Genomic DNA, 71786 nt, shown 5'->3' on the forward strand with positions numbered 1-71786 from the left:
AATTTTTAGGTGGGTCACATGAAAACGTTAATAAACCAAACAACAATATAAATATTTTTATAAAATATAATTTTCAATATCATGCTTACCTGTCGAATATGAAAGCAAATAATAGACTTTTCCAAATATTTTTCTAAAATCATATATTTTTATACAATATAAATAGCTTTTTTGCAAGTAAAAACTTGAGAAAGCAAAAACAATATATTTTTGCAAAAAGAATATAAATTTTTTTCATGTTATATAAAACCAATTTAATACCTAGGGGCAAGGGGATGAAAAAAAAAAAATTGCAAATATTTTTTTCCTAAAAAAATATAATTTTTTTAAACTATATTTATCAATTTATACATTGTTTATTTTCAAAAAAAAATTGTGAAGATAGGGTTCTAGCATCCCCATATTAGTTTAATTTCATATTGATTTATTTTAAATTATTTATTTTTTATTCAAATAACTCTCTTTATGTTTTTTGAATTTTTTTATTTTTAAAGATTTTATTAGAGATATTTTATATTAACACCTTCATATATATTATAATTTATTTTATTAATAAGGACTAAATTATAAAAGACCTTTATATTATTGAAGTGATTTTATATAGATATTAAAGAAGTTTTTATAACTACAGTATTAATTTAAAATTCAAATTTCATTGGTTTAAATTTGTTATAAGCTTTTTTAAAAAAATTATTGCGAAATATATTTAAACGATAATTTAAAATTCAAGTTTCATTGGTTTAAATTTGTTAATAATTTTTTAAAAAAATTATCGCAAATTGAATTAAAAACATATAAAAATATGTTAGTTTTTATACAGAATTTGAAAAGATTTTCATTCAATAGATATATCCTATAAAATTTTTTAAATAATTTTAATTTATCTAAATTTAGTTTAAATTTGTTAATAATTTTTTTAAAAAAATTATTGCGAATTTAATTAAAAAATATAAAAATATGTTAGTTTTAATATAGACTTTGAACAGATTTTCATTCAATAAAAAGATATATCCAATAAAAATTTCTGAATAATTTTAATTTATCTAAATATAGTTTAAAGATTATAAAAATTTAAAAACAAAATTCTATATAAATCTCTATCTCAATTTCTATTCTTTCTCAATCTTTCTTTCTCTCTCATCATTACTAAGGTACATTATATTTCTCTTTCTCAATGTCTATACTACTGTCTATTTTTTATTTTATTGTTGCTCCATCTTAAGCACACTTCCACTTTTTAGTTCTTGATTTTTTATAATGCTTGTGTTCCAATGCACTTAGTTCATAAATTTTTATAATTGCTGATTCAGCTTCTAATTTTATGGGTTTTGTAGTGATGATGATTCCGTTGGAGAAGGGAATATTTGAATGGGAAAGAGATTGACATCGGCTACAATCATTAGATTAAAAGTTTTCTTTCCAAAGGGTTGCTAACAATATTGATTCGTGTTTTTTATTAATTTATGTATTTTTTTAATTATCATTATTTTTATAATGGAATTATTGTTATAATTTCTATAGTTGTTTGATTAGCACTTTTAAATTGTTAAAGTTTTGTCATTAATCAATTAATTTTTTTGTTATGACTATTTATTGTGCTTATTATTAATTTTTTGGATGCATATTAGTATATATGTATATGTTATATATATATTGAACTTTACTTTTGTTAATTTACTCTTCTTATAAATTAATATTTATTATTTTAAAAATATTTATTTCAGGTTTTAATGAGGCAAGCTTTACATCAACAAAACACCATAAACACGAACGCCACAAGAGTTGCATGAAGAATAGTTATCTATTTTGATATGATTTACTTAAGATTATAAGTTTTTAATGTTATTGAAATTTTACGAAATTGAAATTTGTTAATCCAAAAGGTTAACTATAAATTATGATAATTGTGTTATTTTTCTTTTTGCAATAATAATATTGATGTAATTTTATTTATGATATATTATCAAAAATTAAATTTTTGATAATTTATATAATTTATTAAAAAATATTCACTAAAATATATCACAAATTACAAATACATCATAAAAACATGATTGATTGTGACATTATAAAAATATTACAAACTATATAATATTTAATTAATTGTGACATTACAAAAAAATTAATTTATGGCATATTTTTCATTAGTGACGCATTTTCATCATCACGAAAATAGACTTTTGTTACTAAATATTATATTTTTTAACAATATTTAGTGACATTAACCACTTTTTATGACGCTATTCTATTTGAAATTGTGACAAATATTTTTATTATTTATTATTTGAAAATCAATGGAATGTCACAAATGATAAAACTTTACCTTATATTTAGTGACAATTCATAACATTTTATGACAGTTTGGTACAACATTTAGTGATAAAAATGCATGTCATTAATGATTATAAAATAGGTAAAATATGATAATTTTATCACATAAAAGGTATCATTATGTGACGAACATGTAATCGTCACATTAACCCTTTAGCGACGGAGCAAAGGCGACAAAATGTGGTGACGGCAACAAAGCATCACAAAAAATTTTTAGTGACAAAAATATATTACTTTATGACATTATCACATATGTCAATAATTGACAAATTTGTTGTAGTGACCGGAGAAGGACGAACGAAACCTATCGGTGGTAAAGAGAAACAAAGAGGGCTTACAAAGGAAGAAGATGAGAAAGAGGAGAGGTGAGTGTAAGCTTGAGTTTCTCTGTATTTTGTTTTACAGCCATTTTGGCTGTAAGTTGAAATACATCAAAATGATGGGATGAAGTAATTTGTTTTACATGTAACTAGCAACTTGCAGTAAACCAAACATCTACTTACATGTAAAATGACTTACTTTACAGACACTTACACCTACTTATTGCTAATTAAACAACACCGTTGTTAAGAGTAAATTAAGAGTGACATGAGGTGCAATAGTGTAGGGGTGAGAATGAAAAATATATTTGATTAATAAAAATTTAAAAAATATAATTTATCGAGAATAAAAAAAATAAAAAAGTAAGTATTATAAAATTACACTTACAACACTTTTACAAATAAATGATATTGTATAAATAATAATGGGTTATTTATAATTATATATTTTTTAAAATCATTGAGACAAATGAAACTAATTAATTATTAAAAATAAATATATAATAATAACATAACAACCAAACAGGATTATACCTAATTTTTTTATTTAAATATTAATATCATTAATTAGGTATTAATTAATGGTGTTAAATATAATGATTTATTTTTAATTATAATTTTTAAAACATTGAAAACAATGCAAATAATTAATTACCAAAAATAAATATTTAATTTTATAATATTATAATTTCATTCTAATTTTTGAATTTAAATATTAATATCATTAATTAGCTATTAATTAATGGTGTTAATTATAATGAGTTATTTCTATTTATATTTTTAAAAAACATTGAAAAAAATGTAACTAATTAATTATTAATTATAATTATTTAATTTTATAATGCTATAATTTCATTCTAATTTTTGGATTTAAATATTAATATTATTAATTAGCTAATAATTAATATTGTTAAATATAATTAGTTATTTGTAATTACATTTTTTTCAAGAACATTGAGAAGATGTAACTAATTAATTATCAAAAATAAATATTTAATTTTATAATACTATAATTTCATTCTAAATTTTGAATTTAAATATTAATATAAGTAATTAGCTATTAATTAATGGTGTTAATTATAATGAGTTATTTTTAAATATACTTTTTCAACACATAGAAAAAAGAGTAATTATAAATATATGTTTAATTATATTTTTTTAACCCTGTAGGTGGGGTTGCCAAAAAAATTAAAAATTAAAAATTTGCAACCCCACCTCCGGGGTTGCACAACTCGGAGATGGGGTTGTAAAAAAAATGCAACATAAGCTTCACTTACAAAGGACCAAACAAGAACATTGTATTCTCCTTGTTGCATTCAATGATCAACAATAACAACTAAGCTGCTTATGTTGCTCCAACACCAAGAAAGTCTTGCATACAATCCATAAAAACAAACTTTAAAACAAACAAATTGGTCTTGCAATGCAATCCATTAGAACTCCCTAACTCGCGACACTAAATTTTAAAACAAACAACATAACCCAATCAAATTAAAACAAAATCATGAGGTCACATATTTGGCTCTCCAAATGACATTCTTGACAACAATACACGACAAAAACGAAGCTTCTTGTTGTCTGGCAACCCGAAGAAAATTTCCATTTGGCTGTCATCTTTAGGCAAAACCTACAAAAATGAATATTACATCATCATTATAAAGAGTTTTAAGATAAATCATGGAATAAAAATTGAATTGTGGTTACAAAGAATATGTAAGATGAACATCACGATCATCAGAAAGACCATCAATCTCAAAAAGTACTTGTGGCAACATGTTTTTCATTTTGACAATTTCAGCAAGATCATCCTCACGTGTTTTCTCACGTGCTTTCTCATGGGCTTCACTGGCCTCATCTTGAGCTACTTCATGTGCAGTAGCATCGGCTAGTGTCTTAAATCTTGGACCAACAACTTCAACGAAATTGTGAAAATTTTGTGAAATTTTCTCTCTGATTGGTCCACAACACTTTTCTTTTTTCGATGTGCTCTTGAGGTACTTGTTTTGATCCTATGGGTGATGTAGTTGAAATGGGTTCTTGTGTATCCATACAAACATCATCACTTGCAAATTGAAAGAAGCCTGTGTCGTCATCCAATGTGACATTCTCATGTAAATACTACTCGGCATCATCACCAATATCGCCTCTTGCAATTCCATGTGCTCTATCGTCATTATTCAATAGCTTGATGCTTTGGCATTTAACCATAATACCAAAACAGGTGAACCCAGAAGTTAACACAATATCCCATTTAACATAGATTCTTAAATTTAAAACCTAGGTGGGGCACCATGAAAGAATGCCATATTCCCACGCAACATATGCAACAAATTCCTATTGTTAACAACAATCAGGTTTCTTTCAATTCAAGAACTTTAAACAATTCTATAGAGTTACAACAGAATAATAGAAATTCCTTTTTTTATCTTTGTTTTCTCATATCAAGTTAAGATAGAGATTTACAGAAAACAGCAGACAATGACTTATTTGTTGTTTTGTTTCTTTTTGTTTAATGATTTTTTTCGTTTTTTTCTCTTGGTTTTATTGAGTTCAATGAATAAATTTGAAGGCTCTATGGATTTTTTTTTTCAGTATTTTTAATTGTCTTCATTCCTTTAGATTGTTGTTATGATTTTACTCTATGTATGACTAAAATGTTACAAAAATTCAGTTTTTTAATAATTTTTTTTATGGTGATCGAATGCTTTAGATTATGACGTGATGTAAGAAAGTTAGAAGCTGGTACCTTTGCTTGGTTATTCATGAAAACTGAACCAATTTTGAGCTACAAACCTTTGCTTGTGCTGGTTAGGGTATGGCATAATTTGAAGTTTCGGGTTGCGTGACTCATTTAATATGCTATCATAGGTGTATTGCGTGCAGTTAGTTTTCTTCGGTGCAATCTGATCAACAAATTGAAAATAAAAAAATGGAAACATTGAATTCATTGTGCATCTAGCAACCCAAAAAACCAGTCTTTCTCTTGATTACATTAGAGGTAGAGAAGGATTAAGGATTTTAATCTAACCTAAATAATGTTATTAACTTTATGCAGTAAGCTAGAGTGACATCCTAATAAATTATGAGCTAGGAATATCCCTAGATTGATTAACATCAACACAAGGATTAAGGCATTGCACAAATCTCTTCCAAAGCTTGCTGACCATGAGATATCTACTTGGTTAATTTAGCAATGTAATATACATCATCAGAAACATCACGATCAGAAGAGAATTGATACAAGATTGTTTAAATGACAAACATGGAGTGATGGACGAGAGAAGTTTGCCACCAAGGAAACAACGACTAATCACGGCGAGATTGTCTCCGGACGTGATGGCTTGCAGGTGGGGAGCAACCACTGCTGGTGAGAACCTTCGAACCTTGCCCTAACTTGGAACCAACTCTAGCATCAAAGAAAACACATTAACAATAAAAAATTATTCTCAAGGGCATTTTAGTCATTTTCACATTCTGGATTGGGCCAGTTCGCCTAGTTGGTCGTGATTACCAATGCCTCACACAGTACTCTTCTACTCCTTCCACACTACTCCCCCACTCCCACTGATGCATACCCAAACAAAGGATTATACCCAATCCCCCCTCACTCCCAATCCACTCAAAACAACTAAACATCCCTTTATATCTATTCCTCGTGCATGAAATTCATTTTAGGTTTGGTTCAGATTAATTATAACAATTTAAGCTGATAATGATTTAAAAAAATAGTGGCATATCGATTAAAATAAAAGAAAGGAGCCCAAATATGGAATACAGACACTCTAAGAAAATGAGAGAAATTAACAATAAAAAGGACAACTCACACAAGAATATAATACAACTAAGGAGTCTTACTCATGTTATTGTTTTAGGAGCTCAAAAACTCAAGGCACTTTCTCACTAGACTAATTAACTTTACTATTTTCGCTTACAAAAGCAAAAAAAAAAGGTGAATAATTGTAATAGTGGATATGCACGGTCGATGCTAGAGTTGGAATTAAAAATACGATCATTACACTAGCCAAATCTTCTAAATTATTGGTTTACATAAAATGCCCCTGGTTTCTTTAAGAGGGGATCAAAGATTTTTTTTTTTAATTTTTTTTTGAAAAGGTGGATAAACCACTTTTATTAGAAAGGAAATACTAGTATAGGAATGACAGGAACCAGAGCTCTATAAAAATGAACAACATAAACTAGAGCTCTATAAACATATCCACCAGGAGTGGGAACAACAGAAAACAACTGATCAACCGAAAGCAAGAGAAAGACCCTAAAAGGAAAGGGAGATTCTTTAGGGGTACAAGAGAAAAAAGAGCAAGCCTTTAGCTGAGGAATGTGGTCGCATCGACAGGGTGTCAGGCACCGCGTCTCTAGTGGAGAGAAACTCCAAACTCCTCTTGATCTTCGACATCGGTTCTTCTAGCTTTGCCTTTTTCGAATTAGGAGCTGTAGTGAATCACAAAAGTAACATACGATCAATCTTCATAATAATGGACCCGGTAGTAAGACAAGTAGAAGTGAATATGCATGCATTTTTTTCAAACCAAATGTTCCAAGTGATTGCCCTCATAAGTGCATCTCAAAATGAGATTAAGGATTTAGCCACCATTCTCCTCTAATCACCCCAAAAGTTCTTAAGTGACCTAGGAGAATGCTGGGCCCCAAAAAGGTGCCCAAAGTAGTTCTAGATATGAGAAGCTACGAACAATGAATTAGGAGATGATCGGCGTTCTCAATATCCACATGGCACATCACGTAAGTAGTTGTTTACACAAGATTACATCTTTGTAAATCTAAGTTTTCTAATGATAAGATCTTGTTGTCCCAAGCTAGCTAGTTGAAGAGGTTAATTTTTTTTTGGGCAACCTCCTTAAGGATGATAGAGGTCCTGTGACATCGAATACCCACATCGTTCAAGAAATTGTAGAAAGTTTTAACTGAAAACCTTTCATTTGCCATTAGCTTCCAATGTCGTTCGTCATTTTCGAGGGAGAATTGCGCAATGTAGTTATTGATTAAATCTCTTGCTGCAAGCATGTCATCAAGGGGTCGGGGATCATAGCCATTCTGCTCGTAATCTCAGTAATAGATTCTTCCTTGTGCTGGGATAACTGATAAACATGTGCCCAGATGTCTGCCGGAGCACGTTCCTCTACCCAATTGTCCTTCCAAAAAAGGGTAGTGGCCCCGTTTTGGATAATTGAGTATAAGTCTTTTCTAAAGGCTGGTAGAATGTGCAGGATGCCATTCCAAAAAAAAAGATCATCTTCTACTCTGCTTGTGATACAAGTTCCACAAGGGGATACTTCTGAAATAATTTTCTCAAAAGATGTCTTCGCCACACCAACGGTTCCCAAAAGTGAACTTCCACCACCATTTGCCAAGTAATACAATATTAAATGTTTGCAGGTTTAGAATTCCTCAACCACCTTGCTCGCTGGACTTGCACAATCTCGTCCAGTTAACCTATCTAATTTTGCTCTGTTGGGTATTCAGACCTGACCATAAGAAGTCTCTTTTAATTTTATCAATCATCTTAGCCACCCAAGATGATAGTTTGAAGATTGACTTCCAGTAGGTGGGGCATAGCAATCAGAACATAGTTCAATAAAGTAAGTCATCCTCCCAAGGAGAGTAATTTAGATTTCCAGGATGCAAGTATAGATCTAATTTTGTTGATAAGAATGTCCCAATCCTACCTTCTTTGTCTTCCCCCCGAAATAGCAATACCAAAATAAGTGATTGAAAGGGAACTCGAATTACAATGAATCATCCTAGAGAGGGAAACATGGGGTGTAAGGTTCCTTTGGGAAGTGAACAAGCAAGTTTTTTCTGAGTTAACCCTGAGTCTCGATAAACCTTAAGAAAAATACAGAATTAGTTTGATGATACAAAGGTCTTCGTCCCCTCCTGTCATTAGGATTAGGATATTAGCAATGTATTGTAGTTGACACATCTTACCACCGGAGTCTCCAATAGCTACCCCATGGAGAATAACAGAATTAGTTGATCATGGTGCTAAGAACGTCAGTCATGAGGACAAAAAGGAGAGGAGAGAGTGGGTGCCCCTGTCTAAGTCCTCTGTGGTATCTGACATAACTACTTTGGCTTCCATTAATGTGGAATTTCGCTTTTGGAAGAAGTGAGAATAGAGCTAATCCAACCAATCCATTTATCACTGAATCCCCAAGCTTTTAAAAGCTCCAGTATGAAACCCTAGTCAACAGTATGAAAGGCTTTTGCAAAGTCTACTTTAAAGATCAAACCTGGGAGACGATGCTTATGCATGTAGTAAATGAACTCATTTGCAGTGGCAATGTTATCAGTGATGCACCTTCCTTTGATAAAAGCTGATTGAGTCGTGTCCGCCAAAGAGTTGATTCAATGTCTCAGTCTATTTGCTAAAATTTTAGAGAGAATCTTGAGGAAAGAGTTAATCAAACTTATAGGTCGATAATGAGAGGGATCTTTTGGGTTTTGACTTTTAGAGATTAGAGTAATGTTGGCCCAATTAATTCTTTTAAGATTGGCTCTCCCCCAGTAGAAATCATCACAAAGTTTAAAGATGTCATTCTTAATAATATCCCAATATTTCTGATAGAAAAGGGTTGGAAGACCATCCGATCCAGGTGCTTCGTCCCCATTCATATCAAAGACCGCCATTTTTTTTTGTCTTCGTGCGTGAATGGGTGTCTAAAGATGAGAGGTTATGCTAAGCTTTGGGACCTAGAAAATATAACCAGTTGGTCTTGATCCGAACATTTTAGGTTGAGCCACAGAGGTTATGATAGAAGGATGTGAAAGTATCACCAATACCCTTCGTGTTATCTATCTTAACATTATTATGCATAATCCAAGGAATAAAATTCCATTGGCAACTGAGTGGAAGTAACTCATATTTTTTTATCGCCTTCTTTAAGCTAGGTTACACATGCCCTCTACTTCCAATAACTCTCTTTCATATTTGAATGTTTGCTCAAGCTCAGCTCTCAAAGAGGTGTCTTTGGCAAGCTCCACCTCAGTGAGAGCATAGGATTCCTTACAACTGTCAATTTCATGAAATAAAGCCAGCTTCTTAAGTTTAATCGAGCCAAAATCAAAATTTTCCCAGTGCTTGAGATGTTTTTTGATTCTAGTGATCTTCTTTGAAAGTATGATGGCTCCACAACTTTGGAATTACATAGGGATCCACCATTCCTTGATAAGATCAGAAAAATTTTCCACCAAGCATCATGTTTATTCAAAATGGAATGGACGTGGAACAAAGGAGTGATCTTTTGATTCAAGTTTGATTGGCACATAGTCCAAGTAAAATGTTTTCCAAATGAAGGTGGTTCAACTAAGTGAAAGTCCCTAATTAACAGTTGCGCAAGTCTAATATCTTTAAGATTAGGGGAACCATTCGACCTGTCCCTCCCGCAAAACAAAATATAAGAGGTGTAACTGCTACTTTGCCTTCATAATTATACTTCAATTTGTGTACTTTAAATCTCTCTACTATTTTAATTGGAAAACCTTGGTCTAAAGACAAAGGTCCATTAATTCTACTAGATGTAGCATTGGTTTTTTTAATGTTGACATTAATGTTTTTAAAACCGGATTGAATAGCAAACCGGTCTCATATTTGGGTCATGGGTCAGTTGGTTCGAACGGATTATCTATTCTGATCGGACCGGATGACATCATATATATATATATATATAAACATACATGAACAAACTAACAAAAGCATTAATGTTATATATTAACAGAAGTTGTATATAGAAACTATCATTAATGTTACATATAACTTATAAGATGCACATATTTATACATATATAAACTAATGTTCTTGTCAATGTTGTCATAATGAATATCCATATATGTATAAACTAGAGTTCTTGCCAATGTTGTCATAATTGATATGCATATATGATTAATAAGTTGATAATGATAAACAGAAAAAGTTAAACTACCAATTAGCAATTGGCCTCATAACTATCCATTTGGCTATCAAACAAAGAGAATGTTCTCTTTCTAATTATGTGAGAAAGTGACAAGGCATGAAAAAAAAACCAAAGCAAAGCTAGTAGAGAAACTGAGAAATATTAATTAAGAATCTTTAATTTAATTCTCAGATCTCACCATTAAAATAAAAATAAAGAATAAAATATATAATTCCCACTTCTCATATCTATACCTCTTAAACAAGCTACAAAATTTTTCTTCTCACTTTCTCATACCTTCAGAGTTCCAAGCAACATCTTCAACAAATCAATTATAACCAAAGTCAATCTCCTTATGAAAAGCAAAGAAACAAGGTTGGTATGAGATGACAATGCTATCTTACCTTCTAAGCTTGCACTGTGAATATGGACCTCAGGCCTCATTAGATATTTATGCATGAATTAGGGGTAAAATAATTATTTAGCATTAGTGATATTTTTGCATGTTTGAACAACAGCTTTCGTGCGAAAATAAGCAAAATTAGCTGCAATTCGGTTATTTTGACCTTTTATTATTTATTATTTTTTATTTTTTGTAGTGGAGAGGAAAAATGGTACCAAATGTTTTGTACCTTTTTATCATTTCTTTTAAAAAAAAATAAAATATATTAAAAAAAAAAGAGAAAGCCCATCTAACCTACATCTCTTTCTCTTCTTTCTTTCTTCCTTTCTCAACCGTGAATCTTCTTCTTATTTTTTAAATTTTTTTCAACAGACAATCTCAGTGAATCGACACCCAACAACTCCCTCTCATTTGCTCTTGAGTAAGGTATAGTAAGAGGCCTTAATCTAGTTTTTCCTTTGAATACTCATTTATATTATCATTTTTCCTCGTTTGAAACTCTAGGGTTAGAATTTCATGGTTCTACTTAAATTGTGGCCAGTTTGGGCTTATAATGGAGCATTTATTCTTGTTCATGCTTTGCCTTGATTTCTTGTAAAAATCCTTTGAGAATGGTGTAGTAAATTCTATTAAAAGATTTTTGTTTGGGCCGAACTTACTGTAGCAATTTTGGTGGTTATTGTAATACTAAGGCTTTACTATCATTAATTTTGTCCTATAACTTTAATGTTAGCATGTAGAGCATATAACCTCACTGATGAGTATACATTTATTCATTATTTAATATCATTTTGGAGTACTACATGAAATTTGATGCCAAACATAGTGAATATTGTATCTTCAAGCTTCAAGTAGTGCCTAAGGATGAGAGAGAGAGAGAGAGAGAGAGAGAGAGAGAGAGAGAATCAAAAGAAGCATTCTAGAGCTAAAACAAGGAAGATGGAGCTCTCTCATCATCAACTATTGAAGAACAAGCCTAACAAACCCACTTATTGGTACCTTATGGCCGTGTTTACGGCCATAAGCCTCATCTAGAGAACCTTGTGAGCATGATTATGGCCGTAAGAAGGAGTATAAAAACAAACAAAGGGACTTACGGGCAAGGCTTATGCATGTAAGTCAAAATATAAGTTCTTTCTAGAGGAGCTTATGAGGAGAACCATACGCCTGTAAAGGTGGGCGAAAGGGATAATCCAGAGAAGTTTACGATCCAATGCTTACAACCATAAGCTGGACAGTAGCACCATACAAAAGACCTTACGAATGGGACTTACAGCCATAAGTGATCATGCAAGGCTCGCGACCCATCATCTCCAACTTCTTATGACTCCAGAGAGAGAGAGAGAGAGAGAGAGAGAGAGAGAATCAAAAGAAGCATTCTAGAGCCAAAACAAGGAAGATGGAGCTCTCTCATCATCAACCATTGAAGAACAAGCCTAACAAACCCACTTATGGGTACCTTATGGCCGTGTTTACGGCCATAAGCCTCATCTAGAGAACCTTGTGAGCATGCTTATGGCCGTAAGAAGGAGTATAAAAACAAACAAAGGGACTTACGAGCAAGGCTTATGCATGTAAGTCAAAATATAAGTTATTTCTAGAGGAGCTTATGAGGAGAACCATACGCCTGTAAGGGTGGGCGAAAGGGTAATCCAGAGAAGTTTACGATCCAATGCTTACAACCATAAGCTGGATAGTAGCACCATACAAAAGACCTTACGAACGGGACTTACAGCCGTAAGTGATCATGCAAGGCTCGCGACCCATCATCTCCAACTCCTTATGACTCCAAGAGAGAGAGAGAGAGAGAGAGAGAGAGAGAGAATCAAAAGAAGCATTCTAGAGCCAAAACAAGGAAGATGGAGCTCTCTCATCATCAACCATTGAAGAACAAGCCTAACAAACCCACTTATGGGTACCTTATGGCCGTGTTTACGGCCATAAGCCTCATCTAGAGAACCTTGTGAGCATGCTTATGGCCGTAAGAAGGAGTATAAAAACAAATAAAGGGACTTACGAGCAAGGCTTATGCATGTAAGTCAAAATATAAGTTCTTTCTAGAGGAGCTTATGAGGAGAACCATACGCCTGTAAAGGTGGGCGAAAGGGTAATCCAGAGAAGTTTACGATCCAATGCTTACAACCATAAGCTGGACAGTAGCACCATACAAAAGACCTTACAAACAGGACTTATAGCTGTAAGTGATCACGCAAGGCTTGCGACCCATCATCTCCAACTCCTTATGACTCCATTCTTACGGCTGTAAACATCCCATAAGTGGCTATGAATAAATATTCCTGAATAGGGTTTTGAAGGAACCTTTTGTTCTTTTGATGGCGAGGCTTGGGGAAAGTAAGGGGCTAATTCTCCAGAGCTTTGGAGGCAAATCAAGAGAGAGAAATAGCCCACTTACCTTGGAGGATAGAGATTGGAACCGTCAAAGAGTTTCTTGGCATCTTCTTTGGAAGGTTCTTGGGAAGATTTGATGGCAATCTCAACGGCGCAATTGAGAAGGGGGTTTCTATATTTTTATTAATTCTATTGCACCTGGTTTGTTATCTATTAATGGAGAACTAATTTTATAGATGCTTAGGCATAGATGAACTCTAGGGTTTGATCTATTATGACATTGTTGTGGATCTTTATTCTTTAATTGTTTTCTAAAGGCTATCTGTATTATTTGAATTCAATTGTGTGTTATCATTGTATTGAATGCTATAGAGGCCAAAGCTCTAATTTCAAAAGACCCACCTAGCATAGGCATGGCGTGATTGGAGGGGATTGTGAGTAAACCTAGAAATTTAGTACTTTGGAGTCGAGAGTTCTCCTTCCACAATCCTCGCGAGTGAATTAGCAAGTAACTCCATGCTCTTTGCAATCATAGGAAATAGATTTTAGGAGAAATCGTCTTTCTATTATGTATGGGATTAGGGGCAATCACTTTACTAGAAGGGTTGTCTAGTTATTGAATTTTTGTTAATTTACATTGAGATTTTTATAGAGTACAATGCAATCATGGGGTGTCTGTATTAGCACTGTACATGTTCTGAATTAGTTATTATTCACCCTTGCAAGAAAGGGGTAATATATTTTAGAATTTCTTTCGGTTCAAATAGGATTGCTAACTAACAACCTTGGTCCTGGACTTATAAAATCCTAGAGGGATTCTATACCCGAGCATCCCATTTCCCCTTGCTTATTCGGTCGATTCTATTTTCTTATTATTGATTTCTATTTTTGTTCTTTTATTCACATTCACATAGCACAACTTTTGGTAGGCGAGTTTCCAGAGTAGGATTAGTACTATTACTATCTTATTTCCTTGTAGATTGATACCCTGCTTTGAGCACACTTTACTACTTGATCGGTGTGTACACTTGCATCTTCTATCACTCACACATTCATGCATTTAGCTTTTCATTCTCATATTTATTGCTTCATGGATTCTGTGCATGTGGCTAAGCCGTGAACCATTTCGAAAAGGAAGAAAATCACCAAAGTGTGTGCTCGTCTCGAGGCGAACTGACCCATTTTGTGAGTGGTTGAATTGTGTTTGCATAGCCTTAATAAAGTAGTATAATATTTCTTTAAATGTTTTACACCCTATTTCTTATACAGAAATCGTATTTTTACCGAAGGTGGATTTATTAGAATAGTTTGAACATATTTGAGCTCTTGAAAATTATAGATGCATCCTATTAAAATCTTGAATATCTATTCATATTTATATTGAAAGAGATATATATGTTCGAATGTATATGTGTTTATACTCAAAAGAGAATGTGGTTTAATGTTTCTTTGCTCTGCTATTATATGGTGATTTAAAGTAATGATCTTGAGAGTATGCTTTTTGAGTAAAAAATGTTAAAGGATAGTTTGTTGAGATGTAAATTGTCGATTTGTTGTGCTTTTGGGTATTATTATTATTATTATTATTATTATTATTATTATTATCAAAATGATTATTTTTTATAGCAATACTATTTATAAATCATTGGGATTATTTTTTTTATGTTTTTAACTATATTTAGAGGAATTTGTTATTATTTTAGAATGCTTTAATATTTTGTTAAATATATGTTGTCACCACTCATTGTGTAATATTTGTTTACTCACCACTCTCTCTCCTCTCTCTCAGGTTGAGATGCTAGAGTTAGTTGTGTTGGCCAAGTGTGATTTGCTTTCACCTCTTATGTCAAGGTTGGTCTATAATTTGGCTCGTAGCATATATGAATCTACTAAACTTTATTATTATGTTTTGTCGTAATATTCATACTCTCTGTATTTTCAGTGGACGGAAAAACATAACTTTATATTTTAATGATGTACTTTGTATTTTATGTCTAGTGTATGGAAAATTTAAATTTATTTTTATTGTTGATCATCTTGGTGAGATTGTGAAATCATGATTATTAGACCTTGCGGCGACTCGGTCGTGGGATGAAGTATAACCCTCCCCTAATTGTCAAGGTGGTTGTCACGTACCTAACTAGCTGGGGTCGGGATATGACAACAATAATTATATAAATTAATGTGGTTTTTTTTTTTTGTATATATTTAATTCTTATCAAAATAAATAAAAAATAATCAAATAGATGTAATTCTCTAGGTAGTCCCTATATGGGCTCAACATTATTTTTTTATTCTGTCTATTCTGATTTTTTTTTTTATTGATATAGTATTTTATATACTGATATGGTAACCTCACATGCATGTAGATAATATGAAGCAACTGTGTTGAATAAGTTGACACTAAAATCTATATATGGTGATCTTTGGAATAAAAATAATAAGAAAATACATACAACACTTTACATCGACGATATTAAACATTTTGAATGTATAAAGATAAGAATAGATACTTTGCATGGTATGTTCCTTTAACTATTCTAAGACAACATTAAGAATACTACTAATTTTTGTACTATGTAATGTTGTTCATCTAACTTCTAACTATGTTTTTATGTTTTTAAAAAACTAGTTAATGCAATGTAAATATTAGTGACTTCCCCTGCTCTTGACATGTCTAGTCCAAGTGGCACAAAGTTCCATTTGGAAATATTTTTTAAACAAATTAAAATTTTTCCTTGATTTTTTTTAATTATTTTTTATGTGAGATACCTGCTAGGCACAAAATGAAAAAACAAATATACCACAATTCATTAGCAACATAAATAAAAAATTACGAGAGATAAGACCAAACTGACAGAGATAAAAAGCAAAAAAATATATATATATATAATTAGGTCCACTCAATGTGGCGAAATAAACTCAGAGAAATGGATATGTAAGAAAAGGTGAAAAAACCTGAGTCCAAATAAGAGAAAGCTGACTCGTTGGACTAGTCCTGCCCTGACATCACATCTCTTGGGTCACTCCCACTATCAATCCAGGATTTGATGAACTCCAGGCTTCTCCAAACTAAACTGATTAATTTTTTTTTTTCTTAACCTTCTTTTGACGTACGTTGGATAACTTGCTAAGTATAATTTATTTTTTTCTTAGAAAAAAAACACACACACAATTTATTTTTAGTTTTTTATTTTTTCACTCCACCTAAATTTTCATCCTGAGTGTTTTATCTATCCTCAATCTCTTTCTCTTCTCTTCTCCTCCATCCATGGCCTTTGTCTTCCTCTTTTATCTTCATATGTGGGTCCATCTTTGGATTTTATAGTTTTATTTAAAAAGAGAGAGAGAGAGATAGAGATGAAGTTGGCGGAGGAGAACGAGTTGAAGAATGGAGGAGATGAAAGAACAAGAAAAGGAGATATAGCCACGCATGGATGTAATTGAAAGTAAAGGAGAAAAAATAATTAATGTTAGGATGGTAAAAAATTCAAAATATTCTTTTACATAAGTCATTAATTTCAATTTAACAAGATATATATTTATATATAAGGACAAACCTTGTCATGGTCCACACAAACGTGAAGTTAATGGTTTACCAGTTAAGCAAATCACAAATACTCTATATAGATGACCTAATAGGCTAAATGTCGTTGACAAACAAATAACATTCCTAAACAATATCAATATAATAAGCATTATTTATACCCCCACAGGACATGGACCATACTGAAGATATTAAAGTCAATGTTTAACCAGTTTTTTTTTAAGCAAACTGTTAAGTCTGATGACATGGATTGTCATTATATGACAAGTCGAGTAATGACATGGCAAAAGGAAGGTGACGTGGCATTGAAGACTCAGCAAAGAAAAGTAATGACTAGGATGATAATGTGGCAAAATGATAATGTCATGACATGTGAAGCTACAAGGGTTAGAAGATCAAGATGAAGATTATGTTTAGAAGATATTCCTTTCAATGGAGTCATGTGATGATAAACTATTTTTGGAAAGTGCATCAAATCTTAAGGATCTCTTCAAAGATAGGCAAGTTTTGTTTAAAGTATGTTTATCTATCCTTGGTAAGATCCGGGATGATAAATCATATCTTTGATAGAGCTCCTTTTTAGAAAGATCTACTTTAAAGAGGGAGAGGAATAAACTATCATTGGGAAGAATGTATGAAGCTTAGTTTGGTGAGAAGCTATTTGGAGACACAAACTAAGTTAGTCAAGGACAAGCCAAGAAATTATCAAGACCATATTTAGCATCGCAATTTGAAGGACGAACCAAGAGCTAATTATGGGCGAAACTATTCATGGAGGCTAATCTTATGTGGAGATAGATGGAAAGATTACATGAGATATGGTTAGAGATTTGAAGATCCAAACATGGATGATTGGAGATCATGCTTGAAGATATTGAAGGCTAAACTTGGATGAAGATGAGATCAAGTTTAGTGACAATATTTCCATGAGTCAAACGAAGATCATTTGGGGAGACCAAACTTGGGCCAAGTTTAGAAAGAAGATCAGGAGATCTTCGATGACCATCTTTGGTGAGATGATTACGTGTGCTTTGGTGGGCACATCCCTCGGGAGAGGGAGACCTACTGAAGTGACGAGAGGAAGGAAGCAGCTGCAGGCAAGAGGAGCTCGGGTCGAGTCAACTACTATGAGACGAACTAAAGGAACCGGAAAGGTTGAAAGTTGCAGATTCAGGTGCATCTGGCTAAAACTCAGTCATGTTCAGTAAGGTGGGTCATATTGCAACTGGGTGTTGTAACATTTAACTTTGAAAAGTTTCCAAGTTAGAAAGCCACGAATAATTCTAAAAGAGATAACTTTATTGGTACATGGACGAATAATGCACTAAAACTTCAAGGTGCGGTCACCTTCCGGTGAACCTAAAATGTCACTCCATTGATCTCCTATGTTTCCAACTATCCTGTACCCTTGCTTCACTATTGTCATCCTCACACCTGATTTATACATCACTGCCAAGCTCTTATCTCCATTTCTCCTGCAGAATTAATAGATTTGATTAATTTTTAAAATTTAAGCTTACAATGAATTAATTAAACAGTAATTCTAAACAATATTTGAAGATTAAAAAAATTAATTTTCTTAGTTTAAATCAACTGCAAATGACAATTTAAAACCAAATTCATTTATATGGATATATATAATTTTAATAAAATGGAAGATTATAATTAATTAGAGGGTTACTGCATACACACTAAAAAAAGAGGATCATGATAATTTTAATAATTTATAAAAAAACATATACTATTAAAGAAAACCAAAATTTTCATGTAAATAAAACAAGAATTTGATGCATATATATTTGGCATATTTTAAGATTTTGGTTATAAATTTTGTGGTCTTAAATTTTAATTTTCTGTTTATGTTGCTTATTTTACATGATAATAGAGTTTTGTAAATTTAAAAACATAGTTAAAAGTAATTTTTTTTTTAAGAAAGTGGACTATTTATATTATTTATCACACGTGTGTGATGAGATTTAGACACCCAATTTTTTGTGTGAAACTCCGGTGTATTACCTTTGGTCATATGAATGTTGTCAAAAATGAAAGATTTATCCATGTTTCTATATATATATATATATATATATATTTGAAATCCAACAAAGACTTGACAACATCATTGAGATCATGAGATGCTGAGTTCAATTAAGTAACTCTCATTAAAACCTCCTACAAAACAAAGTGCAAGAAGAGAGGATATAGCTATAAAATGAATATATACCTTAGTATTAGCTTCTCCCAAGTATGATATCCAACTCTCTTCAGATTGCAAGCAGTGGCTTCTCTTGTATCCTCACTTCTACCACTCAAGAAGATGATCTTTATCCCCAAAGACATCAACTTCTTGTATAGCTTCAAACTCTCCGGCAAAGCTGGTGCCCTACTCTTCCTCACCCATGCATTAAATGATGTATCATTGTATGCTTCAACCCTACATGCATCCATGCATATATGCATTCATTTAGTAATTACACAGTTTAACTAACATTGATGTTTATAACATTATTAAAAAAAAATGAATTAGGCTTACATACCCAAAACCATGGTGAGCATAATAAGGTAGGTTTGAAAGAGAAGTTTCATCAATGTCAAATATCCAAACATCTTTTTCATCACTGCCAAGTTCAAGTCCGGCGACATACTTCATGGCCTCGGCGATAACCACTATCGAGTCATTACGATAATGTCCGCTGATCATGTAGTTCCCGACATAGTTCTCACATGAAGGAGGAACGGTGAGCCACCCACGCATATTGTTAGTCTCAACCGCAAACCGCCAACTATCACAAGAGACACCAGTGACCGGGTGATCACCGATGCCGGAGAATGGCCGGAGGAGGTGCACATCCATGGCATTTGATGTTGTAAAATGAGTTAAAAAGGAGAGAAGGATGATAGCTAGACCCATTTGAGTCTTGATGTACTTAATTGCAGGTATTCATAGATTGATAAACATTCATATTACTCTTTATATATTCACAATGAGTTTAATATTATTTGCATTTGATGCAATGTGAGGAGTAACATACAAGAACTAGTAGACAACATAAAGAACAATTAGTCCAATATTGTGTGTTTTGAAAACTCTGGGAATTGAATGTTGATATTGATGGGATTTTGTAAGATAGATGAAAAGAGTACAAACTACATACAGAGCAAAAGACATAAGAGGGTGCAAACCATGTTATTAGTATTATTATTTATATGGTAAGAATTAATATACCTTTCATTTTTTTGCTTGATAGGAATTGTAAGCCAACTGTAATACCAAAAAAGAAAAATGAAGCACTAGCTTTAAAGGACTTTCAAAATTTCTCTCTCAAAGTGGAGAGTTGGCATATATATATATATATATATATATATATATATATATATATGCATGTCAAGCTCAAACTCAAGCTCAAAGATAGGAAGTGACGTATGTCTCACCTTCGACCCAGATGGCCGGCCAGTCTTCGTGCCTTTGTGTCTCTCCCCTCCTCACTTTGAAGATGTTGGAAAGGAGAAAGATGAGGGTGAGTACGCTTCATTCTTGGATTCGTTGTTTGGGGTGGAGTGTGCGTCATCAGAGTCTGGTGTTGAAGCTTTTCAAAGGGTTGAAGAAGGCGGTGGGGAGGCCAACTTGGAGCTAATTGAGGTTGTAGATGATTTTGTCTACTTTCCTGGGAAGTGTGCGGCGGTGGAGCTTGGCTCCAGTGAGGTGGGGGTGGAGGATGGTCCAGTTGAGGCTGTGGTGGAGCGCTCCCCGGTATAGATCTTGATCTCCTCGATGCCGGAATGGAGGACGTGCCACTTAAGGCGGTGGTGGAGCGGGGCTTCCATGCCGGAGTGGTTTTGAGGTAGTGCCTTCACGCTGGTATGGATAGGCGACACACTTAGTTGCTGAGATGTCGGACCGGCAAGGTGGTTGGCAGCGGGGCTTTAGGATGGCCGGGAAAGCCGCCGGAAGTGGTTGAGCTTCACTCCCATGACGGAAGCTCGATAATGTCTTGTGATCGGCTGGAGTTGGTGGAGCTTTGCTCCCACAGTGATGGCGAAGTGCTTATCCAATCGTGCCTTGATCAGGTGGCGACGGCCGGAACGACAACTGATAGTGATACGGTTGACCAGGACAAGGCGATTGGCGGCAGGGGCTTAGGATTGCTGGGAATGTCGCCGGAGGTGGTTGAGCTTTGCTCCCACTACAGTGGCGCAGTGATGCCTTGTGTTCTGCCTGAGGTGGTGGAGCCTTGCTCCCACAGTGTTGGAGAAGTGCTTCTCCATTTGAGCTCTGCTCGGGTGGCGACGGCCGGAGATGGTGGTGGCGCTGGTCGGACCGACGGTTGGAAGGGGGATCGGGTCCCCGAGCAAAGTCGGTCAAAGCGTTGGGATAAGGCGCGGTCACAGATCTCGAAGCAGCGATGTATCGAGAGTGTAATACCTCTACAAAATCATGTGTGGCCGACAGGTGGCGCCCAGCAGCTGGTTAAGGTTGTTGACCACGGGATCTTGGGGTCGCAGATTACCTACGTGGCATTGGAGTGGTTTGGAGACCCATATTGGATTGTTTTTGGGCCGGATTTAATGATGAGCCAAGCTGATGCTAGTGTTATTTTTAGTCTGGATTTTGTGGATTCTTCTCTGATTTGTGAGGTTGGAAGGGAGACACCTTGGTGGGGGTGGAGTTTGGTTCCCATGCTGCTTGGTTGATCAAAGTTAGCAAAGGGAAGGTCGTGCCGAAGGTTGGCTCTGAGCTACTCAATGGGCCGAGGATGGTTACCTATATGTCTATCTTCCAATGCAATTTGGCGTGGGAGGACATTGCTGCCGAGGAGGCACCTGATCTGGCTGCTGGTTAGTCTTTGTATTTTATATGGTCTGGAGGATGGCCATGTATCCTCAGGTGGTCTGTTTTTGGTAGCCCTTATATCACTTCTTGTGGTGTGAATGGCTTTATTGCATTGAGTGTTTTGTTCTGTATTTGCTCTTTTCACTTTAATTAAAGTGGTTTATCCACCTTTTCACAAAAAACCTCAAGCTCAAAGTCTAAACAAAATTGATGCATGCCCAACCCTTTTAAACACCATCTCATATATTGCAAACCCCTCTCCTTCATTTTATTTTATTTTATTTTTTAAGTAATTATGTTCAAATGGTTCCAACTAAACCCCTCTCCTTCATTTTTTTTTTAAGTAATTATGTTCAAATAGTTCCAACTATTTTAAATCTTGAATTTTTTTTTATAAAGAAATCTTGAATTTTTAATTAATCTAGTGAAATAGTTTTTGGGTAGTTGTCTTTAAAATATTTGCAGTCGCAGGTTGTTGTAATACTTGAAATAACTAAAAATGATGACTACTAGGAAGTCAAAAGTTTTTAAAATAAGTAAAATACTCAACTTAGTCTTTTTCACAAGTCTTTAGTTTGTTGATTGGTTGTTAGAGCTTCATATGTTGTTGCTTGGAGGTTTGAAAAACTAATTAATTAAAAAAAAATTAATGTTAAGTGTTGATGTTGAGAATAGTTGTTGATTCAAGATCATAAACAAGAAATAAAAGAAAATAATCATTACGCATGAATTCAGTATATGTAGTTTCAGGGCAGTAGATAATTAATGTTGAATTAGGGGATAATTTTGGATAGGCATGAGGATAAATGAGAACCTAAAAAATGGATGTTTAATAAATTAATAAGTAATTAAGCCTTCATTAAACTATATTTAGGGTGTTAAGCCTAGAAAAGCAGTATGTTTCACTAGGTTTTGATACTCATAAATCTCTAAATTATTGTAACAAAGAGACTTGGAAATATTGTTCCTCACCATAAAAACAAAAAAGATTAAAAGAGAAAGAGATGATATTATTTTAAAAAAAAAAAGTTAATTTTTACACAAATAAAGAGGTGGCAAGCATTTATTTGAGTCCAATTTCAAAAATTAAAAGAAAAGATTAATTTATTCTTTTAAAAAAACATGATTGGTTCAAATATCATGCAAAACATATATAGCATTGCAGCGAGGAATCATAATAATAATCTTAATTGCTCACCTGCTCTTCATGTCCATAATAAATCTTAAAACAAAATATTTTTCACAACCATCTTATCTTTTAGAGAATATCAGAAAGTCATTTTAGAAATTTTTTATTTTCTAAAAAAAAACTCAAAAACTCTCAATTTTAAGACTTCATTGCAACATTGGTTGATTATATATATTGAAATTTTTTCTCTAAGTAGGTATTTATTTGTTATATTGCAAGCTGATAGATTTTTATTTTTATAAATCGATCAAGCCATCAGGTTAGGTTGCATATTTAACTTAAATGGTAGTTAATATAAAAAAGATACCTTATAGTTAAATTTTATTTCTGAAATAATGATAAAAAGTGGATAAACCACAACTTTATTGAAAAGAAAAGACAAGACAACCAAGCAAAGAGCGAAGAAACTAGAACACACTGAAGCTCTCACCAGAGATGAGGCGCAGAACAGTTAAAAGCAAAATAAGGTAATTAAAAAGCCAAAAAGCAACTATGTAGACGGGAACCACCAAAAGGAGATGTAGGTCTACAAGGCTGAGAGTAGAAAACTCTACTCTAACACTGGAGTAGGATCTGGATAGCCGGTAGCATTGGAAACTCTAGCGCTGATGAAATTGATTGAGCGCTTGATCTTCTGGGTAACCTCAGCCTGAGTCTGGTGATGATTATCTGTAGCCGCTGAAAACAAAGAAAGCAGCATATTAGCAATTTTTAACAGCAATGCATGAGTAGGTAGTGCTATGAATTGAAATATGCGATTGTTGCATTCAAGCCAAATATTCCAAATAATAGCTCTAATGCAAAGATCCCAGAGAGGTTGACATTGAGGTTGTAAAGAAGTAATCCAGGAAGTCCAAATCGTCGAAATTGAAGGAGAGCTGGGATTAACCTCCAAAAGATGAGCGAAGAAAAACCAGAAACGTGAAGAAAAAGAGCAATCAAAGAAGAGATGATCAGTAGTCTCAGAAGCTTTGTGGCAAATTACGCATGTATCAGTTGTGCTTTGAGAGATACACCATTTTCTAAAAAGGTTAGTAAGGGTGGGAATTTTATCTTCCCAAGCAAGCCAACAAAATAAGGTAATTTTTATTGGACATCTAATTTTACAGAATTTCATGTAAAGTGGACAGCGAATACCTCCATCGATAAGAAACTTGTAAAAAGATTTTACCGAGAAAGTTCTACTTTTATCCAGGGGCCAGGAATAGAAGTCTTCCTGTTCACTGGTGCAGTCCGGGATCACACCCAAGATAGGGGTTAATTCATCATAAGTAGAGTTAATGAAGAGATTTTCAGGGGAATTAACATGTTCAGTAAACTAACGGATTGTGATCCAAGGGTTTATGCAGTCATTGTAAAGTTGAGGCCAATAATATTTTAGGGTAATCCCCGAATACCACCTATCATGCCAAAAGTAGGAGTTTGCCCCATTTTTTAAAGTTTTGGAAACACAAGAGCGAAAAGAATTCAGGGAGGAAAGTACTCCCTACCCAGAAAAAAGATTTATTTCTTGGGGGTGGGAGAAACAGAGAACATTCTAGATTAGTGGCAAAATAATTAACTTGAATTATTTTGGCCCAAAAGCTGTTAGGGCTAGAAATGATTTTCCACCACTATTTTCCAAGAAGAGCACAATTGAAGTCTTGGATGTTAAGAATTCCCCAACCCCCCATGTTCCTGGGTCTGCAGATCTTTTTCCAGGCAACAAGCATGATATCTTTGGGCCCAAATCAGGGCCTTTCCAGAGAAAGTCCCTACGAATCTTGTCAATGTCTTTAATTACCCAAGTAAGTAGTTTAAAGGCAGACATCTAGTAAACTGTAACAGTAAAGAGGACTGAGTTTAGGAGAGTAAGACGACCACCAAGAGAGAGGTAAATTTCTGAAATAATTCAGATAATATTTTTTTAAGAAACATAAAATAAACAAAAAACATATTTTTAAAAGAAAAAAATTGAAAAGCAAGTTTCTAGAAAATATTTCCAAAATAAGTTGCTGATATTTTTTAGAGTTGGGGAATGATGACTACTATCAATTAACACTTAAAAAAAATTGAGAAAAACTTATTTCGGAAGTCAGAAATAATGAAGAATATTGTCACGCAATATATATAATTAAAAGCGACCGAGAGACCCTTACTTGTAAACATAGTCTAAAATTAATTGAAAAACAATGACAAGATATCAAATACACATGCCTTTTTTTATAATATTTATCAAATCCCTGAAAAAAAAATACAAACAATTACTTACACATCAAACAATGAAAGACAAGGCCTACTTCTAAACATAATTAATTAATTAATTCTTCTTTAAGTTTAAACTTGCTAGAAACTCCCAAAAGTACTTAAAGAGTTAAAGCATTACATTAACATGATTAAAAAAAGTATATGTGTATATATACATCTTTTGTGAGAGAGAATCCAAAAAGAAGACCATCATGTTATGTTATTCTCCCACTAAGTAATTCGCCCTGCAACTTCTTTACAAGACATCAGAAACCCTAACATGGCTAACAATGCCCTTTGGAGAGCATCTTAAGATCTTCTACAAAAAGAGAAAGAGATGAGTTCCTACTTTTTTGAATGAAGAACATGACAAGGGATTCATTTCTATCTCCTTCCGTGCTACCACCATTATTCATGGAAAGAGACATTCACATAACATTCTATTCCACTCCTCATGCATGCATGCATGCATGCATGTCCACCACTATAAGCCTCTCTTCTTTAATTATTAAAGATTTGAACCTAAAGATATACCACCAACCCTAATTAGTTAATATTAATTATTAGTACAATGATTCTTCCTCTATATATATGAGCATGTTATATTTAAAGAAGTTTTTTGCCATGCATGTAGAATATCAATGTTGAATTTAGAAAAACAAAGACATAATTAGTATCAAAGGTAAATTCTAGTGGTTGTATTTTATATATGTTGAAGCAAGGCTGCTATATATATATATATATATATATATAAAGGATAAAGATTATGATTATTATATATATTATTATATGTTTTGAGTTAAGATTGAATGGTTATTGATGTATTAAAGTTAAGTTTAGAGATTCATGAATGCTTGGAAATTGATTTGAGGTAGGAGAGAAGTAGGTAGAAGGTGGATTAGCCACTCAAAGGAAAAAAAAAATAAAGGAAAGAGATGTTCCTCCTTTATTCCTTGTGAAACTACAAAGAAGGTTCTCACTGCCTTACCTTCATGCACGTCCAAAGCAAAGAAAAAAATTAAAAAAATTATTATATATATAAAAAAAAGATGCCACAAAGAGAGATCATCATGCACGTTCTTCTCTCTCAAAATAAAGCAAGAAACAAAGATTTATATGTTGGTCACTAATGAGAAACTTTGAATCATTTTTAGCATAAGAGAATAGCATTTTTATGCATGTTATTCACCATGTCTAGAGATCAGTCAAAATTAACTCTTTGTGGAAATACTAAATTCTTATTATATAATTTGTTTTCTGTAAGATATATATATATATATATATATATATATATGTATATATATATTAAGATATAGATATAGATATAGATATAGATATATAAGATAATAAAATATATCAAACTCATATTAAATGAACCATATAAAATAAGCATATGCATACTTGTGAATCTCTCTACTTTCCAACTGTAATTACAAATACAAAGAGAGATAGAGCTGATGATAGTGATTGAATAAATAGGAAAAATTAAAAAGAAATAGATAGCATATGATAGTAAGAATGTTTGGTAAATAAAAAAACAGAAAAAGGTGGTGATGGAGAGAATGCTGAATTTTTGGCCTTCCCTTCCACACTGTCAGCAACAAACATCTTCAACTTTGATCTTTTTCTTTTTCCTTTGCTTCTTTTGATTTTCACCGGAGGCTTTAATTCTTTTCTTTGTTGAAATATTTTTGTTAGCTTAGACCCTTTTATTACCTTCCCATGCTGAGCTTCACACTTCAATCAAATGAAGTAAACCTTTCTCTTTGATCTCATGAATAATAAGAACCAATGGAAGTTAGTTTTCTAATTTTCTTGGTCTCTTTCTCTATGCCCAACACTGTATACTTCTTGCTATCCATGATGATGATGATGATGATGATGATGGTGATGATCTTGGCTGTCAGGTAACCAATATGATGAATACTTCAACCAGTCTGTCTCTTGAGAATGTGGGATTGATGTTTCCTGTAATACAAATATAAGTTAATCTCTGTTTGTAGTGCTTTTGCAGAAAAAGAATTATCGATTGATTTTATGAATTCAAATGAGTGATTTTCTGAATTTATTTGGCACTAATTTTGTATGAGATAAGTGACCAAACTTTTTTCTCTGGAAAAATGAAGAAGTAAAAGATGATCAAAGTTCAAACTTACTGCTTTAATGTCAGCTGAAGTGCAACTCATTATCAGTTCTTCAAGACCAGAACCAGACCTCTCTGTCAATCTTTGTTGTTGATGCTGTTGTTGCTGCTGATCATGATCATGATTTTGTTTAAAAAATTAAAGTTTCATAAAGTTAAACAATAGTTTTATAAGATAAAATCAATATATATATATATATATATAAAATACCTGAAACTTGTCTGTTTGAAGGAGGAGCCTTGAGACATGGTAAGGATCATCAAGATTAACAATGGAGGATTGATGAAGAGGAGCAGGAGAAATGACATTGGAGATAGGATTTGTAGGCCTGCTGACTTGAAATGCAACGTGTCGCTGCTGCGCTTCGTGGTGTTCATCGCCTTCATCGCATGCCTGAGATGGTGCTTCTCCTAGACCCACCTGCATGTGTTCAAGAATCATGAGCTAATTGCATGTACCTCTTCTCAATTTATATTAATTTGTTTTACTTTTTATGACATTAGTATTAATGTTTTCATTTTAAATGGATGAAGAATTAATTAATTGCTTTGTAATTCATCCATAATCAAACTTGACTGATCATATGAAAGAAAGAAAGAAAGAAAGGGAAAATCAAATGATCAACCTAATCATTCATATGAAAGTGCATCTCATATAAAGTCTCATGCACTTTTTATATAAGTTGTTAGACGGTAAAGCAGTTGAATACATTGCATTATATTATCTTCATTGTCACTAATTATATAATCAGATTCAGTACAAAATAAAATTGCAGAAAAAAAAAAAAGATATCAAATGACCAACCTCATGAAGCTCAAAGTATTTATTCATTTGAGATTTGAGTACTTTATCAGTTGTTAACAATAGAACACATGAATGAAATGCATCACAATTATTGCCACAAAATAACACATACGGAGTAATTGTTTGACAATTCACACAAAACAAAACAAGAGGATTAATCAAATGAAGGACAAACATCATCAAACCTTTTACACATATGAAATTTAAGTGGTTAATTTTCAAGTTATTGACAGTAAAATTCACATGAATACAAACTTTAATTTCCTCTCATTGTCAGGAAATATCAAAAAATTCTTCGACAATTCACACACAAAACACAAACACAATCTAGAAAGCAAGAACAAGTAAAACTATATATCTTCAACAAATAATAAAACAACATATCAGAGAATGAACCAAAAAGAAAAAGAGTAAATAATAATTACCTCATCAAAACTTTTCCTGAATGGAGCAAAGCTGAAGTTATCCATGGCAGTGAAGCTAGAAGACATGATCTCTTCTCTTTGTCCAACTACTTCCTTTGAAGAAGAACAACTTCCACTCCCAGTGCTATCTCTCCTAACCTCAATTGTTGTTGCACTTCTATCAGACAAACTACACTGCCTTGGCTGAGTCTGATAAAAGATCTTAGAAACTACAAGCTCACCTTCTTTCTCCTCCTCCATCTCACCCAAATGATACTGATGCATCACCCAATTAGTCTTCTCAGGCTTTCTATGTTTTCCAAAGTTTGTATACAATACCAAGATCTTCTTACATCCTTTCTGTTTTCCATTAGACATCACTGGCCTTGTTTTCCCAGTCTTGTGCCACCTTGTCTCACCCTTGTGAAGATCACACTCAGTTTGTATTTTCCTTCTTTTTCTTGTTCCTGTTGTGTATGCTTTTGATGGCCTGTGGAAGAAGTGCTTGCTAAGACCATCTCTTGTCACACCTGAGATCAAAACATAATTAATATTATTATTCATGCATAAAATATTTTTTTATATATATGATTAAAAATAAATAATTAGTTAATTAATTAAACCTGGAAGTTTTTCAGGGTGGGTGTAACATATGCCATCTTCTCCTTCAATGGTGGGTATGAATTCATCAATGAGAGGGTGAGACTTGGACTCTTCTGAAACAACTTTGGATTCCAAGTGTTCTATCAACTCTTGATCTGTTGGATCAAATTTCACTCCTGCTGGAAGGCCAACCCAATTCTGAATATGCACAAAACATATATATTCAAAGATTAGTGAAACATATATTTTTCTTTCAAATTAAAGATGAATGATAAATCAGAGATAAATTGTGTTTATGTATATATATACAAATACCATACCGGTTTTCGATCTAGTTTGTGACCACAACTGGGACACTGCAAGGATGAACATAGTTGGTGTTCTTCAAGCTTGGCATCAATGAGATCAGTAGTAGTACTTGTGCTTCCTTGGGTTCTATTCATGGCTGCTTTTCTTCATCCTTGCATCAGGAGCTCTTGATTCACAGCTGCTTTCAACTTATAAATTTTCCTTTATTCTGAGAATTCAAGCAACAAACTGGATTTGTTAGGAAGAAGAGGAAAGAAGAATATATTCTTGTTGGAATATGTTAGATAAATTAAGAGAGAGAGGAAAATATCTAAAGGAATATATGTATACATGATTGGGAGGGAGAGAATTTCAAGGAATAAAGATATGCTAATAGAAGCAAACTTAGATCCAATTTGGAAAATTCAGCCAGTATATGAGTCCATGAAGGAAAAAACTCCTCATGAAATTCCCAAACAAAGTATGAAGAGAGATGAGAGATATAAGAGAGATAAAGAAAAACATGTATGTGTTTGTTTGTTGATCTATAAACTCCATTTAAAGGAAAAAAAAACAGTAGAATTCCCTCCACTTTAACTGAAACCCATGAGAGAAAAAGCTAAAGCTCCTTAACATTCTCTCTCTCTCTCTCTCTCTCTCTCTCTCTCTATGCCTACATGTCATACACACACACACAAGAAAAAAAGCAAAAGCATGAAACTGAAGTAAGAGAACTGTTATTCCAACACTCAAAAGAGAGCTTGAGTAGTTTATTCTCTTTCTATGAAGGAATGATGGGAGGGATGGTGTGAGGTTGTTTTTTTCTTGGCAATAATGGAATGAAAGAAGGAAAAGAGATCTAAGGAGAGAGAGAGAAAGCTAAGGAACTCACATGGGATTGAGATGGGGTTGCATGATGATCCATTTGGGAAGTAGAAGATGGTATGCAGGGATGGAGATGAGGAGGAGGAGAGGAGGAGAAGAAGCAGGAGTGAATCTTAGAGCTTGCTTAAAATGCAAGGCAAATGAGCAGTGTACTGTTGCATATGGGGCCCAAACAACAATACACTATTTTATATACATGTTACTTCCACAACATAACTTCTCTTTGAAGCACAAGGTTTTATATTTGTATAAAATTATTTTTTTATTAGATGGATATTTTCTTTAAAAAAATATTTAAAGAGATTTATATTAATTTTTTTATACTTGCACACCAAATGTACTGTACAATATATATATATATATATATATAAAAAGAGAAAGAGAGTTGAAACCTCAATCTTTTACATGAGAGTTATGATGTCAATTGATTTTTTTACATATATAAATATTTAAACTTAAAATCACTTATTTAAATAATCCGAATTTTTATAACCTAAACAAACTTGTGTGAATGGAGACAACATTTAATCGATGAATATATATATATATATATATATATCACGTAATAAGAGAAATCAATCCATATTATTTATATATATTATTTTAATATCATACAATATTTTTTTTTTATGAAACAATAAGCGCTATATATATCAGAGGCGTGTACACAGACTGTGAATTAATCGTCCAACTCACGCTCCCTTAGTCCGGAACAAAGGGTTTGAGTTGTGAGTTCATGGCCACATCCAGCAACATGTTGCCATTATTACTTCCAACGAGTCTTGAACTCGAGATTTATTGATTGTCTCACTTTTATTTTCTATAATAAAATCAAATATCGTTAGACTATGAGCCCTTAATTTGGTAATATCATACAATATATATATTCAATAGTTTTGATATAATACCATATATAAAAACTTTTCTTAAATATTTTAAGTCTCACATGTGTTTTTTTATTTTTTATTTTATTTTATAAAATAATTTTAGCTTTTAGTTGCCCTATATATAATAATTATTTTTGTTTAGTTAATGTCATAAGAAGTATCATAAATTATTTTATCTCGGCTAAAATTAAATTTTTTTTTTAATTTTACAGATATACTACAAATCAAACTATATATGATTAAAACAATTATTTTTATTTTTTATTTTTTAACAACTAAGAAGCATCTTGTATTTAAGAGAAGTCACGGATGTGCACATATATAGAGTTAATACCTCAATACACATGTACCCTCTTTTTTCATGAATTTTGAGATTCAATCGTGAATTTTTTCCAAAACAAACATCCTAAATAAAGGACATGATGTCAATAGGCCAAGAGTGGTTGGCTTGACACCAATTTTATGACGACAAAATTTAAATTCATGATCTCATGTTAAAAATAATATTACTTGTTAGTTATAAATATACTCTAATTATTAAAAAAAAAATGAAATTGAAACCCACTTAAATTTTTGTGAGTCAATTTCCTCAAGCTGATTATCAAACCACATCAAATTAATTCCACAATCAACTAACAAAAACAACCTAACTCATCAAACCCCAACTATATATTCTCAAATTCCTGTTCTTAACTTCTCAAATTACTGCCTCTAGATTGAGTGTGAGAAGAAGGGAGAGGAATGAGTGTGCTAAAGGCTAAGTATTAAAGTTGTATTTTAGTCCAACTCTTTACTACTTTAGTTTGCGTGAGAATCTCATCCTCTTCTTTAATCTCATTTATTATCAATATCCTTGAGTTTATATAATAATAAAATCTAAGTCAAATCACTTGATTATTTTTGTGGTATTAAGTATTTAAATCTAATTTATACACAAAAAATAAAAATTGAAAGGACTATGCAAAGGTACCCTTCTTTTTTAAGTTAGATTATTTGATCATAGGATCAAGTGTTATATAATATTGGAAAAAGTTTTACTTGAACAAAGAAAAGAATGATGTCTTGTGTGTTTATTTCTTCATATTTTTATTGTTTATATTATAAAATTAATTAAAATTTATTTTAGTAATGCAACTTATACTTAATTTTCCCTTTATACAAGTATTGAACTGATTTAAAATCATTTTTTTATTTTAAGTAATTTGGAATCTACCAAATGGAAATACTATATTTTTTTTCTTGTTTAACAATGTTTTGTTCTTTTGTTTTGCTTTGTTTCTTAAAAGGACACAGATTATTGAAACCATGGTCCACATTGTTGTTGTGAAACCATACAAATCAAATCCTCTCCATGATCAGTTAGCCAACCTAGCAGACTCCAACTAATTAATGGATTTAAGTTTTAATTAATCAATTAAATGTTCGTTATATATATATATATATATATATTCTATTTAGTACCATCACTGTGCCAGCAAAAGGAAAAAGGAAGAATGCATTGAACCTCTGAATAAGAACAAATAGTACCTTTTTTTTTAGGAATTTAGATAAAACATGAAGTTGGACTTTATTATGTGCTTTGTTCTTTTTGTTATATTGTCAACAGACGAACCAAAATGTCCAATGAAGGGAATTACAATGATTTTATTTATTTATTATAAATATATATATATATATATATATTGAGAGAGGGACAGAGAGTTCTTCTATTTTTTTTCCTGCCATAGATTTGACTTTATTTATTACAAGTCTCTATAATTATATATTTTTTGTCTTTTTAGTTCTTTTAATATTTTTAGATACAATTAAATCCTCACATTTGGTCGAATTGGGTCGTTTTAGTCCATTCTAATATTTTTAGACACAATTAAGTCTTTACAATTTATATTTGTCCATCTACACTACAGACTAGAATGACCCAACTCGACTAAATATGAAGACTTAATTATACTTAAAAATATTGCAAGAACTAAAGAGGTAAAAAAATACACAATTACATAGCCCTGTACAACAATTAAACCAAATTTTTAAAAAAAATTTTAATGCTATTGGCTTCTGTCCGGATACTTAACAATATCTCTAATCATTTATTTGAACTCTGACTAATTCTAATGTAATTTAATTACCCTTTGGTAGAACCGTAGAACCATTATCACATGCACATACAAACACATAACATCATAAAGGTACTAAAAAGGATTTAGTGCAGAACCAGTATCGAATGCGCTTACAAATACAAAACATCATAAAAGTAATAAAAAGGATTTAATGTAATAATCAAACAACAGGTAGTGATTGTTGTAATCCAAACAAATTAATGTCAGCCAAACCAAAAATTCCCATACATCAAGCAAGTGATTGAAAAAAGTTGATTACATGATAAATAACTTCTTTCTCTACAATTTTCGGTCATAATGTTACATGTTTTTTGCAATTGAAGAATGCATCATTACTGCTAAAAAAATACTTTGATCGCCGATTACACACAATTGTAGTCTATGAACCGGTTTTTTCTTCGATGGTGTTGACACTTCCGTTATTAATATCTGATAAGCTTTTTTCTCTCCAAATTGCATGAACTTCATCGGTTCGGAATCTCTGAGTGAATGTTGATTCCTCTAGTGGAGTGGTAATACCACGGGCAAAGGCAAGTAGCCCAGTGTATGCAATCATGGCTCCATTGTCTATACAATACCTATCATCAGTTGCATACAGTCTACCACCCCTCTCTGCACACATAGCCTTCATCATCTCCTGCAAGCGTAAATTACATCCTACACCACCGACAATGAGAACATCCTTTGTATCACAATGTGCCATGGCTCGTTCAGTGATCTCAACCAGCATTGCAAACAATGTCTCCTGCGACATAACATAACAAATACATAGTGAGAAAAAAGAAAAACAAAATAGTATATAAAGCTGCCCATGAGCCCATAAACAATTGATCTATGTCATTATACTTGCTCAAGTTCAGTTTGAGATTTGGCTTGTTTACACTTGTTTGATTAATAGCTATTGAACTTGAGAAAAAATTCCAGGCTCAATAAGTAAATGACTCGAGCTCAAACAAACTAAGGCTTATTTGGTAAAGCTCACTAACTTGCATATATATACTTTTAAAGGGATTTAATCATCAAAATTATTTTAATAAGGGCTTCTATAAAATTTTAGTCTACTAAAACTACAATATAATTAGCTCAAACTTGGTCCAATTCCACCCCTATCCAAGTAAAGAGCCTAGGGCTCAGTGCGCTGCACCATAACTGTTGGGTGTGTACCACATTGAAATGCACTTTAAGATGAATGGGTCAGAAGAGTCTTTGTTATGACGTGTTGCCTATCCAACGGCTTTATAAAATACAAGGAGTCTAGGCAAGAATTTTCCCCAAACCAGAAGTAATATTTTGGTTCAGCATTTGTAAAGAATCATCAAAATGATGCCGAATTGTTGTACCTGCAAGGAGTAACAGAGGTCTGCTTCTGTGCATTCCTTGCTTTCCAGCTTCACAGGAGCAATGGCTTCTATATAGCTCAGTATGCCACTAAATGAAACATCCATTCCTTTGACAACATAAGGAAGATCAATGAATTCTTCACCTTTCTTAGCCAGCTGCATCAGTAAACCAACACCTTTAGGCAAACTAATTATGGACATACTACAGAATATGGAAGAAGAACAATATATCACGCTTAAAAAATTAGGGTTGAGTAGTAGATGTGACAGTGAACACTTGATTAAGCTGTATGGTGATGCCTTAAGAAATTGTCAAAAGCAATCACCAGAGTAAAGCAGCCAAATAAACAAATAAATAAAATAAATACCTTCAAAATTTGTACAATCAGTTCATCCATTTTATTTCATTGAGTAATATTCTGCAAACCCTACTAAATGAGGAATAACAAATTATACTGATGGGTAAATACATTGTAGGACAAGAGTATAAGTTCCAAAGCAGCAGCAACAACAAACCAAGCACTCAAGTAGAAAATGAGTGACCGGTTCAATCCAGCAGCAGAGTAGGAAATGTTGAAAAAGATCAAATTTTTGGGTTACTTTAACATGCACTTAGAGAACCCTCACCTTTTGAGTAAGGACAATGAATAATTGAAAGCAACACGGAGAAAGCATGAAAGAAAAACTACCACTATACCACAGCATTAGAGATTCCAAGTATCAAGACACCATGACTAAGCAAACCTTAGTACTTAGAGATGTAAGATACAAAGTAAAAAATAGATCAAAGGAATCCACTATGAAGCACCCAGTTTTTGTCATCACAAAGTAAAAAAATGGACTGCCAACAAAATGCAAATAGACAACCAGCTAGGCATTTGCTGAGCATCAGAAGATCAAATTGTGAAGCATAGAACTCCACCATCCCCAGGCAAGGATGCATATGATGTTCATGATGTCTTATATCTGAATACTGTAAACATGTCCAAAAACTTATAGTACCAAAGAATTGATACAAAGAACTTTCCATTTTCTTAAAAATAGAATTTTTTTTATTTCTAATGGAACTTATAAGGGCAATAACATAAACCTAGAAAATTTGATGTCTCCTTCTACTCATTTACTAGTTCAACCTGAAACACTATATTTCTAAAGCATATTTAAGAAATAAAAGATTGTGTTTTGACAATACATTTGTGACATCAAAGCATACTTATAAGACTAATATCCATCTTAATTAGCACAAACACCAAGAATGGCATCCCTGTCCCATGTGCTCCAACGAAGATCCTCTACTCCTAACCCTTTTATTAAACTTAATCCTACAAACTACCAGAATATTCAAACAGAAAATAAAAGTTATCCATCTCCAAGTAAACCATTGGTCATCCCAATTTAACAATTCCCGGGCCTTCTTAAATCATATTCTCAAACGGTCTCAATTGGTGACCTCATACAGCAGTGGTTATGATGCACCAAAGTCACAATACATACACCACAGTGGCATTTAGTATCCTTTTGCAAGACCAATTCAACACTAACTCCCTCACACATCTACCTGACAAAAATCATAGCTACAATTAGGAATTATAACCAATAAAATCTTTCCTAGTTCAAGGAAATAAAAGTTCAAAAAATTAAGACTATCTGATATCTGTTAAAATTCAAAAAATTAAGAAATAAAGATAGTCCACAACACTCTGCATTGCCTCAAGTTACTTATAATCATCTACCACATAGATCTGAATCCTCAATTTTGAATAATCATCATGTTGGTTCAGAATTTAGCTCCATCCAGCACAGCTAAGTCAAGCACCTGTAGCTACCAAAAAGGTTGTGTTTTCCTCTCAAACCTTCAACTCAGTTATACATAGACAAGCTCCATAAGTCCTCCAACTCATCACAGTCCATAACATCTAAAGAATTCAACTAGTCTCTAATACAATGCCAAACACTTGCCCTCTTCACTCCTTGCAAGATACTTCGTACCTAATGGAATGCCCCACAATACGTCCTTCAACACATAGATGATTCATAGCTAATAGAAAAGGCATTCCTTTCAACATTAAAATAACCACCAAACATCGAGGGGCAAGGAGAAGGTAGCAAAAAAACAAATTCAGCAAAAACAAACAGCCAATTTGCAATAATCAAACACTGAATTTGGTACCTGCTCGATATTATATCCAGGGCTTGGATCATTGGAGAGATTCAATACCCTCGCAAACCTATCCAAACAATTCCCGACTGCAATATCAATGGTTTCCCCGAATATCCTATACTTTCCCTCACTATACGCGATCACCTGCGTGTTCCCCCCACTGACATACAACACGACCGGGTCCTCTGCCCCTGTGACGACCCGGCCCATCTCTATATGCGCCACGCAGTGATTCACCCCAACAAGGGGCTTGTTCCACAGCTTCGCCAGCACTCGTACGGCGGCAGCGCATACCTGGAGCGGGGCGCCCATGCCGGGGCCCTTGGTGTAGCAAATGCAGTCGATGTCGGCGGGGGAGATGCCGGCTTCGTCAAGCGCGGAGCGAAGCAGGCGGGTGAGGTTTTGGAGGTGATGTTGGGCCGTCTCGCGGGGGAGGAAGCCGTGGCCGGGCGGGGTGATGTAGGTGGAGCGAGGGTTTGCGAGGATGTTGCCGTCTAAGGTGGCGATACCGATGCCGATCTTGTTCGCCGAGCCCTCGAAACCAATGGAGATGAGCTTCTTCTCCATCCTAGGGTTTCAGAGATACAGAGAGAGAGAGAGAGAGCTGGTGGAGAAGGACGACGAGACGAGGGTTTTAGCATTTTGGGCGCCAATTGAACGGTTGATCTTGAAGCCGGTGGCTACTGTGTGGCTTCTATCTTGACCGTTCAATCTACTAGTTGTTGTTGTTGGTTTTTTTATTTTTACTTTTTTATACAAAAATGTTTTCAAATCATCGGCACGCCTACAAACTGAGAATTAAACATTCCAGTCTATTTCCTTGATAGAAATACCATTATTTTATTAACCTTTTGATGAGTGGTTTTTCAAATAATAATAATTATTCAATTTTCCAAAAATAATAATAACTTTTTAAACATGGACAACAAGGATGAGATCAACATGGAGATCAAAACCATTGTTATCAAACCCGGACCGGCCCGGCGGTTCGACCGGTCGACCCGGTGACCCGATGACTAAACCGGTTCGGGTCTCTAATTAGACCGGACATGCAATCAACCCGGTGTAACCCGATGTGACCCGGTGTGACCCGGCCAAACCCGGTGACCCGGCCGGGTTTCAATGACCCGAGCGGGTTAATGCTTGTTTATAAAATAACCTTTTTATTTTTTAGTTTTTGTATATTTTTTATATGTTGGAGGGTAAAAATGACCCTTTCATCCTTTAGTTTTGTTATGTATTGGATTAAAATGGTTTGATGTTAAGTTTAAACATGTATTGTAGATTGATTTGGTGTTAAATTTAAATTTGTGTTGTGGAATAGTCAGTCATGTGAAGCTTGAATTTTGAAATTTTGTTATGTATTGATTTTATGTTTGTCATGTATTTTTACAATTTATTTTTTCCCTTCATATTATTTATTTGATAACAAATAATAAATGAATATTATATATTATTATAGAATTAAAAACTAATTTATAGTTTAAAAAATAATATATAAAAATAATTTTATTAACCCAGCATTGACCCAAATGACCCGGCGGTTGAACCAATTGACCCGAGACCCGGAGCCTAGACCGGGTCGATGTCCGGGCCGGGTCTGATAACTATGATCAAAACAACGAGAGCTGTAGGATGCACCTCTCTCTCATCTCAACCTATGTTACGATCTCATCTTAATTACCATGGCTTCTAGAAAAAAATTGCTCTTTTTGTCTTAATCTGCACTATAATATCATTGGGCAAAGGCCAAATCTCAATAAATCCGCTATATTTCTCCTTTCTTGGTGCAACCCTAGAATTGATAAGGCGATTTCCAAAAATCCTAGGTATTAAATTGGGTCAATTCCCTTTCATTTACCCCGAGAGTCCTTATTTCTTCTAAAAAAATTTCTTATTAACCAAGTAACATTCTTATACAATAGAATTAACTCCGACCATCCACTCCTAGAATCATTCTTCCATTTCTACTCATCGGGTCGAGTTGTCCTCCTGAATAGCACTATTTTTTGCGATACCTGTTTACTTCTTCTCTGTTATGAATCTTCCTAAGACTATCCAGGATTCAATTTTCAAACTGGCTAGGAAATTTCTCTGGGGTAGGAATGGCAATAGCAGTGGCTTCCACTCTATGAGATGGATCGCTTCTACTCTTAACAAGTCTAAGGAAGGGCTTGGTATTCGAAGCCTTAACCATACTCAACATGCTTTAATGTCCAAAAAACATTTTCGCAATCCTCAATTTCGATTCCAAGATTTGGATTGATATTTTCAAACTTAAATATAAGGATTGGCATCCTTAGAACTTTGGTAGAAACAATTCCTCTTCTTGGTTCTTCAAATCTATCTGTTATTCTGCTGTATCATCAAACCTCACTGCAGAATTCTCACAACTTTAACTAACCCCTCCTATTTAAATTTGATGAATGATCCTTGTTTGCTGGATATCCCAATCTCCCTCAAACCCACATTCTTGAACATGGAGATTCCAATTGATGATGTCCAGATCTCAGAGATTATTAACGGCAACACCTTCCGGTCTTCCTCTCTGACCTTGATGTTTGGGGAAAATCTGGATTTGGACTGGATTAGTAAGATCCAAATTGACTCCTCCTTGGACAACATTTGGGTTTGGACCCCTCATATTAAAAAAAATCAGCATCCTTGCAGCTGTATATGACTATCTTCATCAGAATGATAATGACACTTTTGCTTGGAAAGGTTAGGATCAAATTTGGAAGCTCAATGTCCTTCCTAGAACCAAAGTCTTCATTTGGGCTTGCCCATGGAAAACTTACAACAGGGGCCCTTCTCTACCGTCTCAACTTTGGCCTTTTCACATTATGGCCTTTTCAGTGGTTTATATAAAGAAACAATGGAGCATCTCATTTGGAATTGCCTCAAAATCCGACATTGTTAGAATTCCATTCTTACTTTTTTGTTTCAGTTGAATTCAAACAATGTCTCTTTTCTCTCTTTAGGAAGGTGGTTGTTCTTCATTGGAGCCACTCGATTTGAGACAACCAGAGCTAAGACTATGACTAAATTGTAGCTTGGCTTATTTGGAAAGAAAGATGCAATTTCATCTTTAAAAAAAAATCTAAACACCACCTAGACTCTATTATTCTGAAAGTTTGCCTCATTTATAATGATATTCTCAGAGCTTGAGGCAAAATTAACTAGGAAGTTTCTTACTCGGCCCATCGCTTTAATATTATCTGGGTTTACACTGATGCTTCTTGGCATCCTACTTCTAGGAATTCAGGTCTAGGATTTTTACTGGTTCTTAATCATGGTTTGATCTTGCTTGCAGGATCAATCGAAGCTAGACATGAATCACCATTGAGTACAGAGATTGCTGCATTGTCCAAGCCCTTCAGTTCTACAAGAATAAAGACTGGAATCCGGATAAAATGGCTAACATCTCATCAAAGATGACTACCAAAGATCTCCCGATCTTCATTTTAATAATGATCTTCAATTGCTCCATTAATATATTGTTAGTAAACTTGTTCTCCTCTTATCCAAGTTTAGCTTTCAATATCTTCCAAGCATTATCTTCAATCATCTATGTTTGGGTCTCCAAATCTTCAATCAAATCTCATCATATATGATTTATAACCTTGACTAGCTCCGCCCATAAAAGGTGTTTACCAAAGATATAATTCATCATCTTCAATCTTATCAAAGATAGATAAAAACATACCTAAGATAAACTTGATGGATCTAATGGGTATAAACCCTAATTTATACCCTGGATCTTCTTGCTTGGAGATTGCTTAGGAACAAAAAAAAGTGGCGGAAGCGTACCTGCACTTGAATCCATTGATTATGACGAAAGTGATTGGGTCTTGTGGTTCTTCTCACTGATCACACGCAGAGAGGGGAGATGGGAACCCTAATTCAAAAAACCTAATTCTGAATCTCATATCATTGCGTGCTCAGCACCCTATTTATAAGAAAACTTTATGGGGCTAATTACAAGTCTGCCCATCATAGATTTGATAATTTTACCCCCAGGAATTCTACACAGCATATGATTAATATGTATATCCACACATTTAAAATTAGATAATTAGGACCAAATTCAAAACTTGAATCAGATCATAATTTGGGTCCATTCAAAAACTTGAATATAATAAGATATACTATAATTATAAACATTAGTTGTGTACGCTCTACACAACTTACGCACATAAGTCCTTATATCCCTACATATCAGTGTGGTCCACAACCCAACAATCTCCCACTTGGACCATACAATCATGCACCTTCGGAATTCAAAAATTATGTATAAATTACTATCAACAACCAAATGTAATTACAACTAAAAAAATTATCTAAATCAATCTCGTCCATCGCCTTCATCTATACATGGAACATAGGGGCCGTCACAAGACAATACAACTAAACCCACCATGCTCACACATACTGATCTAACTAACAACATAGATAAAGTGTGGATGTGTAGCATGGAAATTACAAGCTAATGTGATCTACGCTTGTCTATTTCCAATCGGGTCCAACTTTAAAGTCTTTTATGAGATCATAGTTCGAGAGCAAAAAAATAAACAATAAACTTTATAAAAAAATTAATCAAAAGTGTCATGACATCAACATGAATATCAAGCTATGAAAAATAAACTCCAACTAATCAGAAGCATTCATACTAACGACGCCTATGCTAGCAATATGTTCATGAAAAACTGTAGGCGCCAATGCTTTTGTAAGCGGATCCGCAACCATGGAATTTGTCCCTATAAGCTCAATACTAACAAAGCCACTCTTTAACAGCTAAGAACTTAATGTCTATATGCTTAGACCTAGAAGAACTTATGTTGTCGCTTTGAGAACAAAACGCCGCTCTATTATCACAATACAACGTCAAAGGTGTCTTTATGCTTTCGACAACCTCGTAATCCTTTAACGAAATCATGCAGCCCAAATAGCATGACTAGATGCCTCATAACATGCGATGAATTCCCGCCTCCATGGTCGATGAAGCAACCAAGGATTGCTTGGCACTTCTCCATGAAACAACACCACCAGCCATAGTGAAGATGTAACCAGATGTCGACTTACGACTATCCAAGCATCCAGCAAAGTCGGAGTCAGAATACCCAATGATCTCAAGCCTATCCAACCTCTTGTATGTGAGTGCGTAATCCTTTGTCTTCTAAAGATATCTAAAGACCCTTTTGGCTGCAACCCAATGTTCTCTACCTGGATTACATTGATATCTTCCAAGCATTCCTACTATAAATGCCAGGTCAGGACGGGTACAGACCTGTGCATACATAAGACTTCCTACTGCATATGTATAGGGAATGTTCTGCATGTATTCAAATTCAATTCCTTCCTTAGGACACTATCTTGAACTAAATTTATCTCCCTTCGACACGGGGGTGTCATGAGGCTTACACTTCTGCATGCCAAACCTTTGCAGTATTTTCTCAATATAGCTCTTCTGAGATAAACTCAAGGAGCCTTGTGAACAATCACGATGAATTTGGATCCCTAATACAAAGGATGCTTTACCAAGATCTTTCATCTCAAAACTTTCAGAGAGAAATTTCTTAGTTTCCCAAAGGATCCCTTTGTCACTGCTGGCAAGCAGAATATCATCAACATATAGAATCAAAAATATGTACTTACTCCCACTGAACTTGTGATACACACAATCCTCAACAGTGTTCACCTCAAAGCCAAACTAGAGAAGAATATGATGGAACTTTTGATACCATTGTCGGGAAGCCTGTTTAAGCCCATAGATAGATTTCTTAAGTTTGCAAACCATTTGATTGGTCTCCCAGAGACTAATCTCTCCGGCTGCATCATATAAGTAGTCTCCTCAATGTCTCCATTAAGAAAAGACGTCTTTACATCCATCTGATGTAGCTCAAGATCCAAATATGCCACAAGTGCCATAATGGTCCTAAAAGAGTCTTTTGCAGAAATAGGAGAAAAAATCTCTTTGTAATCGATGCCCTCCCTCTGAGTAAATCCTTTCGCAACTAGACGCGCCTTATACCTTTCAACATTGCCTTGTGAATTCCTTTTGGTCTTAAAGACCCATTTACATCCAATAGGTTTCACACCTTCTGGCAATGGGATAAGGTCCCAAACGTCATTGTCCTTCATGGATTGGATTTCCTCACCCATAGCTTCGATCCATTTATGAGAGTTTGAGCCATTAATTGCCTCACTAAAGATAACTGGATCGGTTTCCATTAAGTCAATATATCCTTCATGTTCATGGAAAAATACCAAATAGTCATCCGAAATTGGATTTCTCCTTGCTCTCGTGGACCTCCTTAGAGGCACTGGTTCTTCTTGAATTTGAGGTTGAATGTCTTGTTCCTCACCAATAACTAGTTGAGTACCCTCTTCTTGATGGGTAGGAATAATATCATCTCTCGCTATGTATCGAATGTTGCATTTGAATGACAACAGAAAAAAACCCCGATCGTGATCGTTAGCAACAACGAGAGAAAGATGTATCCAAATCCTCCCCAAAGACAAAATCATCACTTCGATTCTCCTCCTTAACCTTAACATCCTAAAAAAACCGGGCATTTTTCATTTTGAAAAAGGTTCTTGATGTAGGATTATAAAACTTAAAGCCTCTTGATTTTTTTCGTAGTACCCTACAAAAATAGCTACTTATTGTCCTTGCATCCAGCTTTTTCTTTCATTAGGCCTATAAGGCCTTGCCTCACCGGACAACCCCAAACTTTTAAATGCCTTAGGATAGGCTTCTTGCTAGTCCATAATTCATAAGGGGTCTTCTCAATAACCTTAGTGGAACTTTATTTAGGAGATAGACTATGGTCTTTAATGCTTCACCCTAGAGAGAGTTAGGCAATGTTGTATAAGTAATCATACTTCTTACCATATCTTTAAAGGTTCTGTTTCGCCTCCGCCACACCATTCATGCTAGGACAACTCGGCATGGTGTATTGAGGAACCATTCCACACTCCTCTATGTATTGAGCAAAAGGGTCCCGAACGTTGCTCGCTCGATCCATCGTACTCACCGTAGTATTCACCACCACGATCGGATCCGACGGCCTTTTATATTCTTGCCCAATTGATTTTCAACTCGCCTTTAAAATGACTTAAAAAAAGTCCAAGGCCTCCGATTTCTCATGTAACAAGTAGAGGTAACCATAACGAGAGTAGTCATCAATGAACGTAATGAAATACCGTTGACCATTCCAAGACGCCATAGGGAAAGGTCCACAAATATCGGTATGTATAAGTTCTAAGACTTCTTTACTTCTCTCGCCCCCACTTTCTTTTTGTTTGTAGTCTTTCCTTTAATGCACTCAATGCACACACTATTTGTTTGGTTTTTGTCAATTACATCAATAATTCCATCTCTTACAAAGCCTATCAATTCTCTTTTTCGTAGATATGACTCAAACGCTTATGCCATAATGAGTAGGAAATTTTTCATTTTGTAATCTACGCTTTTATTCCTTTAGTTTCGATGATTATGGGATTCATTGTTTGTATTAACCATATCAAGCAAATAAAGATTATCACTTTCACTTAATGTACTGGTTCCAACCAACATCGAATTAAAATAAAGAACACATCTTTTATTACCAAATGAACAAAAATAACCTTCTTTGTCTAAAACTGAAATAGAAACTAAATTCCGTCTGAAGGATGGTACAATGAATGTGTTATTCAATTCTAAATAAAAACCAGTACGAAGTAACAATCTAAAAGTCCCTACGCCTACGACTTCTGCCTTTCCAGTCCCCATATAGATGTATCTTTCACCATCACTCGGCGTTCGGCAGTTCAGGCAACCCTACATTGATACACTTATGTGAGTTGTAGCAGCTGAATCCAACCACCAAGTATATCTAGGAACTGAAACCAAATTAACTTCGAAAGACAAACTTGAGCAAAAAAACATACCTTTCTTTACGCCAAGCGCAATACTTAGGGCAGTCTTTCTTTACATGAGAAGCCTTCTTGCAGAAGAAGCATTTCAACTCTTTATGCTCTTTTTCAGGGCCTTTGGTCTTCTTACACGATTTTGGTGCCGCAGCTTTATCGTATTTCCTCTTCTTTTGAGGGGCCCTCGAGTTAGAAGATGCCAAATGCGCACTCTCAACTTTTATGATGTTTCGCTCTATCTTCCTCCTGTACTCAAATGTGAGATGAGCTCATTCAATGTCCACTTATCCTTCCGATGCTTATAGCTCACTTCAAACCGACTCAAATCGAGGAGGGAGGGAAATCAAAACCAAATGCACTAGAACATCTTCCGGCAATTCAAGTTTTTAAGCCTTTCAATTTTCCCAGCTAGATGAAACATGTCGAGAACGTACTCACGTATGTTCCCATCACCCTTATACCGCATAGAGACAAGTTTCCTTAGGACAGCACTCATTTCCGCCTTATCACTTCTTACGAAGCGTTCCTCAAGGATGTCAAGAAAGTGCCTAACATCATTTTCCTCAGACATAGTGTCCAGAAAAGTCTCCGGGATTGTATTCTTTATGATCATCAAACCAATGCGATTAGACCTCTCTCACCTCTCAAAAACTCTCATATCCTCAAGAGAGCTTTGATCTGTAAGAGGTGCAGGACGTGGTTCTCTTAATGCATGGTCCAGATCCATACATCCCAAAACAAGTGTCATGTTGTTTTTCCAAGTCTTAAAGTTTATGCCGCTAAGAACAGGAACGCCACTGAGTGTAGCAGACACATTGCCAACACTCATAATATCAACTGTACATAGAGCAATTAACAAAAATCAACTCACAATTAAATAACCAAAAATATAATAATCAAGCATATAAATAACAACCACCCATCTCCAAGTCAATTGTTGTGACATTAAACCTAGTCTTTGGACATAGATTCAATCCACTAGTAATCAACTTGTTGCGGTAATCAAGTTTTATAGTAAAATCTAGTCAAGTATAAAGCCTTCCTTTGGGCCGACTAAATACTCACAATAGACACTTTATAACTATAAACAACTTATTACCACATTTGCAAACAAATTTCTGCTAGACAATAGTCTTCCTTTGGGCCGACGTATTGTCTGCATGAGAATAAGCATGCATTAACACCATGGTTATTTACAAACAAAAAGTTTCCACAACAGAGGTCACTTTGGTGGCGATGCTGCTTCTACCAATTGTAGTAAATACCCAAGAAAGCTAAAAAAGCAACTCTAAGTTGTTATTTCCTAATGATTATTAAAGTCAACTTTTATAATTATGAATTAAAAATTAAATTCATAATAATTAAACTAAAATCCAAATATTATCCTAATCAAAATCAAAGTAACATAACTAATTAATTATACTCAAGAGCTTTGATTATGATAATAATCATCAAGATTATAATAATAATAATAAATCTAAACATGTCTTAAAAATCCATAAACATGTGTGCCATATATAAATTAATTCATCTCGACTGTGAAATAATTAATATATATAATATTAAAATAAATATTGAAATCCGTGAAAGAATCCATCTTACACACAGAATGAAATATTTCAATTCATCATGGACGGTTTTCAATTTATATTATAATTAAAAAATCTATCATGCACGTGTTTTTTCGGAAACAATATGATTATGCTGTCCACGGCTTTCGATGTAGTAGATTTATACAAATTAGAATGAACATGTAAACAAGCACTTGGTTTTTCTGGATTAGTGCATATATATATATATATATATATAAACACCCAATCTATATATGACGATAATTGTATCACCATAAAAATTCAGGACTGAAAACATGCATAATAAATAAATACCTATATGCATGCACATTAATCAATAAATTCAAGATTTAATTAAAATAAATCCCAAACAATTCCAAAACAAGATGGCTCTGGTACCACTTGATGGATCTAATGGGTATAAACCCTAATTTATATCCTGGATCTTCTTGCTTGGAGATTGCTTAGGAACAAAAAAAGTGGCGGAAGCGTACCTGCACTTGAATCCATTGATTATAACGAAAGTGATTGGGTCTTGTGGTTCTTCTCACTGATCACACGCAGAGAGGGGAGATGGGAACCCTAATTCAGAAAACCTAATTCTGAATCTCATATCATTGCGTGCTCAGCACCCTATTTATAAGAAAACTTTATGGGGCTAATTACAAGTCTGCCCATCATAGATTTGATAATTTTACCCCCAGGAATTCTACACAGCATATGATTAATATGTATATCCACACATTTAAAATTAGATAATTAGGACCAAATTCAAAACTTGAATCAGATCACAATTTGGGTCCATTCAAAACTTGAATATAATAAGATATACACAATTATAAACATTAGTTGTGTACGTCTACACAACTTATGCACATAAGTCCTTATATCCCTACATATTGTGTGGTCCACAACCCAACAATCTCCCACTTGGACCATACAATCATGCACCTTCGGGAATTCAAAATTATGTATAAATTACTATCAACAACCAAATGTAATTACAACTAAAAAATTATCTAAATCAATCTCATCCATCAGCTTCATCTATACATGGAACATAGGGGCAGTCGTCGCCAGTACAATACAACTAAACCCACCATGCTCACACATACTGATTTAACTAACGACATAGATAAAGTGTGGATGTGTAGCATGGAAATTACAAGCTAATGTGATCTACGCTTGTCTATTTCCAACTGGTCCAACTTTAAAGTCTTTATGAGATCATAGTTCAGAGCAAAAATAAACAATAAACTTTATAAAAATTAATCAAAAGTGTCATGACATCAACATGAATATCAAGCTATGAAAAATAAACTCCAACTAATCAGAAGCATTCATACTAACGACGCCTATGCTAGCAATATGTTCATGAAAAACTGTAGGCGCCAATGCTTTTGTAAGCGGATCCGCAACCATGGAATTTGTCCCTATAAGCTCAATACTAACAAAGCCACACTGAACCCTTTCTTTAACAGCTAAGAACTTAATGTCTATATGCTTAGACCTAGAAGAACTTATGTTGCTGTTTGAGAACAAAACTGCTGCTCTATTATCACAATACAACGTCAAAGGTGTCTTTATGCTTTCGATAACTCGTAATCCTTTAACGAAATTGCGCAGCCAAATAGCATGACTAGATGCCTCATAACATCTCCGTATTCGTCCACATATCTCAAAGAAGAGACCCGGACGACCAAGAAAAAGGAGGATTGAATCACAAGCATTTGGTGTTCGTGACTTACATTGTAGTCGATGCCACGAAGTTGGGCATAACATGGGCACATGTAATGAAGTAATCACAGACTAACCGTGTCCTTTGTACCCATCTCTTTTGTTTTTTGACCACTACCATCGTATGTTGAATGAATGATAATTATATATATTGCATATAAAGTTCAAAGTTTGTTTGACAATACATGAATTTGAGCAGGTTCGTCAAATAATAAGCGGATACACGAAAAACCAAAAACAAAATTAAAAACTGAATGTGATCTATGAATAGTAAATTCAAAGTACGAAAACTGAATGAGTAACACTAAAACTTGAAGGTTTTCCTAAGAATAGTAAATTCAAAGTATCAAACCCGAAGATTAAAATTGTTTACTAAAGGTGATCTATGAATAGTAAACGTAATGTATCAAAATCAGCTACCACAACTAAAAACTGGATACATTTATCTGGATTAAAAGGTAAAGTAAGTCCACTAAATGCTGAAGGACTATATCCACTGTCAATTAGCACAAAACAGTAATTAAAAAAGTCAGATCTGAAGTTGTTCCATACAATATTCAAGGTAAATCAAAATGTCCTATATTCACCATTGTTCTTTTTTCACTTGTCTGAAACTGGGGCCAAATTAATAGGTGCAGGTGCCTCTTCACTCGGCTGGCTATGTGGATCTATTTGCATATGCGGAGCAATGACTGTATCTTCGGGCAGGGGTTCTCCTGGGTCATTGCTGCCATCTTTAGGTGTTAGCGCAGTTCCAATCATAATCTCTGAAATATCTGCACTACCATCTTTGTGTACGGGCTCATTTGCAAGCACAACTTTCTGAGTCAATTTCAGGCACCTCTTCGGCTATCGCCTCCATCTTTTGAGGGTTTCGCATAATACCATCCTCCACGATACGTGCAGCATACTCTAAGCGCACATGCGAGACATCTGATTGGGGGAGATACAGCTCTTCATCATTCAACATTTGTTCCATAAACCGCATTAAATAAACTGAGCAATCCACACTATCCATCCTTTGTTTTGGGCATCCCTGCACATGAGTTAGTGTGTATGCCACAGTTTCACTAATACCAAGATGCTTCTGAATGCTCTTCAAACAATGCACGCTGCAAGAAGGAAAGATATTACACACATATTTAAAAATGAAATTAAAAACCAAATTGATCAAATCTTGTTAGTACGATGGCTACTGCATCTCGATCATGAACATGTCCACCGATGGAGTCATAGTACAAGTACTCCTTCTTAACTTTGTCAAGAACAAGTAAGTGATAATGTTTGTTCCACACGATTGGCATGAGGATTAATTCTATGGCGGGGAAATCTTCTACCGCAGGACTCATCATTCTTTCCATTCCACCAGGCGAATGTTCTTGCCTAGATAAAGCAAGGGCCATTGGGCAGGTGATTGTAGCGGTCATCTTATACACATTGGGTGATTTCTTCGAAGTATCAAGTAACATGATAACAAAAACGTCAACTACATCATCCGGCACCATCTGTTTGCCATCAATCAATGCATACAGATGAGAACGGGATGTGTGACCCTTCTCACTGGTCCAGACCATTGTGCTGATGTAATATACAAAAATCAATTAATTTGGTAGCCGACAATGTGATGCATGTTCATGATAGTGCACATATATGATTGAAAACTAATGTGGTATGCGAAATAATAAGCATTTATTCAGAATACGATATGCTTAATGCTTAAAGTAAATATTATGTATTAATAAACATCAGTAAATTCAAATATTGATTACTTTAGCAGAAAAGTGGATTGCAACTCCGAATTGCATATTTAAAATTCTAATATAGAACATTTGAACAATGTGCTTACTCGTCAATTTTTCGATTAAGGAAAATGCTTAGTGACAATTGGTGTATCTTTTGCAGCCGACCAAATCCGGTAGGCCTTTTATTGGTTGGATTGAAATCAGTTCGTGGGGTACGTTGTTCTATCAATTTCTCTGCTTCACCTTCTATATCCCCTTCCTTGGGTATGCATATAGAGTCCCCAGATTTTAGCTGTGCTAGTGATTCTATCGCATTGTCGATGTCCTTTATTGTTTGCTTGTCCACTTCACTTAATTGGGATGGAGTTGGTGCAGCTCGTTTCCTACCTCTGGGTGCTGGTGCACCTTTTACTTGCGCAACTTTTGTTGGTTGTGCAGTTGTCACAGTTTTCGAGGCACGAGTGACACGTTTCTCTGGCTGAGCCATCCCTAAGGCTTCTTGCAGTGTTGGTTTGGTTGCTCTTGGCTTCGATGCCACTCTCTTAGATCTTTTCAATGGTGGAGCTGGGTCAATATCATCAGTAATTGAGGTGGTACAACATCTTCTTTCTTGTTGGTTGAGTTCTTCCTTTCTTCAAGAATAGCAAGCTTCACACGAAGAGCTATCACTTCAGCCATCAATGTTTCATATTTGTTATCTTCCATCTGTTTCCTCGCTGGACTTGAACCTGATGATTTTTTGGACTCCCTTGGTGGGCTTACTGACTTCTCACTTTCTTGATCTATTGCACGGGATGCCTCTCCCCCTTGTTTCCTCTTACCTTTTTGTTTCAATGCCTTGATGAATTTTGGTGCTTTCATTGCACCGGATAGAACCAAACTTATCCTTGCAAAGTTGAGCTCAATCTTTCTCGAACCAATGAGGTCAACTTCAGATTGTCTCTCTGGCATAAGCGGGGAAAACTAGCAAATACAACAACAAACATTAATTATGACGTATAGACATTCTTCTCAAAACGGAACATCTAATAAAAAACTGAATACATGTATAAGATACTAAACTGGAATCGATATAAAAAACAAGAACCATGAATATGAAACAGTTAAATGTGATACAGATCGATAAATATGGATACTAATGACCTATGAGTAAAAACAATCAGAATGACACAAAAGGAGAACAGTAAAAGAAAATACTCAATGGATTCTAATTTGCATACCTTTTTCCGTCCAATGACTCGAGCAAGGCACTCACACCTGCTTGTTTCTTGATACTGGCTTCACCATAACAGAGAATGCGTGGTATTCTTCTAAAGTGGATCTTCTTCCCAATCCCAGTTACTTCATAAAACCTAAATTGTCAATGCAATTGTACATCCTAGTAAATACCCTATACACGGTTACTTCCCGGAACATCTGTCCTTTACACGGGCGGCTGCATTGGGCAAATCATCCATAATCCACTTGTAGGTGGCTTGGGCCCACGCATATTGATCCAGCGTTGACAGGTCTTCCACATAGTAGGCTAACCATGCTGGAGATGTACATGAAGTGGTGGGGAAAAGGAAGGATCCCATGATGTATACCAGTAAAAGCTTTATAAAACTTTCTTCTTTCTTGCTGTCTTTCTTGCCAACCAGACTCATTAAAGTCCTCACCAAGCACTCCCTTGTTCGGTCTACTCCTTTCGTTAATAACTCCTCCTCAAGTGTACAACGTTCCTTCTTCCTTGAGAAATCTATTGCGACACCGTCACATTTTAATCCAAGTATCATTGAAACATCTTCAGGACGGAATTGTAAATGACTGTCTCCCAAATTGAAGGTTTTGATCCGTGTATCGAAAACCTGCATCAACGCATCCAATACAGTATGCTCTTGTGCTATTAGCTCAATATCCATCAGATGACTAAATGGCGTCCCTCGGAGTAACTCCCAGTGTCTTCGTGTCATCTTCTTTTTCAACTGGCGTACACTGTCTATGAGTGGTGCTAAGTAGCAACGTCCATTCACCAAATTTCCTAACTGGCTAGCCATAACTCTTCTGATTGCACAAACAATACAAACACATTCGGGTGATTATTTCGAATGACACTAAACATGTTTGTATAAAACTGGATACATAAAACAACCATATCCATTCCATATATTAAGTATTATATTTGAATGAGCGACAAAGAACAAAAATAAACACTAAATGCTAAAAATACTGTCATACATAAAACAATTCCAATAACCAAATTAATAAGATACAGACCAAAAATGTATACTGGTTTTGATATCAGTGATTTATAACTAACAATCTACATACAGATCATACTGAGAAAATTTTGCAAACACACAGCATAATAAGATTGGAATTCAGTGATTTATAACAAACAATCTGCAAGGATTTTGGATAGGAATCAACTCTCTTACACAAATGTATACAATTTTGTTCGTTTCATCGCAAATTAGGGCACAAAGTAATTACACTAACCAATCATTAGATAGAAATTACAAGATCACATGTTCTCGAAGAAATATAGATCATTCACCAAATGATTCCATGCTTCATTCATCATAGAATGCACAATAAAAATAACTAACCTAACATAGCCCCAAGAACACAAACGATTCGGCCATGGAAATCATAGGGCTTTCATACCTGCTTGTAACGATGGCACGGGAGCAGCGAGATGGTCCAGTCAAGTGCCTTTCTTCTCTTCTCCGGGCTCGGCGGCAATGGGTGCAACTCCGGCGAGGATGGCCTTCTAACTCAAATGGAAGATGAAAAGCCTTTGCTTGTCTCAGGAGAAGAAGAAGAAGAAAAAGTGGGGAATGATGTGACGGTTAATGAGAAGTTTCTCATTTTTCAAAGCTTTCAAATCAGTTAAAACTGAGTGGGCAATCAGGTAATTTCCTTTGAGAGATAACAATATTATCCATCCGTTGGGCTTAATAGAAATTATATGAAAAAAGAGGGACTTTAAAGGAATTTGGCAAAATCAAGGGATTTTTTGGCCATGTGGTAGTGTTTCTTGGACTTTTTCAGCAATTCCTCTCAATTTAAAAACTTAACTTATTCAAATTTTTAAAAATAACAAACTTAATTCGAATTTTTAAAAATTATTTATTGATTCTTTCATTTATATTTTTAAAAGTTAAATTATAAGATAATTTAATGCAATATACTATATTATGAATATTTAATATTATCACAATATTTTATTTATATATTGACGGAAAAATTTTCATGAGAGCCTCATACATAGGAATCTTATCTTCTAGTTAAATATATTTACATATCTATATATATCATTAAAATTTTATTATCCTCTTTTAAATCTTAAATTTATCCTTCTCTTAATCTAGGTCAAAATATCAAAATCGTCTATCTATTTTACGTTTTCTACTATTTTAGTCCATCTAATGTAAAATATGTCATTTTGGTCCTCGTATTTTTCACATTTTTGTCTTTTTGGTCCCTTTAATTGACGGATCTGCCCTTTTGGTCCAGTTGATGAATTAGAGGGACTAAAAAAAGATAAAAATGTGTAAATACGAAGACCAAAAGAGCGGATTTTACAACTAAAAGATGAAAATGTGCAAATACAAGAACAAAATGGAGGATTTTATATTAGAGAGACTAAAAGGTCGGAAAAAGAAAAATAGAGGGACTATTTTGATATTTAAACCCTTAATCTATAATTATTTAAAAGAGTCTACTACCACTACCACAGGCGCCAAAGCTCGAGTCTTGAGATCTCAAGCGCTCTCTCTCTCTCTCTTCGCTATTAGGGTTCGCCACTCTGTGATCATGCACCGAGTTGCGGCCTCAATTAAGGCTCTCGAGGTTAGCACGTCCACGCGAGGACTAATTCCTTCATCTCAGTATCAATTTGAACCTTTTTATTCGGTGAATCTGGATTCTCCTTGTCTCTATGACAATAATTTGTGAATTTTTTGATGAATTGATGATTTTAGAACTAATTTCAATGAAATTTTTTATTATTATATGGCTGCATTGTTGATTGGTGTTGTTAGCATTGGGTTTTCATGGTGTGGTTTGTGAGAATAGGAGAATGATGTTATGACATGATTTCTACCAGGATTGATTATAGAGTTAGTGAGAATTTCATTTATTACTGTAGATGTTATTCATAATTTTCCTAGATGATACTTTGTTACACTCAAGTTGTGCTTTTTCTTTCTTTTTGTTTTGTTGGAAGCCATATTTGTATGAATTATTTTAGTTTTTTTTTTTTTTGGTAATTAGAAATAATAAATTTGCCTTATAGTGTACAAATAATGGAAGAAAACAAAAGGTTGTGATGAATCTTGTGCCTAGTGATAAAGATAGTTGAAATTGTTTCTTAACTCTAAGAGAAGTTGTCTGATAACTTTAGCCTATAGATGGTGTGCTATTGCAGAAAATTTCCCTTGGTTTCTTAAAAACTTGATTTTAGTAAAACAAGAAGGCTTAAAAGTTTTAGAGAATTTTTTTTTTCTTCACTAACATAAATATGAAATTAATTTTCTGGTTTATGCATATTCCTTTAAAAGTAATAGCTGTTTTTGGGCCATGAAACTTGTCTGTCTTTGAATGTAATGTTCACAGAATCTTATTATCAGTTTGGTGTTTTTCTTTTTTTTTTAATCACAGTGCCACACAAGAGATCCAAGACTTTGTGGTACAGCTGCTAGATTTGCCAGTACAAACATTTCAAAAGAGTTTTCTGGTGGTCTCTTCAGCTGGCTTACAGGTGGAACATTCCATCAACTTCCTTCTCAAGATGTTAAGGTTCCTGACCCATTCCCTTACTATGAGGATCCACGAAGGACAAAGATCACCACTCTTGAAAATGGCGTTCGGATTGCTGTCACACCAGCACCAGGTTGCTGTGAAAGTAATTTGTGAGTTAGTGAAAGTTCTTGGAACTCTCACATGTCTTGGAACTCTCACATGTCTTGAAGTTGTCTCCTATCTAATCTAGTGCCTTGTCTTGTTTCTAGATTATTAAAAAAATCCCTATCTATTCTCCATGTTTCCAGCTGTATGTTTCTTTAGTGACTTTATGCTAGATATATGTCAGAAAAGTTTGAGAAAATAAGTGAGGAAGCTCTTCTTGTCCTTGAGGAGTAATATTTTCCAGCAGTTGTTCGCTGCATTTTTCTTCCTTTCTCTAACAGTTGCTTAGTATTTCAGTTTTTGCCAATTGAGCTTCACTGCTTTATGTACATGTAACTGATTGTGTGTGACTAGATTAGTCAGGATGCCTTGGTTCAATGGGATTGTGCATTTGCAGTGGTTCTATATATGAAACTCCTGCTTCATTTGGTGCCTCACATCTATTAAAAAATATGGCTTTCAAAAGCACGGTAAACAGAAGCCATGAGTGCATTGCACAGGAAATATAAAATCTTGAAGCCACTGTCACGGCATCAGCTTCTCGTGAACATATGGTTTATACTTATGAGGGTGTCAAGGGACCCTTTGTGCCTATAATGGCTGAGGTGCTCATTGTCATTGATTGTGTTAGAAATCCTGTTTTTCTTGACCAGGAGATTGCTGAACAGGTATTCCCTAGCAGCAAGTTCATGGCGTAGTTATAGTAACTGATTGGATCTTTTTCTTCATTATGGTTTCCTTTTTACATATTGCAGGTTCAAAAGATAAAGGCTGAGATAGGAGAAGCTGCAAATGATCCTCACAGTTTGCTTTTGGAGGCTCTTCATTCTACTGGCTTTTCTGGGGCATTGGCAAATCCTCTGTTGGCTTCAGAATCTTCAATTTGCAGATTAAACAGTGCTGTTTTAGAGGTGTTTGTTGCTGTAAGGCCTACTTTTAGCCACATCTTTTGAAAGTTTCTATTTTTATCTCTTCCATTTGTTTGTCTTCCTCAAATTATTGCAGGAGAACTATACTGCCCCTTGTATGGTGCTGGCAGCATTAGGTGCAGACCATTGGAAGGTGGTCTCAATTGCTGAGAGACTTTTGTCTGACCTTCCCAATGCGGTGCATCCTGAGGAACCAAAATCTGTGTATGTTGGAGGGGAATATCGATGTCAGGCTGAGTCTTTGGTGCGTTATTTCAGTTTAATACTGAAGATATATTTGTCAAGGCCAATCACTTCTATACATGGTTTGCACTGTTTTTTAACTGAGGTTTCTGTTTTTGACCTCAGAATGCACATGTGGCCCTTGCTTTTGAAGTCCCTGGTGGTTGGGGGAAAAAGAGAAGGTTCACTTGACTCTGCCAGTTCTTCAGGTTGTATAATTATATATTCTTTTAGTCATGAGTGATTTACTGAGTTTAGGTTTTGGGAATGATAACATTTTTGAAAATTAGGATTTCTGACCTATGCCCTCAATTTGTTGTCTTCTTGCGTAGATGCTTGTGGGTGGTGGTGGCTCTTTCTCTGCTGGATTCCTTGGGAGAGAAATGTATTCAAGTTGTGCACTCCAAACATGCCTGTGTATAGATAGATTAAAACTACAAAGATAAGATGTTACTATATAAGACATTGTTCTCAATCATGTAATTAATGCAACTTTTGAACTGAAATTTGATGAACAGATAGGCGTGTTTTGAATGAGTTCCCTCAGATTAAGGCATTCTCTGCTTTCGGTAGCGTCTACAACAACACTGGCCTCTTTGGAATTCAAGCAACCTTGGTAAGATTGTTTCGTAGAATCAGTTTTATGTGGAATAACTTCATGTTTTTTTGCATTACTATTAGGATTTGTACTGGCAAGTCCAAGAGTAGGATCACATGCACAGGGTTTAACATATATATATATATATATATATATATATATATATATTTGTGGTGCATAACCAGCATTATGTAGTTCATCCTTTTGATGAGTAAGCTAAAAATGGTGTAACAACTCTTTTCTTGGTACATAACTAGCATCATGTAGTCCATCCATTTGAGGAGTAAGCTCTCAGTATGCTATGTTGTATGCCTTCTTCTCTGCAATTAAGTAATTTCTTATATTCTTTGTTTTTGTTCTGCCACTATCTTATCTGATAGACTTCTAGTTTGTAGAGATGGAGTATGCTTGAAGGAAAGAACCATTGTTTTCTGCTAATATTACTATAATATTGCTGTATTTAAAGCGTTTCTACGATCTTTTGGTAATGAAATTTTCCTTTACATGAGTATCTCATGTATATATTTGTGTGGTATTTTGAATACAGACTACTGATTTAGTTATGACTTTATACTTCAGAGTTTTCCAGAAATGCATAACTCCAGAATCAATCATGGTTGTCATCAGTGAATTCAGTGATAGTGACAATTGGATCATCCCAAGGAATCAAGAGTCCTCAGTGACTCTAACCTGAACTAGCTTGTTTTGTTGATAACCTGCTTAGGACTCATCTAATTGCAGGCATTCGCCTACTACGGATCCCATACTACCTCCCATAAACTGAAAATCTTTGGGACTCTAATCCTCCGCTCTCATCATAGAGTAAGGTAGTTACTATTTTTTGGTTCTATTAATTCTTTACAGATGTTCATTCAATGGCCTAATGGTTGAATCTGTGATTTCCCGCAATCCTTTATGCTGCACTAAATTCTTCACATGAAGCATAGTCTGTGTTGTAGTTGTTAGTTGTGCTAATCATATGGTGGCTTATATTCCCCCTTTAACCTTTTAGCTCTGTGAATTGCCTAAAATTAATAACAAATTGACATTTTGTCAGAGCCCAGCTTTTGTCAGCAAAACTATTGATTTGGCTGCAAGAGAACTTCTTGCATTGGCTTCTTCTGGACAAGGTATGCTTTACTCAACCTTGTGAACTTTTCTTGATGTAATTGCATTTTATACATTTCATATCCTTCTTCACAGTTGATCAGGAGAACTAGATCAAGCCAAAGCATCAACCAGATCCACAGTTCTGACGAACCTATATGGAGTATTTTCCCTCCCTTTTCCTTGTAAGGTGATTTTGTTTTAGTTTCTTCCTGTCTAGTGAAAAACAGTTACCTTTGTATTTTCAGAAGCTAACAGTGGAAGATATCGGGCGTCAGATTTTGACATATGGAAAGAGGTTGGTATTTCATATTGTAATTCTCATTGTATTGTGTATCTTGCAGAATGAGTGAGAGGAGAGTTGAGTACTTCAATGGGAAACTAGAAGTTAAAAAAATAGGGCATGAAGATTTAAGATAGCTTAGTATGTTTTTGGGAAGGAGCTCTATGAGCTATTTTATTGATAACAAACAGAAATTACACAAGAGTTTTAAAAGATACAGAACCAAGCCAAAAGAAAACAGAAAAAACAACAGACAAAAACAATAAAAACAAACACACAATAAAACAAAATAAAGATTACAAACTAATGTCGGACTTGAGGACTTGCTTCATGAGCCAGCGCGGTAGATCCTTACCCTGATGGAAAAGAGTGAGAGCATGGGAGTTAACTCCATGGATCGCCAGATTATTGGCAACATTCATCCAGGCCTAGTATGTTAATTAACATATTGTACAAGTAATCGCTTGATGGATGACCAGAACCATTTGCTAGCGTTTTCATAATTGGATTTCTCTGGAATTCAGAAATTCCTGCAGAAGAGTTTGACACAATGAACTTAAACATTAGAACATTGAAGACTGCAAACTAGGATATAGAAAAAACAATAATTGTCCTTTGATCACTATCATAAAATCATACTTGTTTTTTGGAGGAAGAGGAGCGCGGCGAACCCACTAGAAACCCCAGGGGTGTGCACAAGCCTCGGTGAAACAAATGGGGACGGGGCCGCGCTCACGTGGGCGCTGGAACCACCCGTACACAACCACTATTCACAACTCCCAAATGTGCCCTCAGCCGAAAATCGAACTCTCACCACTCGGTGAGAGCTCTATCGGCGACCCGTGTACATAAAATCATACTTGTTACCATCTATTTCTATTAAGGAATGAACTCCTGAAATAATTGCTCTAGTTAAGATCCCGTTTCCTGCGTGATCTCTAAGAAATCTAAGTGGTTTACTTTAGCATTCCTGACAAACCCAATCCTAGATTTGAACCTATGGATCCAAAACCACATTCAATGTGTGTGGCATGTCATTGTCTATGAAGCAAAAAATAGGTAATTAACAAATCAGTCCGGTGGTTCCTTTTTAATCTCAATCTTGAATTGAGCCACCAACCTACCTGACCTATGCAATTACTAGTTTGGTTTTTAACATAGTTAGAACATCCAAAGCCGGACCATTGGAAAGATTGTCATAGACACTTATTTGACCCTTTCTCAAGATGAATATTTTGACACACCATGCTTCTATATTATTTTTATACTAACATCATAATTCTCACCTATGTATTAATTAATCCTACCAAAGTATGCACACCAGTAATTTTTCCAGTCAATTTCCTTTTTACTGCAATCAACTGCTGGTTGAAGTTCATCATATAACATTTTATATTGAAAATTTTAGCTGAGGCCAGATCAATTTTCCTAACTATTGCAGGAAACCAATTGGGCAATTCTTGAAAATTATTGATGATATTACGGTAGAAGATATCGTATCCCTTACCAAAAAGATCGTTTCTTCACCGCTCACAATGGCTTCTTGTGGAGATGGTATGCTACACACTTCATAAAAAGTAAAAAATATCTGATAATTTCCATTTTGAATCTACAATGCCAACTATTTGCATCTTCTTTTTGTAGTTTGCCATGTTCCAAGCTATGAATCTGTGAGCAGCAAGTTCCGATCATTATGAGTCTTTCATCTCCTGCAAATTTCCAGCAATTCCTTCATAATTTTGAAGATACAGATTTGGAGCACCCTGGTAATGTGACCAGAACAACTGCAAAGTAATAAATTTTCTGATATGCTATCTGTTTTTTTATAGATTGATTGATTTATTGATTTATTTATTTAGATATTTATTTTTTGTTTATAGCAAGTTTATATATTTCAATACAGAGACTGTTATGAAAATTGATTGCAATCAGTTTGAACTTGATTTGTTTAGCAAAAGAATAAACGTTATGTTTATTCACTTTGTCTCTTTGTTTATTAAAGTTTAATTTGTTTGTCTTAAATCATTTTGATCTGGTGGTACATTTATTTGTTTTTTCAAACTTAGTGGATGAAACACTACTTGATGCTGATTGTTTGGTGTAAAATATAATGTTGATGAATCGAACTTGGACTTGTTTTATAATTTAAAAATAAATAAATAAATAAATAAATAAAAATTATTTTTATTAATGTTTAATCTATGATGAATCTGACATAATTCTTACCTTAAGAGTTATTATGTTATTAAATTAAATTACTCAGCATGGGACGGTAGTGTATGACAGTCACTGCTTTGAGCTCATTCAAATAATTTATCCATAAAGAAGTATGTATATAACATCAAGCTTATATGGATGTATATTTTTGATGATATTAAATTGTTATTTTATTCTTATTTTTATTAATTTTTACGTATTTATTGCATGAATGTTCCTTTAAAAATATTCATATTTGTGATCTTGATGATGTAAAATCCCACTCTGGTCTGTCTGCTTGATCTTAAATTTAATAAGAATCAGAACAAGATGTCATTTATTTTCTATTTATATTGAAACTTATAATCAAATTGAAGTCTTCCAGTATTAAAAATTAAACCAGCATTGACATTTATTTATTTATTTATTTATTCATTTATTGCTTCTCTTATACTTTCCAATAAGTACGGATTTGTTGAAGGAGACTGTTGAGTATTTTACCCCCTTTTTTTAACAAAAATTTATTTTTTTCCCTCCTTTAATTTGTCTTTTATGATGTTGAAAACATCTTAATGTTATGTCATTAAATAGTAAGTTTTAAGTTTTTGTGGTTCAAAATTTTTCTTTAAAGTACTAATACAAATTAAAGATGATATTTTTAAAGAAAAATTACTTTTCTGCCCTTGCAGCGAAGTCCAGGTGTTCTACTTCTATGTACCATTCCTATCTTTTGAAAGGTCAATTTGTGAAAACCAAAAAATTTTAAATAGTGAAGTCAATCTTTGAAATGTCTTTTTTTTTTACACATTAGTCAAAATAGATTATTTCATCATTTATTTCTTTTTTTAAAAAAAGAAAAGAATATTCATTTGCAACCCTAGATTATCCAAAATACCACATGAGCCTATAAAAATTCATGAATAGGAATATTAAGTAATGCTTATAGAGCGAACTCCACGAACCAGCCACATGGGCTGATGCTTCTCCTCAATTTTTTTATTTAAAGATGTCAAACTCTCTCTCTTCATGCTGTTGGTTTCCCCTCTCTCTCTCTCTCTCTCTCTTTCTATATTCCATCTCACTATCTCATCCTGATTTCTTCTTCCATCTCAGGGCGATCGGCTGAGATCGCTTGGCTAGAGAAGCTGCGCCTCCGTTGGTCATATCCCCCCTTTTTCAACTCCGGTTCTTGGGTACGTTTCAGGGGTATTTTGGCCCACGGGTGACATCGTGGTGGAGGGCCACCATCGCGATGGTGGTATCGATGGGATCAGAGATCGTCGGTGACTTTCTTGGCGTGGATGGGAGAAGAGAGAAGGAAGCAACCACCACTGAAGTTCTCAAAAAATCAGAGGAAACGTACCTCTTTGTGTTCATATTTTAAATATGATGTGCCACACAGACACAGGCATGTAATTTTAGGCAATTATCAAATAATATATTAAAAACTTTGTATGTCCTAAATCACTAGAAAAAGACTAATTTTTATCATCAACGTCTCATATGGCTGATTTCGCTCCACATTGCTCTTTTATCACAAGAAATTAAATAATAATAATAATAAATAAATAAATAATAAAAAAGATAAAAACTCACATGAAGACATGAAATGAAACATGCAAAAAGGCCAACGTACGTTCCTCATGTGGCAACCCGTGCATGGATCATGCAAGCTCTGGATCACATTAAAAGAAGGGAAATTTTTTCATATATGCCCTCATAAAAGTAGTTAATTGTATTTACTCTCCATTAATATTTACTTTTTAATTTGTTTTTTTTCCATATATAGAAAATGGTGAATTTTTAAAAATTGTTTTTAGTTTAATTTTATTGAGAACACGTGAATATTATGGAGTTGTCTAATAGAACTTTAACTTTTTAAAATAAAAAAATAATAATAAAACCTTCTCAATTAAATTTTTTTTTTTTGGTTTAAGCCATTTTTTTAGTTATATTTTATTAAAATATTACACTTTTGAAATAAAACAGAAGAAAATTTTCCACTCTTTTCTAGAACAATCGAGTCTCTTTTTATTCTTTTATTTTATATTAAAAAAATAGTTTTGTCAGAATATATGCATGACAATGCACTCATGAAAATAAAAACACAATAAAATTTTCCACAAAATGAAAACAAAATTTCTAGAAAGCAATTTTTTTTATTTTTTTACTTTTTTTTTATTTTCTAGAACAATGGAATCTTTTTATTTACTAATTTATTTTATCAAATTAAATTTATTCCCTTTTTTGTCTACTGTTTTCTTGTCAAAAACTTTGGGAGGTTTCTCCAATACCATTGCCTTGGTTCCGTGGGATTTGGACCGTTGGATTACAGGGTTTGGTGGTGGTGGCTAATCCATCAACACATCATGTTCCCCACTATGCTAAATACCACCATTTTCAACACTTATTTACCAAAATACCCTCCATTATTTTTTTGTCATTTTTTTTTGTTTTTTGTTAGTTTGGTTTTCTAGATTCCAATTTGTCGGCCAAACCTTCAAAACGTTTTCCAAACAGACTTCCAATTTTTCAGTAAAGCTTGGCTACCTCTCTGACTTTTTTTTTCACATATACCCTTTATATAAATCATAATTACTTATCTGGTTTTTGTTTTTTTAAATGTTTGGGTATATACATTTTATCATTTATAGTGGCAGGTTGTATAGTTATATAATTGCAAACGGCCTCTTACCTTTTTTGGGATCGGATGCTTTGTATAGAGTATTTGTTTTGGAGAAAATCTAAGGTTAAATTCTAAAGGCTAGTATTAACTTCACATTTTTACATATTCTTGATTTCTCTTTAAATAGAAGTGTTTGTTACCTAATTATAATCATATATATATATATATATATATATATATATAACTTTAATGAAGATTTAATATTTATAGATACACTACTTCTGTAATATGAAAGGTATTTTATTTCCTTCTCAAATCTAAAGGCTAAGGTTAATTTCTCTTAACTTAGTAGTTGAGAATTCATGGCTTATTCATATTTATTTTTTTTTAAAATTATACATACATAACATGATAATTATTAAAGGAAAATAATATCACATCAATTGATTAAAAAAATATAGATTTGAATATACAAACTGATTCGACTCATTTTTTTGAGAAAAGCGACAGTCACGGGCAGCGACGAACACATGGGGGAGCCGCGCTCACCACCGAACCATGCTTTCACTTTGCACGAGATGGGGATCGAACTCGGGGAGCCACGCTCGACACTCGAGACGAACACCCTACGCAAGAGACCCGATGCCAATAGACCAAATGGTCATTGACTGATTCGACTCATTTTATTAGCTTAAACTGTGAATCACATATATATAATATGTTAACTTATTATCTAACAATAACCAGGCTTCAATAAAAAGAAGAAGTAAGTTTTTATTATCATTTTGGTCTTGAACTCCAAGAAAAAAAAACCTAGTTCAATTATTGAATTAAGAAAAAACCCTAAAAAACATTTCATAAATTATGAAAACCTTTGACCATTTTTAAAAAGTAAAATAAAAATAAAAAACTACACCAATCACTAGTTCACAATAAAACTTTTTAAGTTAATTAGGAATCCCACCCACTTCCTCTTTACAATAACCAAACAAGTTCATTGCTCTCTTTGCATACACCCACCCACTTATCACATTATTATAATGTATAAAATTTTAAAGGCTACTTGAGAAATTATCTAATATTTACTTTTAAAAGGTTGAATTTTGATAATCCATTGTACTTTTGGAACAAACTAATCAACTAAGTTATTCATCAACCCGTACAAAAGGTCCCTAATATTTAATATTAAATTGAGGTTCTTTTTTTTTTAACAATATCCCCCTTAAAATTTCCGTATTTACAAAAGTTCTCTTATATTTCTTTATTATTTTAACTGCCGGATATTTTAGAAATAATTAAATATAAAACTTAACAGAGTGAATATTAAGTTATTTCTATTATGATATATAAGATGATTAAAGGTCTCAAAATTTAAAAAATAAATTAAAACTATTTATATTTCAAAATTTTGAATTAACTAACTATATTTTAATTATGTAATAATCCTCCATCTTTGACTTAGAAGGGCAAACATTCAACTGTCTATATATAACAACAGTTTTTTTCTTTATTATTATTATTATTATTTATGTTACAATAGAAAAACAACTAATGTCGTATTCTATAAATAAAAAACATAATTATTTGATTTAATATTTTTATAAATGCTAAAAGTATAACATTTAATGTCGTATTCTATAATTTGCATGTTTCCACTTAATTTAAAATTAATAAAATTTATTTTAGGTATATAATCTCACATCACTACCGATAACAATAAAAATCACCATATTTATAACTAAAGATCAAAATTGCCATATATAAAATAGGCATATTTGATCATTTACATAAAAATAAACATATTTCTTCCATGAAATTCAGAAACTAAATTAACTTTTTTTTTTCAAAATTAAAATAAATAAATAAACAAAATTCTTCACTAATTCCTTTCCATGCAAGAAAAGAAAAAAAAATCAAACAATAAAAGTTCAATTAAGAAATACTAAATTTAGAGGGTCTTAACCATAAAAAGCACCCAATTTTATCGCAAGTGCTAACATACCATTTATATATATATATATATATATACATGATAATACATCTTCTATAGACGTAGATAAAAAAAAAATCTATAGATATCTAATTATCAGCCATTAGATCATGATTTAACGGTTATATATTAGTATAATATCTACTATTCATCAATGTTAGCCGTTGTATCGAGATCCAATAGCTAATAATTGACATCTATAGATTTTTTATCTATAGACGTCTATAGATAAATGGTCCTCTCTCTCTCTCTCTCTCTCTCTATATATATATATATATAATTAAACGGTACCCAAATAAAAAATAAAAAAAAATTCCTTTACATGCAAGAAAAGAAAAATTCAAACAATAAAGGTCCAATTAAGAAATAATAAACTTCCAGGGTCTTAACCACAAAAAAGCACCCAATAACATCGCACGTGCTAACAGACCATTTATATATATATATATATATAATAAAAAACAGTACCCAAACGGTGCCTCCTTTTGCAAGAATCTGGACACAGTGGCAATACCGTAAATAAACGCAAGACCAAGCCCCTTTCTAAAATGGCGCCTTCCAGACTCCCTCTTCTCCCGCTGCGCTTTCCATCGCTTTCTTTCTCTCCGTCTTCTTCTTCTTCTTCTTCTTCTTCGTCAAACCCTCGGCGAGGAGCTCTTCTTCGACTATAAATATGGCGTCTTTGAAAAGGAATCCTCCAAAGAAACCTTATTCTCTGCTTTGCTTCTTCTTCTTCTTCTTCTGCTACGATGGGATCCATTTCTAATCCGCCTAGCATCTTTGATCTGCGCAGCTCGCTGTCCTCCGTCTCTGCTCCGGCGAAGAACGGAAACGGTGCCATATCTAGGTCTGATCGGCCGATGGCGCTTGATTTGAAGCTTAACCAACGGAAGATCGTACATGGTGATGCTGGTTATGTGCTTGAGGATGTGCCTCATTTGACTGATTATATCCCTGATGCTCCTGTGAGTTTTTTTTTGGTTTCTTTGTTGTTCTTGTTCTTGATTGATGGTCGGCTTGGCTTTGTTCGTTGTTGCTTTTTTTGGTCACTGGCGTATTTGTTGGCTGGTGGATGACGTGGTGTCTCTGTTTATTGTTTGGATGTGGGTTTTCTTGGTTTGATTTTTGGGTTCATTGATCTTATTGTTTTTATTATTTGAGTGGTTATTGATTGTGATGATCATCCTCATCAAAAGAGAATGATATGGTTATTTCTTCTTCTTCTTCTTCTTTTTTTTGTTGAGAAAGTTTGGATTTTCTACTTATTGGTTTGAGGTTGTCCTGGAGCTTTTTGTTTCCTGTGGTTTGGTGTTTTTTTTTTCTTTTTTTAAATTATTATTTATCAGTTATTAATTATGATGGTAATTTTCATTAATTAGTATTTGGTGATCATTTTCTTAGTTCTTCAAATTTCTTGTATTTTGTTTGAGCATTTGGTTATGTTTGGTATTTGTCTCATGGCAGAATTATCCTAACCCACTGCAAGATAATCCGGCCTATTCCGTTGTCAAGTATGTATGCTTACACTCTGTTCTTATATTATTATTGAATAATAAATAAATTTTGTGAATTCCCAATTTAATGGAGGAGTTAATACTTTGAGGCCCCTGATAAATGGTTTTGTTTTACAGACAGTACTTTGTTAATACAGATGATACGGTTGCTCAGAAGGTCAGTTTTCTATTCACTCAAAAAGCCTTTATCTTACACACTGGCTGACTGTTATGGCCTTTTGGTGCTTTGCAGATTGTGGTTCATAAGGGTAGTCCTAGAGGAACCCATTTCCGGAGAGCTGGGCCACGCCAGAAGGTAGGACAGAGAAAGCTGGCTTTTTTTGACTTGTATCTAGGATAGGCAAACTGAGGCTGCTTGAAGTTTAATTGTTGTTTTCTTGTTTGCCTGTTGAATTTTTCGCAGGTGTACTTTGAGTCAGATGAGGTACACGCGTGCATTGTAACATGTGGAGGTTTGTGCCCAGGGCTTAACACAGTAATTAGGGAAATTGTCTGTGGCTTGGCCCATATGTATGGTGTAACCAAGATACTTGGGATAGAGGTGTGTTCTTTTTTCCTTGACAGTTTTTGTTTGTTATTGCCTGACTCAGTTGCAATGGTCCCATGAGTGTTTTAGTGTGTTAGCATTCCATTATTCTGTTTATCACAACTTGTTCTACTCTGCATGTGTCACGCACTATTTGATGGCTTTGGTATTTGGCCAAGATTTTTGGAAATAGGATACAGGATATAGGAAGTATCCTCACTGCATGGTTTGGGTTGTATGATGTTTGTTATTCATATAGATAATCCATACTTTCCCCTAACTTGGGAGGAACTTTTGAGATAAGACTATAATAGGTTATGGTTGCCTGATCAAACTGCTAATGACTGAATTTTGGTTTTTAAAAGTTAAAACTACTATGATTTTCCAGTGTCTGGTTTTGGCACTGTATGTACTTCTTACACTACTGGTTGTCTTCACCAATAACACTACAGTGGACTTGCCCTTATTAAAGAATACTGAGTTTCTAGGACTTTTTCTGTGGGTGGTCTTTTGTAACTTTGATGTATTCATTCTGGGATATGATGAGGAAGGGACCATCAAGGCACCAAATGGCCCCTAAGTGTAAAATTATCTAATGCATAAGTTTAGTAAACTCAATCTAAAGCCTTTTAAAGTGACAGCCCATGCAGCTGTACTTGCAAATAGTTAGCATGATGTAAATATAGATATAAATGCCTGTGGAACTTCATAGAATTGTGGCACAACTGCAGACTAACTTCCATCCTTGATGCTATTCAAGGAAAGATGCTAGTTGTATTGTAATGATCTTGAATTACTTAAGCTCTCCAATCATTCTGCTCAGTCACTAATCTTTGAATTGGTATCTATAGGGTGGATATAGGGGCTTTTATGCTCGCAACACAATTTCCTTGACACCTAAGAGCGTAAATGATATCCACAAACGTGGTGGCACCATTCTTAGTACATCTCGAGGTGGTCACGACACTTCAAAGATTGTTGATAGCATTCAAGACCGTGGTATTAATCAGGTAAGTAAAAAATCTTATGATTTAATGGCTTGCCATCCTTTGTTAACATTACAAAAATATATGTTTTACTAAATATCCAGAAGCCCGAATTTATTCACATATTATATCATCCAGGTATACATAATTGGAGGAGATGGAACTCAAAAGGGTGCCTCTGTTATTTTTGAGGTAAGATTACAAATGAGAGATGAATACTGGCCTTCCGTACTTAACAAGCACATAAAATGTTTTAGTTGGCATCATGTGCGAATTTCTTTTCACGCAGAATGGTGTTTTAAGCTGTCACACGTGAATTAAATATGAAATTCATTTTGCAGGAAATTCAAAGGCGTGGTCTCAAAGTTGCTGTGGTTGGCATCCCAAAGACAATTGATAATGACATTGCGGTACTTTTCTTGACATGAGTTTTAGTATTCATTATGCTTTGTAATATTTTCTTTTAAGTGAATTGCTCTTAACAAGATGGCTTTCTATTTTCTTGTTTAATCAGGTTATTGACAAGTCCTTTGGTTTTGATACTGCTGTTGAAGAGGCTCAAAGGGCAATCAATGCGGCACATGTAGAGGCTGGAAGTGTTGAGAATGGTATTGGGGTGGTAAAGTTGATGGGTCGATATAGTGGTTAGTTTTTCTTAACTTTTTCTTTTTTTTCTTTTTTCTGTCTGGTTCTCATTACTCTTACAGCTTTATATTTAACAAGATATGCTAATACAGGTTTCATTGCAATGTACGCCACCCTTGCAAGTCGAGACGTGGTATGTGATTTATTGTTTGCCTTCATCTCTGTCTTGATTTCTATACCTTTATATTTGCCTTAGTTCTGATGGTTATCTTTCAGCCTAAATGTTTGTTTATATTTTTGCAAGGTGATGGCTTTTCTTATGCTTTCCCTTTCTCCTCTATTTTGTAGGACTGTTGCTTGATTCCAGAGTCACCCTTTTATTTGGAAGGAAAAGGGGGACTTTTTGAATTTATCGAGAAGCGCCTTAAAGAGAATGGCCATATGGTTCTTGTTGTTGCAGAAGGTGCAGGGCAGGAACTTATTGCTGAAAGTATGCGGTCCATGAACCATGAAGACGCATCTGGAAATAAACTACTTCTAGATGTTGGGCTATGGCTGTCACAGAAAATAAAGGTAGATTCTAGATTCATATTATTTAAAAAATATTACAAGTTCCATTACTTTCCTACCTTGATGGATGCTATGATCTGACTGACTCATAATTCCCTTGTCTTCAGAGTTCTTTCTTCTAATTTTTGACTGAAGCAGCACTGTATTGAGGAATCTATTAATGACTCTGCATATTTTTTAATGGATCTGTTCTGCATTGTGTAGGATCACTTCTCTTGCAAAGGAAAGATGACGATAAACCTTAAATATATTGGTAAGTGGTCCCAACAGCCTAGCTCCATTTTTTTTATGCAAGTGATATGGCCTCAGCTTATGGAATTTGATTTGCTGCAATCTATCTGCTGCAGATCCAACATACATGATACGTGCTGTTCCAGCCAATGCATCAGACAATGTGTACTCCACTTTGCTGGCTCACAGTGCTCTTCATGGGGCAATGGCAGGCTACACTGGCTTTACTGTTGGGCCTGTTAATGGCCGGCATGCTTATATACCCTTCTATGTAAGTACCATCGTCAATCCGTATGTTTTGTTTTAAAGTTCTTGGTTCAAGGGTTCAATCATCGTGTTGATTCACTATTTACTATTTAGTCATTTCCTATGCTCTTTTAATCATAAGCAAAGATGAGTAGATAAAATGGTTCATAGCGCTTTTTGAGTCAATGATGAAAATACTTCTCTACAGGGGGAGAATATTGCTTACTTGCCCACTGTAACCGAATTCTCTGTATTAGGAACAAAATCTTTATTTGAATTGCAAGTGTTAGTATAAATTTGGAATATGCAGTAAAAAGATTACCTTGACCTACACTCGTGAGTAAATCATTTTCTTCTGTGCCGAGGATCCTGAAACTGCTAGTTACCGATTCACGTTAGAAATGTTTTTTTGCACATCGATTTTGTGATTATCTGACCACCCTGTACTAATCAGTGAACTGATTGAATTGTCATGCAGCGGGTGACTGAAGCACGGAACAATGTGGTGATAACAGACAGGATGTGGGCTAGGCTGCTCTCATCGACAAACCAGCCAAGCTTTCTAACCCTCAAAGACATCGAATCAGTTAGGAATGTATACTCGCCTAAGTATTTGCCTCCTATAAAGGAACCAATTTATAATGGCTTGCCTAATAGTGGTTCTGCTGAAGAACATCATGATGACCAAGTTGCAGATGAGAGCAGTTTGGTTAACCAGATATCTGGTGCCACAACCAAACATTAAAATTATTCTTTCCTTTTTTTTATATTATATTATTATTAATACTTTTCCAGTTTATTACAAGAGAGAGCAGAAGAGAGCTTTTCAAAGGTTGTTTTGTTGTTGTGCTCAGTTTGCACATTTATGGCTGGTTGTAGTTCACTCCAACAAAGTAATTGCCATACTCTTATCTACTATTACCAACCTATCCTTGAATAAAAAGGCTATTATTGTAATGTTTGTATGTTTCTGCAAATGAGATATAAATTTTGAAGTCCATTATCAACCTTTTTGTAAGTAACATAGATATGTACTTTTAAAGGGAAGCAGCATTTTCAGGTTTGTATAACCTATGAAATCCTCAGAAGTTCAGTTAGCAGTAAAAGTGTGATAATAAATACACCGATAACCAAGACTCGAGATAAAGAGAATTATACTCATTAGCTATGCTGCATATGGATCCGAAGCCTTGTCTTAAACACCAACAAACCCTATGCATGCTTACATACATACACCAGCGTAAACACAGAACAGTCTTTTCTTTTCAGTAGATCATTGGGCCTTTCATAAGGTCACTTGTATTTCTGACCCTTTAAATTTTTTTTACTCCGGTTTTTTTTAATTACTACTATCTAATTTGTCAGAGGGGCCTACCTCTTGCAATGGCATTGCAGTGTTGAAGAGCAAGCCAATGAACAAAATTTAGAGTCAATGGAGGTTTTATGTCATCTAGCTTGGAATATTGTGTTTATCACCTCTTTCAAATTCCTGCAACCCACAATTTCGATATCCAAATTGAGATCTGCGAGCAACTTTTCTACAGCCTTGGGCACAATGCACTTCTTGTACCCCAATTTCGCCAAGGACATCACCCTCTTATCTATTCTCGGGACCTTTGGAAAGAAATGTAAATAAATACAACAATTAGTCTTGTTGTTCAATTGAATATGTGCAATAATAAAAGCCAAGCAGATTCAATCAGTCAACCAAAAAATTCTGATATGGTAGTTTCACCAGAGCTACTTGAATGGTATGTATCACAGATTAAAAAAAAATTACTGCTAAAGAAAATTAGCAATCTAAACCCTAAAGAACTAAGGAATGAAAAATAAGGTTACTGGTAGCCAACGGAAAATGGTCCCCCATCATGATAATGCATATTGAACAACAAACTGTATTAGAAGGTGGTAAAAATAAATCATTGAAGCAGGCAAGAGTCAAGGACACTTACCGCACGAAGCTCACCACCTAAGCCGATTTCTCCGATAAACGAAACATTGTTTGGAATGGGAAACTCCAAGAAACTGAAAATGGAAAATGTAAAGCCCTTGATTTAGATGACACAGCTTCATTAAAAAGTCAAAATAAAACAGCAGCGGTAAAAGACATCTCTGCAACAGAAACTTTTTAAAGCTAAATTACATCACCAACTCAAAAGGTCAAGGCTTCCTAGAATAGCACACAATCCAAACCACAGATTTTGATCCACAATCCAAACCACAGATTTTGATTTCACATAGCATATATCATCGTAAGATGAAAAGTGGTTACACTTGATTGAGATTCAAAATGTAAGATGAATCACCATGTGTTGAGCGCTACTTTTATTAGTTGCCTGATTGTACTTCATATTCTACCTACTGATAACAGTATTAGGCATTAGCTTTAATTTTGAGGGCATTATAATATAGATCATTACGAATTACAAAGTATTTCCCCTGCATGCACCCATCACCCCCCACACACAGCAAAACGATGGAAAGCTCAGGCATAAGGTTATAGTTGAGAATCTTGAAATAAGCTGTTGTTCTATAAGTAATTATGTGAAGGTGAATATCAACCTCACTA

At 34.2% G+C, this 71786-nt stretch overlaps 5 protein-coding genes, 1 long non-coding RNA gene and 1 pseudogene across 10 annotated transcripts in view; 3 read left to right on the forward strand and 4 right to left on the reverse strand.

Annotated features, from left to right (window-relative positions):
* The first annotated feature begins 11311 nt into the window (after positions 1–11311).
* On the forward strand, positions 11312–15295 carry LOC120262211. The gene is made up of 3 exons (XR_005536722.1): positions 11312–11408; positions 14446–14516; positions 15121–15295. It is a non-coding gene; the product is annotated as an uncharacterized LOC120262211 (long non-coding RNA).
* Positions 15296–18009: 2714 nt separating this feature from the next.
* LOC120262210 (acid phosphatase 1-like) lies at positions 18010–19790 on the reverse strand. The gene is made up of 3 exons (XM_039270287.1): positions 19413–19790; positions 19100–19309; positions 18010–18353 (listed from the first exon to the last, which is right to left on the reverse strand). Exons 1-3 carry the CDS (start codon positions 19784–19786, stop codon positions 18203–18205), a joined length of 735 nt encoding a protein of 244 aa, XP_039126221.1. The 5' UTR covers positions 19787–19790; the 3' UTR covers positions 18010–18202.
* Positions 19791–26502: 6712 nt separating this feature from the next.
* LOC120262383 (NAC domain-containing protein 75-like) lies at positions 26503–30383 on the reverse strand. 3 transcript variants are annotated; one of them, XM_039270484.1, is made up of 7 exons: positions 30257–30383; positions 29397–29593; positions 29097–29274; positions 28495–29003; positions 27476–27685; positions 27278–27370; positions 26503–27089 (listed from the first exon to the last, which is right to left on the reverse strand). In XM_039270484.1, exons 2-7 carry the CDS (start codon positions 29517–29519, stop codon positions 26976–26978), a joined length of 1227 nt encoding a protein of 408 aa, XP_039126418.1. In that variant the 5' UTR covers positions 29520–29593; positions 30257–30383; the 3' UTR covers positions 26503–26975. The 3 variants fall into 3 exon arrangements, with proteins under 3 accessions (XP_039126418.1, XP_039126416.1, XP_039126417.1); XM_039270482.1 differs by having other exon boundaries at positions 27278–27373; XM_039270483.1 differs by lacking the exon at positions 30257–30383 and adding an exon at positions 29716–30007 and having other exon boundaries at positions 27278–27373.
* A 3108-nt stretch (positions 30384–33491) lies between these two features.
* LOC120262407 (probable tRNA N6-adenosine threonylcarbamoyltransferase) lies at positions 33492–37423 on the reverse strand. The gene is made up of 3 exons (XM_039270509.1): positions 36764–37423; positions 34594–34749; positions 33492–33998 (listed from the first exon to the last, which is right to left on the reverse strand). Exons 1-3 carry the CDS (start codon positions 37319–37321, stop codon positions 33633–33635), a joined length of 1080 nt encoding a protein of 359 aa, XP_039126443.1. The 5' UTR covers positions 37322–37423; the 3' UTR covers positions 33492–33632.
* Positions 37424–53456: 16033 nt separating this feature from the next.
* On the forward strand, positions 53457–59644 carry LOC120261986 (annotated as a pseudogene).
* Positions 59645–65083: 5439 nt separating this feature from the next.
* Positions 65084–70174, forward strand: LOC120261037 (ATP-dependent 6-phosphofructokinase 6-like). 3 transcript variants are annotated; one of them, XM_039268700.1, is made up of 15 exons: positions 65084–65249; positions 65353–65524; positions 66024–66070; positions 66191–66230; positions 66306–66368; positions 66477–66614; positions 67451–67609; positions 67724–67777; positions 67927–67995; positions 68100–68229; positions 68323–68363; positions 68519–68743; positions 68945–68993; positions 69088–69242; positions 69696–70174. In XM_039268700.1, the coding sequence occupies exons 1-15, from the start codon at positions 65233–65235 to the stop codon at positions 69960–69962; spliced, it is 1626 nt and encodes a 541-aa protein (XP_039124634.1). In that variant the 5' UTR covers positions 65084–65232; the 3' UTR covers positions 69963–70174. The 3 variants fall into 3 exon arrangements, with proteins under 3 accessions (XP_039124634.1, XP_039124635.1, XP_039124633.1); XM_039268701.1 differs by having other exon boundaries at positions 65084–65245; positions 65349–65524; XM_039268699.1 differs by having other exon boundaries at positions 65085–65524.
* An 89-nt stretch (positions 70175–70263) lies between these two features.
* Positions 70264–71786, reverse strand: part of LOC120261036 (DNA repair protein RadA) — a 94626-nt gene continuing 93103 nt past the window's right edge. Inside the window, exons 14-15 of the mRNA XM_039268698.1 lie at positions 71170–71242; positions 70264–70831 (exon numbers count right to left, since the gene is read on the reverse strand). Of these exons, the coding sequence (XP_039124632.1) occupies positions 70664–70831; positions 71170–71242 (241 nt within the window). The 3' untranslated portion in view covers positions 70264–70663. The remainder of the gene's footprint in view (positions 70832–71169; positions 71243–71786) is intronic.

Source organism: Dioscorea cayenensis, chromosome 5, assembly GCF_009730915.1.
Source record: "Dioscorea cayenensis subsp. rotundata cultivar TDr96_F1 chromosome 5, TDr96_F1_v2_PseudoChromosome.rev07_lg8_w22 25.fasta, whole genome shotgun sequence".
Taxonomy (NCBI): domain Eukaryota; kingdom Viridiplantae; phylum Streptophyta; class Magnoliopsida; order Dioscoreales; family Dioscoreaceae; genus Dioscorea; species Dioscorea cayenensis.

What these genes read in the sequence shown, in the direction of transcription:
- LOC120261037 (XM_039268699.1), top strand. Translation starts at nt 65,309, where the DNA reads ATGGGATCCATTTCTAATCCGCCTAGCATCTTTGATCTGCGCAGCTCG. An exon ending in CCAAGATACTTGGGATAGAG is followed by an intron (nt 66,615 to 67,450) that starts GTGTGTTCTTTT and finishes TGGTATCTATAG; the next exon opens with GGTGGATATAGGGGCTTTTA. An exon ending in ATGCTTATATACCCTTCTAT is followed by an intron (nt 69,243 to 69,695) that starts GTAAGTACCATC and finishes ATTGTCATGCAG; the next exon opens with CGGGTGACTGAAGCACGGAA.
- LOC120262210 (XM_039270287.1), bottom strand. Translation starts at nt 19,786, where the DNA reads ATGGGTCTAGCTATCATCCTTCTCTCCTTTTTAACTCATTTTACAACA. An exon ending in TATGCTCACCATGGTTTTGG is followed by an intron (nt 19,310 to 19,412) that starts GTATGTAAGCCT and finishes GGATGCATGTAG; the next exon opens with GGTTGAAGCATACAATGATA. An exon ending in TGGGAGAAGCTAATACTAAG is followed by an intron (nt 18,354 to 19,099) that starts GTATATATTCAT and finishes TTAATTCTGCAG; the next exon opens with GAGAAATGGAGATAAGAGCT.
- LOC120262383 (XM_039270482.1), bottom strand. Translation starts at nt 29,519, where the DNA reads ATGAATAGAACCCAAGGAAGCACAAGTACTACTACTGATCTCATTGAT. An exon ending in CCACCCTGAAAAACTTCCAG is followed by an intron (nt 29,004 to 29,096) that starts GTTTAATTAATT and finishes TTTTGATCTCAG; the next exon opens with GTGTGACAAGAGATGGTCTT. An exon ending in CTTCAGCTGACATTAAAGCA is followed by an intron (nt 27,090 to 27,277) that starts GTAAGTTTGAAC and finishes TTTGTATTACAG; the next exon opens with GAAACATCAATCCCACATTC.
- LOC120262407 (XM_039270509.1), bottom strand. Translation starts at nt 37,321, where the DNA reads ATGGAGAAGAAGCTCATCTCCATTGGTTTCGAGGGCTCGGCGAACAAG. An exon ending in CTGGATATAATATCGAGCAG is followed by an intron (nt 34,750 to 36,763) that starts GTACCAAATTCA and finishes TTACTGATGCAG; the next exon opens with CTGGCTAAGAAAGGTGAAGA. An exon ending in ACCTCTGTTACTCCTTGCAG is followed by an intron (nt 33,999 to 34,593) that starts GTACAACAATTC and finishes GTTATGTCGCAG; the next exon opens with GAGACATTGTTTGCAATGCT.